This window comes from Benincasa hispida, chromosome 11 (genome assembly GCF_027475165.1).
Source record: "Benincasa hispida cultivar pf3 chromosome 11, pf3_genome.v1.1, whole genome shotgun sequence".
Lineage (NCBI taxonomy): Eukaryota > Viridiplantae > Streptophyta > Magnoliopsida > Cucurbitales > Cucurbitaceae > Benincasa > Benincasa hispida.
Genome location: NC_143488.1, coordinates 33944421 through 34016509, shown reverse-complemented (window position 1 = coordinate 34016509; position 72089 = coordinate 33944421). Strand labels below are relative to the sequence as shown.

General features: G+C 36.6%; 2 protein-coding genes across 11 annotated transcripts; both read left to right on the top strand.

Moving 5' to 3' along the window:
- Positions 1-24706: 24706 nt before the first annotated feature.
- Positions 24707-29818, top strand: MEE49 (Ribosomal RNA processing Brix domain protein). Of its 8 annotated transcripts, none has more exons than XM_090307307.1 (13): positions 24707-25233; positions 25651-25838; positions 25922-26002; positions 26110-26205; positions 26355-26438; positions 26556-26625; positions 26781-26863; positions 27673-27752; positions 27915-28013; positions 28092-28200; positions 28955-29044; positions 29147-29258; positions 29597-29818. In XM_090307307.1, exons 2-12 carry the CDS (start codon positions 25671-25673, stop codon positions 29183-29185), a joined length of 999 nt encoding a protein of 332 aa, XP_090163433.1. In that variant the 5' UTR covers positions 24707-25233; positions 25651-25670; the 3' UTR covers positions 29186-29258; positions 29597-29818. The 8 variants fall into 8 exon arrangements, with proteins under 8 accessions (XP_090163433.1, XP_038906205.1, XP_090163435.1 ...); XM_090307309.1 differs by having other exon boundaries at positions 24881-25233; positions 25671-25838; XM_090307308.1 differs by having other exon boundaries at positions 24886-25233; positions 25663-25838.
- Positions 29819-36145: 6327 nt separating this feature from the next.
- On the top strand, positions 36146-40193 carry LOC120091806 (UNC93-like protein 1). 3 transcript variants are annotated; one of them, XM_039049939.2, is made up of 3 exons: positions 36146-36307; positions 38021-39402; positions 39695-40193. In XM_039049939.2, the coding sequence occupies exons 2-3, from the start codon at positions 38243-38245 to the stop codon at positions 39909-39911; spliced, it is 1377 nt and encodes a 458-aa protein (XP_038905867.2). In that variant the 5' UTR covers positions 36146-36307; positions 38021-38242; the 3' UTR covers positions 39912-40193. The 3 variants fall into 3 exon arrangements, with proteins under 3 accessions (XP_038905867.2, XP_038905868.2, XP_038905869.2); XM_039049940.2 differs by having other exon boundaries at positions 36150-36307; positions 38015-39402; XM_039049941.2 differs by having other exon boundaries at positions 36153-36307; positions 38030-39402.
- The last annotated feature ends 31896 nt before the right edge of the window (positions 40194-72089 follow it).

Genomic DNA, 72089 nt, shown 5'->3' with positions numbered 1-72089 from the left:
ATAAGGAATAATTAGGTTTGTAGTAAAGGTAAATAGTTTATCTCACCTTCTCTTTAAGTGTTTTATGGTAGTGTACCTTTGTTATGTTACTTTATTATGTTCTTATTGTTATGTTGCATTACATGTTTAAAACACGTTTCTCTACCAGGGACCTCATGCATTATGTTTGTTCACGATTATGTTAAGATCAAGTTTTAATTAGGTATAGGTTATGCTTTCAGGGCTGGTAGGGCATGTATGGTTGCATCCCTCTAGGCCCAATCTTACATTATGTTTATGCTAGGGACTAGCAGGGTATGTATGGTTGCACCCCTCTAGTGCAAATGTAAGTTCTTCTGCCCTGGTAGAAAGATGAGGACTTAAACGATAACTAACCCATCTAATGATTAGCGGGTCATGCACTCAGTAGGGCCAGAGTCACATCTAACATCAACCACCTCATGTTATTATAAGTTTATGTTTTGGGTCCCAATCATATGTTTTCATGACATGTTGCATGTGACTGTGCATTTGGTCACTACCTTAAGAGAGAACTACTTACTGGGTATATTATATACTCATCCTATTCTACAGACTGTGTAGGTAAGGACACAATGTAGGTGGCATGATCAGACGTCGTTCAAGGGGCCAACCATCAAACTCACTATTTTGGTCATATATGCATTTTGTTCCACTACGCTAATGTTTTATGGATCATGGTGTTTTGTAAAAAAAAAAATTGTATAGTTTTTCTACTTAATTAATAAAATTTTAGACATGTTCTTTTGAAATTTTTACCAAAATGCATCTCATGATAGGAAAACTCTAAGTATGCATGTCATAGCGGTCGGATCTTATTATGTAAGGGTCTGGTCGTTACAGTTTCGTATCAGAGCATTTGAGCCAAGTAGACTCTACTACATTAGAAGAGTCGTAGTATTTGATGGTTTAACTTGTTAAGTGATACCCACAGTTATGCCAAATACGTTGGTACCTTGAATTTTTAGTCAAGTAACTTAGTAAATAATTTAGTAAGCATAAGCATGAGTAAAAGAAGTAGGATTAGATTGCTTCATTATCATGAAAGAATGTGTGTACCAGATTCCACCACAACGAGCTCCAACATGACGAGGAAGACCTCAAAGTGAATCCACAAGTGTTCAAAATCAAGAAAATGAACAAACGCCTTACGTGTTACTTACATCAGAAGCACTACAAATACTAATACAGAATATGAGTAATGGAAGCACAATCTCATCCACCACATCAATAACCAATCATACAAATGACTCGAAAATCATTTGAGAATTCAAGAAGTTCAATCCTTCAACATTTGATGGACCATCTGGGGATCCAACTATAGCAGAGAATCTGATAACAGAAATAGAAACCATTTTCCGCCATATGAATATCCCAAAATAACAAAAAGTAAATTGTGCCACCTTCATATTAAGAGGTGATGCAATGTTCTAGTGGGAATCCACACAAAGAACAATCAAAGGTTAGATCACGAGGTAGCAATTTAGTAAGGCTTTTTACAAGTATTTCCCTTTGACAGTGAGATATCAAAAGAAAGTGGAATTTCTTAATCTTCGTCAAGAGAACATGTTGGTGGCGGAGTATGAATGGAAATTTGATCACTTGTCTCACTTTGTTCCTCGACTAGTAGACATAGAAGAGAAGAAGGTGGAAATATTTGGGGATTAAGAGAAGGCCTTCAAGGCACAGTTACTGCTTTTTGACACAAGGAGTATGCACTTTCCCTCAAGTCGGCCTTACTCATGGAAGTAGATCTTGCTGCCAAAACCTCAACTTCTGAACGAGGATTCATGCCAAATCAAAAGAGGAAATTCAACCAATAGGGCTTCCAACGTTCACAACAGCAAGCTAAAAATTCCCAAGGCACTCAGAGCATACAATCACAACAAAAGGGCCAAACATTCACATATTCTAAGTGCAGAAATTCTGGAAAACACCATAAGGGGCAGTGTCTTCGAAACTTAGAAGTGTGTTTTAATTGTGGCCAGACGAGTCACTGTGCAAAGGCTTGCCCAAAGCTTGTCACCCAAGTATCATCTGCCCAGACCACCCAGCCTATAAATAATAAGGTTACCGAATAGCAGAAAGAACGGGTGTTTGCTGCTACACATCAAGAGGCAGAGAACCAAGATGCAGCTGTTACAAGTACATTACCCATCCTCAGGTATTATGTCTTCACTTTATTTGACTCGGGCTCTAGTCATTCATTCATCTCTACAACATTTTCAAAACATGCTCAATTAACATCAAAGCCTTTAGGCTACATTCTATTCATAGCTACTCTTGCCAGAGTATCTATGCTGGCCAGCTCAACAGTGGAAAACTGCGAGTTGTCAGTATAAAGACATAAACTAGGGGTGACTCTTATCATCCTAGACATAAGTGATTTTGTCATAATACTAGGTATGGACTGGTTAGCAGCAAACTATGCAAGCATAGAATGCCAAAATAAGAAGGTCATATTTACCTTTCCAACAGGAATAAAATTTAAATTTAAGCGCTCTAATACACAATCAGCCCCAAGAATAATTTCAACCTTAAAAACTAAGAATTTGCTCAACCATGGGGCTTGGGCATATCAAGCAAGCGTGATGGACTCACGAAACCCAAAAGATGATATTAAGGATATTCATGTGATAAGAGAGTTTAAAGATGTATTCGCAGGAGAGCTTCCAGGTTTACCACCTAGTCGAGAAATAGAATTCTATATAGACTTACTCCCGGAGCTGAACCAGTATCTGAAGAACCATATAGAATGGCACTTGTGGAGTTGCAAGAATTCAAAATAAAATTACAAGACTTGTTAGACAAAGGATTTATACGCCCTAGCATGTCTCCATGTGGAGTACCTATCTTATTTGTTACGAAAAAGGACGGATCAATGCGTTTATGTTTAGATTATCGAGAGTTGAATATGACAATAAAGAATAAGTACCCACTCCCACGCATTGATGACCTATTTGAGCAATTACAAAGAGTCTCAGTATTCTCTAAAATAGATTTACGATCTGGATATCATCAACTGTGAATCAAAGAGTCTGATATTCCCAAGACTGCTTTTCGAACAAAATATGGGCATTATGAGTTTGTTGTGATGCCCTTTGGATTAATAATACCCCAACAACCTTCATGGATTTGATGAATAGAATTTTTAAGGACTATCTTGATAATTTTGTGATCGTATTCATAGATGATATCTTGGTCTATTCCAAGTCTAAGGCAGAACATGAAAAACATCTTAGGGACGTTCTTTCCATATCGAGAAATAAGAATTTGTATGCCAAATTCTCCAAGTGCGAGTTTTAGGTGCAAAAAGTTGCCTACTTAGGGCATATTGTAAAATAAGAAGGAATCTCAGTCGATCCTGCTAAGATTGAAATAGTTTACAAGTGGCCTTGCCCGACAACGGTCAGTGAAGTGCGAAGCTTTCTTGGATTAGCAGGATATTATAGATGATTTCTAAAGAATTTCTCAAGTATAGCATTACCCTTAACTAACCTCACCAAGAAGAATAATCCTTTTGCCTAGAACCAAGCATGTGAACAAAGCTTCGAGGAACTAAAAGAAAGGTTGACTACATCCCTTATTCTTACTATACCTGATGGATCAGGGGGTTAACTGCCTATAGTGACACATCAAAAAAGGGGTTTGGTTCTGTCTTGATGCAACATGGCAAGGTAATAGCATATGCTTCAAGACAACTTAAACCTTATGAACAAAATTATCCTATCCATGACTTAGAGTTAGCAGTAGTAGTCTTTGCTTTAAAGATATGGAGATATTACTTATATAGGGAAAAGATCCAAATCTATACAGATCATAAAAGCATTAAGTACTTCTGTACCCAAAAGGAGTTAAATATGAGGCAACGAAGATGGCTTGGTCAAATACTACGACTGTGAGATCCTCTAACATTCAAGAAAAACTAACATTGTAGCTGATGCTCTTAGCCGAAAGTCAGCTCACACGGTAGCTCTAGGTACCAGCTCCGAACACATAATGGATGACCTGGAAAGAGTTGAGATCTTACTAATACCAGAAACCATCACAACTCGAATAGCACAGCTAACTACATGTCCTACTTTAAGGCAAAGGATAATTGATGCACAGCAAACAGATAAGTACCCAAACAAACAAGTACGGTAAGAGAATGAAAAAAACAGTGAATTCTCTACAGCCCCAGACTCTGCATTTTTCTATCGTGAACGTCTATGTGTACCAAATGATGAAGAAATCAAGAAAGAACTATTGAAGGAAGCCCGTGAGTCATGCTTTTCAATACATCCTGGGAGTACCAATGTAAAACCCTAACCCTAACTCAGAAAGAAGGGAATAAAATATTGAAAATAAAGAAAAATATAATGAAAAATATAAATTAAATTAAGAGGAAGTTAGGTGGAATTTGGGGGGGAAATGTGGTAAATTAAGGAATTTATTAATAATTATTCAACAATAAAATATATAGTTATGAATAAGTAAGCAGAATCGGGGAAGATTAATAAGGGAGTTGGAAGCTAGCGAATTCGGGGGACAAAGGAAATTAGATAACTTTTTGTTTGGAAACTGTTCATTGGAAGGCTTGGGAGGTTGAAATTAATAATTTGAAGGTGGGAAGAATTTGGATACCTTTGGTACGGAGACTGTTCATTGGGAGATTGGGAGGTGAAAATTTATTATCAGTGTACGGGGTAAGTTAAAAATTAAAAAGGAAAGTGGAATCCATGTGTCGCAAGCAGTGAGGGTGACCACTAGCGAGATTGGAGGAAGTTGGAGGGAATGGAGAGAGCGAGATTAGAGCGAGAGCGAGACCGGTTGAGCGAAAGGATGGGAGAGAGTGAGATTGGTCGAGCGAGAGGATGAGAGAGAGCGAGATCAGTTGAGCAAAAGAATGGGAGAGAAAGAGAGACTGCTGAGCGAGAGAATGGGAGAGAGCGAGACTGGCTGAATGAGAGAATGGGAGAGGGTAACACTGTCGAGATCCAAGCTAGCGAGAAGGCTGGAGAAAGCGAGATCCTTAGCGAGAAACATGGAAAGAGCGACACTGCCAAGGTCCAAATAAGCGAGAAAGTTGGAGAGAGCGAGAGCGGAGAGTGCGTGATTTGGACAGAATGCTATGTTTTAAAGAATATAATGCGATCTTTGATATTTTTGATAATTGAGTCAAAAATTAAGAAATTTAGGTGGCAAAAGGAGATTTCATGTAGAAACTTAGGGATTAAAATGCACGGCCAAGATTATATGCCATAGGAGTAATTTTGGTTGGCAAACTTAAAATTAGACAACTCAAAAGCTCAATTAACCCCAGTAATTTAAAAGAGGCCACTTGTAGGATGTGTTGTCACATAGAGAAGAGTTGAAAACGACTATAAATAGGAGGTTTTGGCTGAAGAATTAAACTTATTCTCAAACAAATTCCAGTAGTAATAGTCGTGTGGAGAGAGTAAGGTAGTTCTGTGAGTTTAAAAGAGAAAAGCTCGAGGAAGGTGCTGTCCAAATTTTCTTCTAAGAGGGAAAGCTTACTGTGAGTGTTATAGCTTTATAATTAACATATGTTGTGAGTGTTATAGCTTTATAGTTAACATATGTTGTGAGTGTTATATCTTTATAGTTAACATATGTTGTGAGTGTTATAGCTTTAAAGTTAACATATGTTGTGAGTGTTATAACTTTATAGTTAACATACGTTGTGAGTGTTATAGCTTTATAGTTAACATATGTTGTGAGTGTTATAGCTTTATAGTTAACATATGTTGTGAGTGTGACATTGCTTTTAGTAACTCAGTAGATGTTGTGCGTATTATGTTGCATGAGAAAATACCATCCCTGCTAGCATGATAATTTTGCTAGGTTAGTATGCATGGTAAATGTTATGTCACTCCAGAGCATCATTTGTTGATAGTTGGGTAAAGTCAGTATATTTGGTGAGTAGTACGTGCTTTGTTAGTCAGAAAGTACAATGAGTAGCTTGATGTACTGTGGGTGTTGTACTTCTTTGTTAGCACTGTGTCTTTGATAAATCAGTACGTAATGTGAATATTATAGTTGTATAACTTGAACCTCACAGTTTTGAGATGTTAGAATTTGCTATCCTATGAATTATAGGGTTTGCCGTCATCTCTCGCAAGCATTACAGTAGAGTCCATTGTGAATATTTACTAAAGTTACTGTGCAGTGCATCATAAATACTGTGAAGCCATGATATTGTTTGTGTGTGACTATGGAAACTTCGAATATGCCCGGGATGTGGTTAGCATGCTTAAAAAAAGGTGCTTGGCGGGAAAATTGGTCAGCTTCGGTCGGCGGGAAATTATAGTCGGTGACGACCGGCAAGAAATATGGTCAAGTTCCTAAGCATGACTAGCGGGATAAATAAAATGGTCGATGTGCACATTGGTGGGAATTGGGGTCATAGGAAGGTTTCCATAGGTGATTGTATTGTTTGATGATAGAGTATTATTGCTATGTGTTGATGTTGGAATTCAAATTAGTAGCTGCGTGATTATGCCATTGATTGCACTTAAGTTCAGTGTGAGTGCCAACATGTGATTGGTTTCCCAAAATGATGATTTTCAAAATGATTTTCATCTTTAAAAAAACCACTCACTGGGCTTAGTAGCTCACACTCTTCAAATTGTTTTCCCCCCCCCCCCCCCCCAGGTAGCGGAGCGGAGCGTTCAACAAAGAGTCTACCACCCACCACCATCAACTAAAAGCTCGGTAAACTCTCGGGGCACGGCTCAGATCATGTGTTAAAAGTATTGGAAAGACAATTAAATTGCATATATATAGATAATTATGTGGAGTATTGTAACTTTTTAAATGGTGGTATAGATTAATAGGTGGGATAATGAAAACCTATTGATTACATGTATAGATAAATAGGTAAATGTTGTAAACCCATTGTAAGTATAATAAATATCGAAAACAATAGTTAGTACAAATATTGTCTTGAAAGGATTATAATCACTCTCATGCTCCCTTCCCGGTCTTAGGGGTGTAAGGCCTGGGAGGGGGTGTGACAACCAAGATGTATCAAGACCTGAAGGCACATTACTGGTGGCGTAACATGAAAAGGGACATAGCCGACTATGTAAACAAATGCTTGGTTTGTCAATAGGTGAAAGCTCTAAGGCAACGACCACAAGAACTCCTCCAGCCTCTGAATTTTCCAGAGTTGAAATGGGAGCATATTTCCATGGATTTCATCTCTAGACTCCCAAGAACTGTTAAAGGCCACAACATGATTTGGGTGATTGTGGATCGACTCACCAAGTTAGCCCATTTCTTACCCTGCAAAGCCACTCATACTACAAAAGCACTAGCTCAAATGTACTTAAGAAGATTATCCGATTGCATGGAGTCCCAATATCAATTGCTTCAGACCGGGAAGTCTTTGCTTAAACAACATTTTAACACCAATTAGTTTTAGCAAAACAGTTTCCAAGTACCCTAAGTGATAAGACTTCTATTTTGCAATGATGTCCCAGCGAGGAGGACAAACGTCATCGGTGGGGTAATCTGATGCCCTTTCACTGGGATGAGACAATCTCAACCATTAGGCAGAACCAACTCTTGGAACTGAACCTAACAGCCACCATTTTTTCAATCAGAACTGTTAACCCTTAACAATTCTGCGTAAATGTAACCCCTCATTTTCGGCCCCAGAGTCCTGCCCTAATGCGCCCATCATAGGGGAGAAGCAGATTAAGACAAGAGACTAAGCAACCTTATCCTATGCAGGAGATCAAATAAAGAAACAAGCAAAACTATCATCCTAGAGGGGGACACTCCCAGGGTGCCTCGAGGCGATGCACAGAAACTTTATTCAACCTAACGAGAGAGATCGTGGGATATGTTGTCGCACTTCCCGCTCCCAGTTACTTTGAACATTCTATCTATCCACCTTGATATTGACCTACCCAAACACCATCCTTTAGGGGGACACTCCCAGGGTGCCATAAAGTCAAGGGTAGATCTCACAGTGTGGACAATTAAAGGGAGAAACACGAGAGGTTTAAATGAAGCATCAAATGCCCCAAGTACCTCCCACTGAATGTTCTACCTAGGGGTTCATTAACCTAGACAATCCGACTACTGATTGTTAGTCTAAGTCATTTTTAATCCGCTAAAAAACAACTTTTGTCTTTGAAAAAAAAAGAAATTTCAAGTAGTCATATTAAACTCTTGAATGGATTGTCCTTAATCTTGTATGCATGCATCAAATCCATCTAATTCACCTTTCCAGGTAGGTTCCTAGGTAGAGGTGTTACGTTTCCATCACCTTAAATACCCCAGCCTAGACAGAACCCACCTTAGACAAAAGGTCCCTTATAGATAGATTTGCTACACTTTAACCTTTTATTAGTCAATTTAATCCTATTAAACTGATTAAAAGATTAAAGCCTAAGGTTACTAAACATATTAGAACCGTCATCTTAAGTCTATCTCAACCAAGTTTTAAAACTTTTTAAAACCATGATTTAAACCTAAGTTAGCATGCATATTATTCTTATTGAATTTAGTTCTAATTTCTTTATAACCTTTATAAAAGAACCAACTAAAAATATACATTGCCACACAACTAGGTATTTATGACACTTATAAATTTAACCTATGTGTCATGCTTCATGCAATGTCCGGTCATTACTATACATAACTTTTATATACAAGTAACAACCAAGCACACATGCTTTCCTACACCCTAAAACTATAACATTTATAATATAAAGATGATGCATGTCTATGATTTATGCATGCATAAATATAACTCATATATTATATGATGCATGAGCATGCTCTTAGTAATTTAAATCATGCTTTTCTAAATCATAACACTTATAATAAAGAGATGATGCATGACCAATGCATAACCTAAGGTGGGATTTTCTATATGGCATACCATATGACATATAAATAAAACATACATCCTATGTATATTAACACAGATTAATGGACCAGGATGAACCACCTTGAAAATTAGAATGAAAAACTCTATCTATTACATTTTTCCACCGAGTAAACCGATTCACAGGCGTACCAAGTCTTGAACCACCGAGCGAAGCTCCCATCATTTAGTAAACGCTCTCCAGGTATACCATTGTTTAGTGTACAAGACGATAACATGCGGATACTAAACGATCGTTTAGACGACAATGACGTTGCAAAGCTTGATCGTCTAGATGATCACTTAACACGTGATAGGTAAATGATTTACTTCGCAATCGTATAGTTAGTAACTAAGCGATGAAGCTTGCTGATCTATACGATCATCTAGTGTGCGCGCGAAAATAGCTCCAGAGTATCTGATACTCAACAATCGTCTACCCCATCGTTTACATGACCCGACCAACACTTGGTCGTCTTCATCCTCGAAGAACAACAACCCTTGCTACGAAGCTTCTTCACGAACGACTCACAGACTCAAATTCTTTGAAATTACAGACTTGATAGTAGTTAATATGCCCAAAAAGGCAGGGGCCTTTACAATTAACTTCAAATGTAAAAGAATTAAAAAAAACCAGAGGCTTCATCTCAGAAACTCCATTAATCCACACATCCACAAATGATTTAACGATTAAACAGAGAGTAGACATGTTTCACCCACCGAAAATGCAAATGCAATTCTTTGCATCAATGAATTTGGAATATCAGAAACCTGGCTCTGATACCAATTGAAGGAACTCTTATACAAGAGTACCTCTGAGCAGAAGCAGATCTTTCCAAAGACATTCTGACAGAATTACCACAATCACATTCAAACATACAGATATGCATCATACTGTAAATTACTGGCATGCTTTAAGATTAAATAAAAAGAGAACAAGAAAACTTACCAGTCGAAGAAATTTTCTCCACAGCAAATCTCATTCTCTCCAAGCAAATGACTCCTCTCGCTCTTGCTGGAACATTAAACTATGGTTCAACAACACCATCGGTCGTTTACCACGAACGGCCTCCACACGAACAGAAGGATGGGGACGACACCACCACTTGGAACCCTCAGTATTCTGGTGTAAGAATCCAAAGAGTGGGCTCTGTTGGGATTTGGTAGAGGGGAGGAGGAATGAAGATCGTATACAATGATGAAGCAAGTGGGAGAAGGCTTAGTCTATCATATATGCAGCGACCATCTATACGATCATTTAGTAAATCTTGGGCGCTATACGATCGTTTAGTAAAATGTAGGTGATTGTTTAGAAGATGGTGCACGCGTGTAAGCGATCGGGTAGTAATTTCGAGCAATTGTATAGTCTCTATATTTACTAAGCAATGGGTAACATACACTTCGTGAGCAAACAACCGTGATTTTTGTAAAAATAAAAACAATTTTTATTTTATTCTTCAGTTATGAAAACCGATTGGAACTTCCCACTAACGAACGGTTACGAAGAAAACGGGGTGCACAATTATCCCATAATTGTCAAAATTAAAATAATAAATATAATCATAATATATTCATTAGCCGATAGTTTAATATCATATATAAACCATAGTGTTTTCTCCTCCACTAGATATAAATTATATTTATATCCATTTTCCTCCAATTAATGTATCTCATAAAGTCAATCATATCAAAAATAATTAACTAGTTCAATCATATCATATATAATCGAACTCCCTCTTATCAATTTGAACATTTCAAACTGACCCAAAAACTTATTCTAAACTTGAATCCATTGAGCTACCAAGGGGACCTTATGGACCTATGGCTCAAAGCTCTAACGGTACGTGAATAGCTGACTAAACTCTTTAGTCATGAGATTCACCATCTGTTAACTACCAGACATTTCACTAAAGACCGACAGTTGAACTCTTCTTACCACAGATATATTTCTATGTCCATCAGATATAACCAATCAACATTACGATAACCCTTCACAGATGCTCATAAGTACAGTTAGACCAATTTACTGTTTTGCCCCTGTAGTTACATCTAACTTCTTAAGTACCACTGATCCCTCTAATGAACAATACAACATAGTCCTACTATGTGTAGACACCTCTCAGGCCATGAGAAGGTGTGTAGCGCCACATCGTTCAAGCTTCGAGATCAGCCCTTAAGGGAGCAATCTATCTACTTACCTCTGCTTTGAGAAATGAGTGAATTCCAACTTGTGTAGCTGAGTTCCCAACTCCCAAATTAGACAAATCCCCAAAGTGGTAGGTTTGAGTCGGCGAACTGGCCACTCGCACCCATGCAAATCAAAGAATCGCCCTCAAAGGCAGAAGTTCTTAACTCACTCAAGATTGAGGTCATGTTACCTATGATCATCCTAGTGAAGTGAAGTCTCTGTCATGAACAGCGTTATATAACGAGACGTTAACACTTCGTGTTCAAGTCTTATATAAACTCTTTGTATAGAACGCCCCTGCTCGCACGTCCCCACATGAATGATTAGGATCACACCATCTGTAGCAAGTCATAACACTTATAACTTGTTTTACAAAGCGGGCCGCATCCGTAGCGTTACCAGAATAAGGTTTCCCTCCTATATCCATATACAGACCATTTTGGTTATCACTTAAGACATGATCTACTTGTATGTCTCTACATACATGCTTAAGTTACATAATGAAAACCAGGGATATTAGTTTATGTTGGGTTTTATGTCCTAAAACTCGTGGTATGTAAACAATGGAACTTATTCTGAACATTCAATAAAGGTGCTATTGAATAGATCTATTGTTTGATAGAAATCCAATAAACCTGAAAGTCCCTTGACTATTGGATGAGTACTTGAACTTTATGTGGAGACATAAAGGTGGATCAGGTTCAAGTAAATAGTCAAAATGATTTATAGTATTTGAATAAGGTTGGGTACTTTATTTTGGTAACACAATTGGATACGACCTGCTCTATAGTTGTTACAAGGACTTGTAAAGTGCTACGAACAAAGTGATCCTAATTCGTTCATGTTGGACATGAGGAGTGGGGGTGTCCTTGTGCAAAAAGGTTTGTACAAGATCGGACCACGAAATGAGTAACTCTTACTTTATAACGTTGTTTACTGTTTAAGATTGACTATTTCAAAGCGATGACCTAGGTAACTTGACCTTAATCTTGAGCTAACGAACTCCTATTTATTCGGGATTACCCTTAGATTTGCATAGGTGAGGGTTGGCTCAATAGCGCCGGCTCAATAAGACTCCCATTTCAGGGGTAAGACTAGATAGATAACTGGGGACATAGGGTGCACGAGGGAATTCACTCCTACCCACTTTAAGGATAGTAGAGAGGTTGTTCCCTTAAGTGTTGATTCTGAGTCTTGAACAAGAGGCCCTGCCCTTTCATTGGCCCGAGAGGAACTCGATTTTGTTGATCAAATCACAAAACGATTGTTCATTAGGGGATCAATGGGGACTTAAGGAATAAGAGCTAATTTTGAGGGTAAAATAGATATTTGACCTAATCGTTATTACGAACAACCTATGAAGGGTTGACTTACTAATCATGGTCATATCGAGTGGACATAATATATCTACAGTAAGGGGAGTTCAACTATGGGCTTTAGTGGAGTGACCACTTAGCTAACGAATGGGGGTTAGATCGGTCTAATGAGTTTAGCTGATTAATCTCAAATCGTTGGAGCCCATGATCTGTAGGTCCACGAGGTCCCTCTACTTGCTTAGAAATGGATTAGCTCTAGAGTAGTATGATAAGTTAATTTGAAATGTTCAAATTAGAATCAAATGGAATTGGAGAATGAATGAATATATATATATATATATATATATTTAAATATGATATAAATATATGAAGATGAATTTATGTAAAAAATAATTTAATGTTGGATTTTATGTCCTAAAACTCGTAGTTTATAAATTGATAAACATATTCTGTTTTGTTTTTCGATAAAATTTTTATTGAAATTGTAATCTTGAATCCAATAAACTAAGGTCCTGAGGCTATTTAATGTAGACTTGAACTTTATGTGATGACATCAAACATGGATCAAGTTCGAGTATATAGCCTAAAATGGTCTATAGTATAGGGATAAGGTTGGGTGCCTTGTTCTGGGGATACTATGGATGCGGCCTACTTTGTAATTAGTACAAACGATGCGATCCTGAATCATTCATATAGAGATATGTGAGTGGGGGCATCCTATGTAATGAGTTTGTATAAGACTGGACCACGACTTAGTCACTTTTGCTTTATAACACTGTGTACTGTATAAAACTGACTAATTCAAATTTGATGACCTGGGTAACTCGATCTCAATCCTGAGCTAACTATGAACTCCTGTTCATTTAGGATTATCCTTAGATCTGCATGGGTGAGAGCAGCTCAACAGCGCTGGCTCAATAAGCCTCCCATTTCAGGGGTAAGACTGGGTAAATAGCTGGGGACATAGGGTGCAAGATGGACTTCACTCCTACCCGTCTCTAGTGGTAGTAGATAGGTTGTTCCCTTAAGTGCTAACTTCGAAATTAGAACAAGGGGCCCCACCCTCTCACTAGGCTGAGAGGGACTCGATTTGTTGGTTGGACCACAAATCAATTGTTCTTTAGAGGTTTGGTGGGACTGAAGGAATAAGAAGTGTTTTGGGGGGTAAAATGACATTTTGACCCAGCCAAGACCACAAACAACCTGTGAAAGATTGACTTATTGGTTATGGTTATATCAGATGGACAGAAATATATCTACAGTGAGGGGAGTGCAACTACGGGACTTTAATGGAATGACCTATTAGTTAACAAATGTTGATTAATTAGGTTAAAGAGTTTTACCGATTAATCTCGGATTGTTGGAGCCCATGATCTGTAGGTCCATTAGGTCTCCCTGCTAGCTCATATGGATTAAACTTAGAACGGTATGTTGGATTAATTCGAATTGTTCGAATTAAGAAAAGGGATTAAAACCGAAAAGTATATGCGATATCGCTATCGATTTTTTGGATGGCGCTCTATATTCAAATGTAATTTGAATTTTGAAAATATGAATGTAGATTCATGTTCGGGTGGTCAAAATTAGTTAAGAGGGTCAAAACTGTAAAAAGTCAAATGGTTGACTTTTTCGCTAGGGAAAGTCAAAGTTTGACTTTGACCAAATTGAAAATGACCATTTTGCCCTTGACTAGAGTTAGTGGAATTATCCAACATTTTTGTTGGATAATCCCACTAACTTAAGTGGACTATGTGTAAACATTATAGAATGACACATATCCCACTTTGGTTTAGTGCTTTGTGAGGTGTTGATTTTTGGTGAGTTTTTACATGCATTAGATTGATGTAATTGATTTATAAAAGGAAGTTTTATAAAACAAATTTCTTCTTCTTTCTTTTAACAAGCTGAATTTTATATATATTTTTGGTTTCCAAATTCTCACAAAAAATTCTTGTTTTCTCACATTAACCTTGAACCTCCCTTTCTTTTCTTTTCATTCCTTCATTCACCGAGTTCCACAACCCAGTTCTAAGTCTAGAGAATAGCAAGGAAGCTCTAGTAGTGGTTCGGTAGAGTTCGGGTCAAGATTCAGCGAGAAGAAGCATTTTTTGGGAGCTACAAAGGTTGTACACTATCCCTTTTAGTTTACTGTTCTTTTTACATTTGCATGCTAATTTCCTTTTAATTAGAAGCAATTAGAGTGTAATTAGATCTTTATTCCATTGCGTATGTCTCGTGTTCCATCATTTAATATTGAATATTAAATTAATTAGAATTATTTAAATTGTTTAAATAATTATTTATTGATTTTATTAGAAAATTAATTTATGAAATTAATTTGTAAAATTAATAATTTTTTATTTTAGAAATAAAATATGATTTTAAAATCAAAATAGATTTTGGAAATTAAAAATTACACAAAAAAACGAAAATGGTTTTTCATCTTCATCTTCAAAAGTAACTCACAATGAAACCCACCTCTTCAACCTTCATTTACTCCAAGCATGAGCTGCATTCCATGCAGTAAATCTCTTTCCACGATAGTCTGCAATATATTGAAGAGATTGGAGTGAAGTTGATGTGATGAACCAAATGAATTGTTTTTGAACAATTCGGATGAAGAAGATGTTCTTCATTTTGGGTTGTTTTAGTGAGCTTTCTCTAAATTCCCTTTGATTGCAACTTATTTTGAGTCTCACAACTCAATCTAAAGCACCAAGAGAATAGTAGGGAAGATCTTGTGGTGGTCTACACCAAGATTTCGAGGAATTTGCAGCCAGAAATAGAGATTTCAAAGGTTCTTCAAAGGTATGCTCTTGAAACCCATTAAACTCTGTTTCAAAAGTTCTTCTAGAACTGGGTAAATGATGTCAGCTTCGTTGAACTTAATGATTTCCTTGAGAACTACCTCCTCAATTGTAGGGATTGGGCCTTCTTTGAGATTATATCGTGGCTTTGGCTCCATCCTCCAAAGTGATCCTATACATGCAAAGGGAAGGAATTATTCCCTTGATGTCATCAAGGGTCCACCCAGTGGCTTTCTTGTATGTTCACAACGTCTCCACTAGAGAGCCTTCTTGGGTTGGTGTCAGTTCCGTTGAGATTATTACAGGAAAGGTGTTCCCCTCGCCTAGGTACACATATTTCAGATGATTAGGGAGAGCCTTTAGCTTAATCCTTTGTACCTGCGAATTACCAAGACCAATGTTAAAAGAAGAATGATAATTTTTGCCAATATCGATAAAAGAAAGAGATAGATCATGTGAAGAACCATTTGGATCTAACTCAATACAGGGGGCCATCAACTCATCAAAATTATCATCATCAGACAAAACAATCACATCCATAAATCATGAGTTTCAATCATGCACAAAGACAAATATTCTTCCGGGATCTTCATGGCATTATACATGTTAAACGAGGCTACTTCCCCCATCAAATTCTATAGAGAGACATCCCTTATCATCAATTTTTGTCTTAGCAGTTTTCATTAACGGTCTCCCTAATAAAATGGTAGATGAAGCATGTGTACTAATCTCGTCCATTTTTAGGATATAGAAGTCAACAGAAAAAATTAGATCTTTTACTTGAACCAAAACAACCCCAACTACTCCTAGAGGCTATATATAAGATTTATTGGCCAATTGAATGCACATGGCAGTTTTTTGCAAATCGTTTAATTTAATATCTTCGTATACATGGTAAGGGTTAACGTTAATGGAGGCTCCTAAATCAAGCAAGACATGTCAAATCACTCTATTACCAATAACACAGGGTAAAGTAAACATATCTGGGTCACGAAATTTCTTAGGCATATTTCTTTTAAGTAGGGACGAGACATTTTTACTTACCACCACACATTCCTTGTCCTTGCCTATTCTCTTCTTTGTGCAGAGTTCCTTAAGAAATTTAGCATACCTTGGGATCTGTGGAATTGCATTTAGAAGGGGGATATTGATCTAAACCTTCTAAAACATTTGTAAGAGCTCTTCGTTCTTGCTCTCCTGCTTCGGTTTTGCCAACCTACTAGGGAAGGGAGCTTTAGGTACATAAGGTTCAAATGTACACAAAGAAGATATACTTACCTTGGGGGTCAGTGATGATGCCTCTGATTTTGCTTCACTTTTGCTCATTTTATTTTGTTTCCTCTTGAGACTCAATAAGAGGTGTTGGGGCAACTGAGGAGGTGGCGGGAGATGGAATCTCTTTCCCACTCGTTATTGTGATGGCCTCATGTTAGCATGGTTCAAATGTGTAGGTAGCTTTCCCGAAGACTTGCCCTCAAGACGGCTCACCACTAATAGCTAGTTAGGTAACCTGAGTACCCAAATTTGCAAGCCCCGTTCTTGTATCTTATTTGCAATGACTTGGTGTCTATAAGACTTCTTTTTTTATTGTGCAACGAACGATTTAAAAAATAAAAAATCATTATTATAATTAATTGTTGTTTCATTTTTTTTTTATGAAAACTATCTAGCAAAATAATTAGATAAAATAGACAGTTGGATGGAGTCCTTTTACAATTGGTGGATATCTTGTTGAAATTTTAGAGAATGGTCAGCTAAAGATTCAACAATATCCTCTAACTACATATCTGAAGAAGATGATGATGATGGTTGGTTGTGAGGTCTTGAATTGTGGTGTCCTTGCCCTTACCTTCCCCATTTGAAATTTGGGTGGTCTCACCATCTAGGGTTGTAAATAGGGGCATTTGAATTCCTTGAAGGATTCTTCTGGCAGCCTTAGTACATCAACTAGACTCACAATCTTTCAGATGGATTTGGAATCACCTTAATAGCACGACTGGATTGCTCAAACAATGCTTATGAAGTTCGTCTTTCTTTTTATACTAAGATCTGTATGTCTTTCTTTTAATCTTAGGTTGTTAGCTTACCCTTAAATGGATTTAACCCTCCTAATTTTGATAGTTGGCCCTAACAATTGGTGATTAGGTTGAAAGTCACCTCTTAATCATTAACGTATGGCTTCATTTGGATGCCTATGCCACTTTGGCCAGTGCCTCTCTTGCGCCTAACACCTAATTTTCAAGATCATTGCACGCATAGGCTGCATCACTTAAGGCGCCCTACCTCCTTCATCGCAAGGCTTGGCTAACGCATAGCCTCACCTTGTCATCAACACTCATCAACAGAAGGCACCTACCTTTGTTAATGTATGCCACCCTTTGGTCACATGCCCCTCTCGGCCTTGGCATGCCTTACACTCATTGCCTTGCCTAAGGCCAGCGCCTTGCCTTCTTAACTCGTAGTGTCATCGCCTAGCATCATGCCAACACCTAGACAACACCTTCATATCATCGCTCTGCCACACCAACACCCATACCTTGCATTGTCAAGCACAACATCCCATCGTTTGGTGTCATGCTTAGCCGCACACCACTTGCCAATGCACGCACGCCTAATCTCGGTGCAACCTCAACTTGTCAACACCTTACCTTGTGCGTTCTGCACCCATGCTCATCAACGCACACGCACAACCACCAACGCCTAAGGCTTTCATGCCCTCATGATAACTTGTAGAAATACAAGTTATTGTAGCTCAAAAGTTGGAATAATTAGGGCCTTTAATGATAAAATCTCATCATTTTAAGAGAAAACGCATGGAATTACTCGAACACTATCAAACTCATGCAAAAGAATGTTTATTGCTAAAACACTGCGGCACTAACGCATGATATTGCAGGATCTCAACAAGAGGCTCGCATGATTAAGAAAAGTGTCGCAAGCAAAGTTTAACGCATGGGGCATGTGTCGGAGGGATTCAACACAAGGAAGATTCATTGATTCGGGCTGTTTGTGTCAAATCACCACTTGCAAGCATGGGCACCTATAGCGGGGGGCATCTGAAAAGCATCTGAGTGTCAGGCGGCTGACCAGGGTATGGAATTTAATGCTGCTCATCATCAAGTTAGAGAAGACCGACGCCTATAAATAGAAGAAATCCCACTAGATGAAAGAGTGAGAAGTTCCAAGTTCTCAACTCTTAGTTTTTAGTCTCAGTGTTAGCTTAGTCTTAGTTTTAGATCTTTAGAGCTGTGTTGTGGTGCTGAGAAGAACAAGAGGGAAGAGAACCACCACCATCACCGATCAAGGAGCGGAGGAAGGCAAGCTCGAGAGAGACACTTCTTCCAATTCTTCCACAAGTGGTTATACACGACTAGAATTGAGCCAAAGAGGACAAGAGATTGTACTTCGCGGCTTGACTCCTTCCATTTCATCTTACTTATCTCTTTCATCTTTTCATCTAATTAAGTATTGGTTTTGTAAAGACAATCAGTTTCTTTATAAATTCACATATTTGATCTATCATACTTTGTCATTGTTTATTTCTTGTTTATGTTGGATGCATCTAAACTTCATGCAAAATTCCATTTCGAACGCTTAAGCCAACTAAATCATATTGGTAAAAGTATCTTTAGCTTAAACTATTCGAGAGAATAAGTAAGTCAGCATCAAGTTAGAATGCCTAGTACATCTAGAGATAGACTCACTGGTGTTTTATTGCATCCTATGTTTGACGCATACATCCTAGAGATAGGTATTGCATGATATTCGCATTGAGAAGTGTCTAATAGAGTCTAACGCATAAACAAAGATAAACAAGTCATCTCATTCGCATCATATTCTTGTTCGTGTACATCCAACTTAGATCGGCGCATATCACTTGCATCAAACTCCATTTTCACACGACCCATCGTTCTCTACTTGACCCTTTTGTATCTTCTTGCACACACACACAGCAGCTTAGTGTAAATAACCCATTTCTCCATACACATAAGATATCCCTACAACAGTTACAACGCAAGGTCTGCGTTAGCTTTAATCTGAATCCCTGAGTTCGACCATGAACTTACCAAGAACCTAAGTTAGATTTATACTTGGATCTGATTTAGGAAAACTTGAACGTCAATAGAGGAGTGTCATGCGTCTTGTTGCACATCTCTAATGCATCAACGCGTTACTAACGCATCAACGCACAAACGCATCAATGCATCATTCATACTTATACTTATTTTTCCAATTATTTTATACAATACACTCCTAAGCTCGAATCACAAAATCAACGAACACCTCGCATGTGCACCTGATGCTTAGATTTATGAGGTGTGGAAAATAGGGATGATATGTGTTGATGGATAGCGTTGTGCACTCAAGTTTCCCCAGCGGAATCCAAGTGTAAATTCCTCTGAGTTTCCTGGTAAGTCCAAGGTCGAACACAGGGACTTGTGAAAATAGTTGCGTTGGAGGTTTTTATGAAAACTTGCGGTAACCAATGAAATAATCAAGTGTTGGGTGGTTGTTGCGTTGATGAAAATAATAATAAATGTGGCAGAGTTTGAAAAGAGTTGGTAAACGGGAAATACGATGAATATGCGATGAATGGGTTGATAAGGGTTTCAGCTAACACTCCCTAGAATTCATGCTTTGCGATCGTGCAACATGCATACAATAGTAAATCACCTCTTGGCGTGAATGCCACGGCTTCTAAGGCTAGAATGCATGCGATAAATATGCGATAAGTCTACAGGGTTTACACATAAACCTCTATCTCTATTTATGCGATGACAACATGACATTCACACAAATATGCGACCACATAATATCATTCCTATTCCTAGGATGCATGCGATGCAAGTTGACAAACAGAGCTTATCTCTAAGTCCCTACCTCTTGTTTATGCAAGTCTAATCTTGTTCTTTCGAGACCAGATTCTAACGTAGCTCTCTCGAGACATTAGGTTCTTTCTTTAGATTCTCTCTCGTGTAACTCTAAAGGGGTAATTTGCACAACATAAAACAAGATAATCGCAAACAATGAACTTCCTAGATCATGTTAGCTTAGTTCCTCTCAATCCATTCAACTAGTTTAGCTACTCATGCGTATTAAGAGAGTGAGCATATGTAGAAACAGAACTTCCATTGAATAGATATAAGATGAAGTATAGAATAACAATGCAAGTATAATAAAGAGCCTGGAGCAATTTCTTGCCACCAGGCGTTACACTGTTCTACTCGTGCTCTAAAGATATTCTCGCTTTCGCAATAGTCAACCCGCTCTCTGCTCTTACGTCCCAAGATTCTCTCTCGAGCCGCCTTGGACGATCTCCGACGTCACCACTCTTCTCTAGCTCCGCTATAAAATGGAAAAGAAAACTATGAACAGAGGTGTGAACTTATAATGTGATGTGAAGTAATCGACTGCTTAACCCCTTTTCTGAATAATGCACTTGGTATTTATAGGCTATCAAAGGTGAAAGGCAGCTTCTCTCTCCTAGTTGTACAGATGGGACAGCTTTAATTCCTAACTAATGCGCCAGATAATTGTCACCAATAAAGCTGGATGTACTTTGTGACCGTTATCGGTTGTCAACTTAATTTGGATTCGACTGCCGTCAGCTTTGTTATCCGATCGATCTTAATTGTCCTTTTGTCCGGATGCACCCACCATGTTGCGGTGATTTTTCTTGGGTGAATGTTTGCGAGCACGATCAATGCAAAGTCTTACGATGAAGTTGTGCTCGACCGATGTATTCCTATAATCGCATTATTTGCATTGTGTTAACGCATTATTCTGCACAAAAATATAAAGATCAACTGCTCTAATGCATTGGATGCATGCGACCACAATATTATAGAATTTATGCTTAATGGACGCAATTTAACATCTTCTATCAACGCAATCCAACATTGTTTAAGGATTTAGCACTATGATAACGTGCATTTCTGCCCGTTATTAGTACCTTTGCCCATATAATCTCTCATGGGCTTTGTCCAATGCATGGCATCTCACTCGGCCAACACTTAGTTATTTTCTCCATGGCTATTTTACCTTCCACACTTAGCCATTTTTTCCCTTGTTAATGGTCTCAATACTTTGAACATTTTCCTTCTTTTCCCTCATCAAGTTTTTCCCAACAAACATATTATTACTTTTCCTTAATCTTGATTAACATGCTAATTATCACACTTAAGTAGGGTAACTAGGGTTCAGGGTTTACATTAGCTAAAATGGGAAAAGTGAAAAAACTTGGAGAAGTAGTTACCCTTTCTCCCTATAAATATGTAGGGGTGTTTGTGGTTTGGGTTGGGTTGAAGAACGTTTTAGACCCAACCCAATTGTTCGGTTTGTTAATTTCTTCAACCCAAATAACCCTTACTAAAAAATAAACCCAACCCAACCATGAAACATTCGGGTTAGGTTGGTTCGGGTTAATCAGGTTATTTATTTAAATTTATGTTCTAAAAAGAAGTAATATGTTAATACAAAAAAAAAAAAATTGATTTAATTATTTTCATATATTGAATTAAGATTTAAACATAATTTCAATTTATATAATAAATTTTTCTTTCCAAAGTGATAAATCATATATATATATTAAGCTAACAATAAGTTTGGGTTGGTTCAGATTGGTTTGGGTTATTTTAGGTGAATCCATGAACCAACCCAACCCACAAATTTTTCATTTATTTGAACCCAACCCAGCCCAAATGAGTTGATAACCCAACCCATTGATCGGTTTTTTCAGACCATCAAATTTTTTTAACATCCCTAATAAATATACTATTTTAACCTTTTTTAGGGTAAGGTTTGTTTTTGTGAAAAATAACCTAGCCTCCATCCTTCCTCTCTAATCTCTCTTCTCCAAAAAGAATTTCTCTCTTAAAATTCCTCCATCAAAAGGTCTTGGAGCCCATACTTCCAATCCCTTTTTTATCCAAGAGAATAATAAGGTAGCCTTAGAGGTGGTGTTCTTATTCTTTGAGAAGCTTGAGATTGTTCGCGACCTTTAGAGGGGAAAACATGAAGAAGGAAAAGAATCCACAAAGGTTAGTTCATTTCTTCCCTTCTTCTCATTAGAAGCATGCTTAGATCCTGTTGTATGTTTATCATTTGAATATTGAGTTCAGTAATTTTAGTTTCTCACAAAATAATTTTCAAAATTGTAAGGCGATCACACGCTTTTGCGGGAATTGGATTCCCTTCAATTGGTATCAGAGCCCAATTCTTGTAATTTTGATTTTCGATTTTTAGAAGCCAAAAAGGTGGGTTGTTTTCTCTACATTATGAATGTGGGTTTACAAATAGATGTTTTCGAATTTAGCACTTTAGGTTACTGCTTTTACTTGATTTGATCATGTAAGGATTCTGGGAATTTGGGGTTCAAAGATTTGCACTTGTTTAATCAAACTATGCTTGCAAAACATCACTAGCGAATTATGAAAAATTCTGACAACTTGTTGTGTAAAATTCTTAGGGAAATATTTTCAAGATGGTGATTTTCTCAATGCTCAGCTTGGTTCCAACCCTTCTTTAACTTGGAGGAGTATTATTTGGGAGAGAGACTTATTCTTGAAATGCTATAATGGAAAGTGGGAAGCGACAATCATATTATGATTGACAGAGATCTATGGATTGCTAGGATCGACTGCTGGTTTTTGGTATGGGTTAAGAAGGGGTTAAAGAACAAAAGAGTTATTTATCTCGTAAATGGCCAAGGAAGATGGAAAGACTCAATTATCAAAGAAATTTTTACCTCTATTGATGTTGAAGATATTCTTAATACCCCTATTGGTAAGATGAAAGCCAAAGATGATATCATTTGGAGCTTGGACTCGAAGGGTATTTTCTCAGTTAAGAGCGCTTATCATCTTGCATCTAGCTTGGGCTTGCTCTTTTCGACATCTCCTTTCGAAATAGGGGGTTCAAATGCATGGTGGAAGAATTTTTGGAAGATTAAAGCCATTCCTAGAGCAAAATTATGCGCTTTGAAAATTCTTAATGACATTATCCCCTCCATTGTCAACATTGAAAATAAAAGAGTTGTGATTTACCCGTTATTTTTATTTTGTAGGAAAAAAAAGGAGACCTCTTGCCATGTAATGTGGGTGTGTGAGTTTTCTAAAAAAGTGTGGCTTGAATTTTCCCTAATCTTATTAATTTTTATCTTGTGTGAAGGGAGGATTGGAAAACAAAAGATTATTGGGATTGGTTGTCAAGCCAGTTGAGCTCTTTAGATTTGAGTAGAGTCATTACAATTCTTTGGAGCAATTGGAATTACAGAAATTCTATTAACTGCCCTCTGCCCAATCCTAATGCTAGCTACAGTCAAATCTCAATACAACTAAAAGAGCTTTATTGGAATTAGAGAATTTTTGTGCTTCAGACTTGATGTTGTAAGGACCTGTGAAGTATGCAAGTCAGTTTAAATGGAAGCCACCTCCAAAAGGTTGTTAGAAGTTAAATTCTACTGCGGCATGGTTCGATTCTATGAATAGAGGAGGGCTTAGTTGGGTGGTTTGTGATATACAGGATTTTTCAATTTGCGCTAGATTTTAAGTGTTCAAGAGTAAATGACCAATTAAGGCCTTGGAAGCCAAAGCGATTCTTGTCGGGTTGACCTCTGTTAGGGGGTCTATGGTGCTCTATGTTACGGTCGTACTTCTCCCATTGTGCGGCATTATGATTCACCTGTGATCATGGTCAACCTTAAGGGATGCTCAAGTCCCAATTCACTTTTTTCTCGACTCTTTGAAGCTTCGTTGAACCTTAGGCGAGGTTATTCCACCCGGAACTGAACTTCATTCAGCCATACACATTGCCCGTATGTGTATTTTCCCTCATATGCAACTCTAGCTGACTTGCCTCTACTCTAGGCCAAGTCCTAAGGTTCGACCTTACCCATATATGAGGCTAAAGTCATCACAATGCAACGTCGCATCTCTCTTTGTCATCTTGGTTCCCAACAACACGTTCCCCATACTTCTACACCACTTCGAAACTTCACCAGAATGAGTTATGACCCTTCGTTGGGCCAAAACCGGCTTACAACCCTCTACCGGGGCTTACCGGGTGATTCAGACACTTACCAGGGCTAACCCTCCATCCATCTGGACATAATCGAGACTTAGACCCTTTCGAGCCCTTGTTGAATCAAAACAGCATACCAGGTGCTACATTAAACCTCTGACCCATGGGAAGCGACGCAATGTCAACACACCTGTGCCGTCTGACACTGTCCATGAGATTCCATTCTCGATGGAAGACACCCAAGACACTTGTTTTGTAACGCTCGTCCAGGCCATGACACATGCATATGCCATGAGGTAGCTCACTTAGGCCATAGGGCCCAGGGGTGGCAGAGAGCTGACACCATGCCTCCCCTTATAATGCTTATGAACATTTTCCTCTTCGCCACACATGCATATCAAATGTGGCGAACTATCACTCACCAACTTAGATCGTGATTGACATGAAATTTGACATGCTTGCATATCTTATCAACCCGCTTTCTTATTCTACTTTGGAGGATGAAGCTGTTTTTTGGAATTGTCATTACCAATTGGCTATCCCCTACTCTAAACGAGGAGATTATTGGTTGTTCTTAATTTTTGGTTTTTTTTAAGTTTTTTTATTAAAAAAAAGTCTAAATTATATATATTGGTTAGGTTTAAAAAATAAGAAAGAAAGGAAAACCTTGCCTCTTACCCACGGCTGCAACTTAACCCCCGCCGCTACCCTCTCTTTCGCTGAAGCTCTGCCGCCGACCGCACAACCGCCCCTCCTACGACCTTCGTCCAACCGCGGTCGTCTACAGCCCCTCGTCGCCGGTGAGCGTTTCCCTCAAGCTTTACGCCGATTTTCACTTTCTCTAGCATCTCTTTCCAGCTTTGGTTTTCTCTCTGGTTAAGACGGACTCCGGCCTCCGCGCACCGCCCCATCAGCCCGCCGCTCCCGTCTGCTGTTCGTCGCCGCCCGTTCATCGCCGTCGTCCGCCGCCGGTGCTACAGTTTCGGAGTCTTAGTTTTCGTAAGATTTGATACATTTATGGGTTTTGTTGAGAGTTTTTTTAGATACCCACTAAGATTTGGCTTCATTATTAATTTAATTGTGATTTAGGAGGTTGGATTTGAAGTATTGAGGAGTTTAAAGTCGCTGTCCAGTAGAGTTTAAGGTCGATTTTGGCAATTTTGTTTTGGGTCGTTACATTTTAAGCCCGAACCTGTTTTCATATGTTAACAATCTGTCCAACCCGACTCCAAATTTTTATTCAATTCACCCTTGCTTACTTCGTGCTGCATTCTGTTCATTTTTGTTCTTTGGGTGCAGTTGAGATTTGACATCTGGTAGAGAAATTTTTGTTCTTCTTTCTTCTCATAATGGTTTTCTCCTGTAGTTGCTTGCTTTCATATTTGTTCTCTTTCACCAATTCCTGATATATGTTAGAGTTTGATCAAGGAGTCTAGATGGGGGAGGAGAATAAGAACAGGGGTATAATCCCATCAATGATAAAGAACAAAGAAAAGAGGGCAGAAGTGCACGCCAACCTCAAGAACCAGAAGAAGCTTGAGAAACGCAAGAGGGCCAAGGCTCGTGATGCTGCTGAGAAGCAAGCTCTTGAACTTGGAGAAGAAGTATATCCAGCAACTCCAGCATCTACTCTGTTTATTTTCTATCTCTGAGATTCTGACCTTCGTTTTCATTTTTTTTTCTGTAGCTTCCTCCTCGGAAGATTCCTCGCACTATTGAGAACACCAGGGAGGTTGATGAGACTCTTTGCAAACCTGATGATGAAGAGGTTCTTCTTTTTAAATCTCAGTATACGACATTTTTGTAGCTTTTGTTTATTTGTAATTATTCTTATTTAGAGTTCACAGTTTTAGGCTAGTTTTTTATTCTCTGCAGCTATTTGCTGGAAATGATGCTGATGAATTTAGTTCCATCATAAAGCGCGAAATTTTGCCGAAAGTTCTAATTACTACTTGTCGTTTTAATTCTACTGTAAGATTCCTCATTATTACTAGTTATGCAGCAATTTTGTTTTTGAGCAACATGGGCTAAATAGAGACTGAACCTAAAACATTCACATTTGATTAGACTTGGTACCTTATACTTAGATTTTCTGCTTGTATGTGACTTACTATTTGCAGATTGGACCTACTTTTATATCAGAGTTGCTTTCGGTGATACCAAATGCACATTACTACAAGAGAGGAACTAATGATTTGAAGAAGGTTATACTCGTATTTATATTTTCTTAAAAACACGAAGAAGGAAAAGGAAATGGAAATTAGAAAATAAAGAAGGTTATACTCATATTTATAGAATACCAATTCTTCTCTTGTTTCTAGATTATAGAATATGCAAATGCCAAGGACTTCACTTCTTTGATGGTTGTCCATACGAGTAGGAGAAAATTGGGTAAGTTGATGGTCCTTCGTCAACCTTGCAATTCCTTCTTGCATGTTAATTTGTCTCTTGCAAATTTGTTTTATCTTTTTCTAGTATTTTTTTTCCTTAGCTGTATAGATTAGATTCTTTTCTCAATCTAATGCAATATTTTGAAATTCTTTCAGATGGCCTTTTAATTATTGGCTTACCTGAGGGACCTACTGCCCATTTTAAGATATCGAATGTTGTCTTACGTAAGGACATTAAGGTATGATGTTTCAAGTCAATGAAATAGACACTGAACTGTTGTGTTGCATTTTAACTACTACTGGATTTTTTGGAGGAATATTTTTCCATGAAACCTTAACCATTTAGTGGACATTTGGGGTAAGGACTATCCCTCTTCCTCACGCCTATTTGTTCTCCCGGCCTCGGGGAGATGCGGAACTCTTTTTTTTTTTTTTTTTTTTTTAATAAAAAAGGAGTGAACATGTGGTCTAGTTGCCGCGGGTTGGTTTTGACCCCCCGGACGTAGCCTTTTCGACGAACCGGGTAAACAAAGTCACGGGGGGAGTGTGAGGTGGGTTGGCGCTTCGGTCAAGAGGCGGGATAGCATCCCACCTTCCTGTCTTGACTGGTAGGCACAATCGGAGACTTTGACCGAATGAATAGGGAGAAATTTCTCGACATTTTGATTGAGGCAGGATTAAGACTATAATAACCACTTTTTACTATATTAAATACTATTTCAAAACCCCCAATTAGCTACAGTCAACACTATTTCAAATTCCTCATTTGCTATAGTATTTACTATTTGCTACAATTTTTACTATTTTACGTTCATAATTTTTTTATTTTTTTGCTACAATGTTCACAAGTTTCTTCTCAAACTGAAATAGTTTACTTCTCAAACACATACTATTATAACTCAAACTAAAATAATATACATCCTAAACACAAACTATTATAACTCAGCGATAATAACTAGGACTATAATAACCATTTCCTTGCTCCAAACGCTCCCATAATCTTTTATTGCTTTGTATCTTATCAAACAAATCTTTTCTTGCTTTGTAGAATCATGGAAATCCAACCAGTCATCAGCCAGAGCTTGTATTGACCAACTTCACAACACGCCTTGGTCTTCGTATTGGAAGGTTACTTTCTCTACCTATATTTCTTTATATGCAAATACAGCCTCTTGTGAAGTCTGCATTTCATTTTTAGGTGTTTTTGTTTCTTTTTCCCGTGCTTCTGTAATTATGATATCTCAAGTTTTTCTCAATGCATTGACTTTTGTTTTTCGGTCGTTTCTTTAGATTAATACAAGCACTATTCCCTCAAGATCCTAATTTTCGTGGTCGACGGGTTGTAACTTTTCATAACCAACGTGATTTTATATTTTTTCGGCATCATCGGTATGATACCATATACTTTTTTCTTTTCTGTATGCACGTGATTTGGACTATGATTAATTCATGTTTCTATCTTTTCAGATACATTTTTGAAAGCAAGGAAAATAAAAAAGAGGCCGATTCAAAAAAGAAGTCCAAGGATACGAAGGGTGAGAAAGTTCCTCAGCAGAAAGTAATTGCCCGTCTTCAGGTTGATATTAGTATCTTCCCTTCAACTCCTCATAGAACGTTGTTGCTTTATGATTTCTATAGTGGTTTATTTTTCAACTAAGAGACTTCAATATTGTTTACTTGTTTTCATCTCGTTTCTCTTTCTACAACTCGGTTCCTTTTTCCTCTTCTAATATTTTTGGCGGTGATGATTAACTATTCATTTATATCAAGGAACCACAGCAGAGGGGACTCTGGAGATTTAGAAATGTTGAGCGGGTTTTGTGAGAAATAGTATATGGAAGCCAAAGATTTCTTATTGTAACATACTCCTTTTGTTTTACACTATCATTAATCCACACATCAACAGTATTATTTTCTATCGGCTTTTGTTTCTTAAATCAATTTGGAAACTGACCAATGAGTGCGTGGGAGTAAAATTGACTTGTGTGGGAACGTACCTAAGTTTATGATTACACTATCCTTGGTGATAATGTACTGGCGTTTTTTCAGACTTTCATAGTCCTTATTCCCTTAAATTTAATCTCTCTTCTCCATCGACAATAAACAAGTTGCAGCTCATCCAAGAGGGTTAGCAAGGAAGCACATCATCACTTAAGAGTGTCCAAAACTTCCATGTTATTCTTTGTGTCAATTTTGGTTTCTTTTGTGTTTAGATTTGAATGAGAGTGATATTAGGAGAGTCATATGAGAAATAATTAGAGAAAAACAGACTAAATAATGATAGGGAGAAATGTTAGTGTCGACAACTGATTCTGAGATTTGATTTTCAGGAATGTGGTCCTCGTTTCACAATGAAATTGATCAGTTTGCAGCATGGAACTTTCGATTCAAAAGGCGGGGAGTATGAATGGGTTCATAAAGTAAGTCTTAAGTCTCTCGATCAGAAATGCATGTAATATATACTAGATCATGATCCATTCTGTTTATCTAATGTGATTTCCCCCTCATCCTTTGAATTCCAGCCTGAAATGGATACAAGCCGCAGAAGATTTTTCTTGTGACATTCTCGTGGAGTTCATTACGTTTGGTTCCGGGGAGTAAAAGTTCTCTGGCTCTTATTTATATAAAATTTTGGTACGTAGAACTCATTTACTTGTTTATTTGTTTTCTGCAACACAACAATCTCAATGATAAGAAGCAAATGAGATGTGTCTGCTCCAACTTAAGGGGATTAAAAAAGGATTCCCAATTAGCATAGATTTGTGACAAACATTTTCATTATGGTCAAATGATCATCTATCCTTGAATTTTTTTATTACTAAATTAGGTTAGATGGTTGTTTTGTGAGGTTAGTCAGTCATGTTAAAGTGTACATTTGCGAAATAAACCTGAACATTCAAGGAAGGTTAAAAGAAATAGAAAGAAAAATGATTACATTTTGTTAGTGTTACTGATGCCTCGTCATTGTGCAGAGTGGACTGCTGATCAAATTCGAATCTCCATTTTGGCCTACGTGTGTTAGAAGTTCATTTATTTTTCACTATTCAAAATTTTGTAGCATTGCCGTTGAGGTTGAGTTTGTTCCAGAGGAATCAATGTATTGATATTTGAAAGCATTTGGATAGAATTATTTCTAGGAGTTGACAATTGAAAAGAAAAAAGCCATATATTCATTCTCTTATTTAGGGGTAAAAGGGTTGAGATTTACTAATCAGTCTGCTAAACTTGGATTTATGAGCTTATTAAACACGACTCAGAATTAGGAGAGATAAAGTATGCTATAATCAATTAATTGTGAGAGATTTGAGATTCCTAGGCACCGTTTTGGAGCAAAAGAGATGTGAAAAGTTTGTTGGAAATTTGCTTAGAAGAGATGACATGCATAAGTGTATGCATCTGAGTGTAGTATAGTTTAAAATGGTGAAGAGACTAAGTATTGTCCTCTGGGAATTATCTATTCAATTTAACTAGTTATTGGAAAATCTTTTCAACTCTATTTAGGTATTCAAAGCTTGATGGTTTTAAAAACACAAATTTAAAGAAAGCAAATAAACGTTTGGTTTAGGGACTTGGCTAAAACGTCTTTAAGGTATAGATCTCACTCAACAAAGTTTGTGTATTCATTCAATTCATTTAATTATTTATTTAGGCCTAGAAGTATATAATCCAAGTTTCCTCTTTGGAACTCAATGCTTTCTAATGTTTAAAGGTCGAGCCTATTTCCATGTAATTGGAATTATTTGGCATAACATAAAGCTTCGAGCTTTGAACAATTATCACTCATGCATAATCCATTGTTAGTTTAATATGTTAGTTTTGGTTCATAAATCTCTCTCTCTAGTAGAATTAAAAATACTAAATCAATTAAATTGTGATCAAGCATTCAATGGAACAACCACAAACATGATAGAACTAAGAATAATTAAGCCACTCATGTCCAGAATTAAATCCCTAAACATACTGTACAGATTCATAGAAAAAAGATAAAGTGAACTGAATAAGAAGTTATCGTTGATATCGATCCATTGCTGGCACTGTTCTTTCCGTTGTCCTCGTGATCTCATCGTTATAGCTCTCAAAAGTCCTCTAGACAATAACCTTCTGGCCTTTGTGAAAAGCCTTAAGCGATTCTAAATTGAACTCTCCTTTTCAAATGACAGAAAAATTGATATAAAAATAGGAAAAATTGATGTAGCACCACAACACCAACTAAAAGAACAGTGTATTGGAAAAATCCATAGTGTTGCGACGCTCTAGGCAACATTGCTCTGTTGCAGCCTATTATGTGTGCAATGTTGTATACAGTGCCAGAACATGTCATGCCTCCTTCCATACTTTTCAACCTCTTTTTAGATTCTTTTCTACCTCCAGGACAAAGTTTGATCTTTCTAACGGGTATTTTCATCTTTTTACATCATATTTGGTTCTTTCTAGTCCAAGTGTTTTTTGTCTTATAAAATTAATAAGTAGAGCATTAAAAAATTCAATTATGCAATAAAACTACCCAAAATCTAGATCTAAGAAAGCACTTATTTAAGTGCTTTTCAAGAGGTGAGGAAAAAGATGAAATTTGGCTAAATTATAAAATAGAAAGATTTAAAAGTAGTCATTAGATCTAGGTAAAAAATGATGAAGGGTGGAGATTAAAACGTAGAATTTCGAAAATATTTCAATTTGAAATTGAGAAAAGGGAAAGATAAATTTCTTTAAAACTTTCATCCATGCATGCTTCAATTATTTCTTTAAAAACATAAGAATTGACCCTTTATCAAAATAATTATTTTTTATTCATTTTAAGAAAAAAATTTAAAGGCATCATATATCATAATTTGAGCAGTCCAACTCATTTATTATATCTCACGTGTGTACTATTTTTTCTATCCGTAATTGATCCACATGTATCATGTCATTATTCCATAATATTTTCATTCTATTTTTTTTTAACTTCTTCATTTGACATTTAATTTGAGTGATTCAAAATATATTTAAATCGTTTTTAGAAAGTTTATGCTATAAACACTTATGAAACTAAATAAATAAACATTCCTTATCATCACAATATATTGTATAATGGAAGCTCATAAAAGTAAGCAAATGGTGGTCACTGTGTATAGTCACATCATTGAAACCTCATTAATGCCCACATGGGCATAGGAGTTTTCTTAAAAACTACCTTGAAATTCTTTTATAAAATAATAATACTTTTCACTCTCTCTTCTCTCACCTCCCAAAAATATGACTATTTTCCTTCCCAATTCCAATCTTCATCTATTATTAATTTTTTCTTCCTTCTCCCTTTCCTACACTCTCTCTTCTTCCTTTCTTCTCTTCTCTCTTCTTTCTTTCTTTTCCCCTATGTTTGTTGCTTGTTTTTTATGCTTCGTTCTTCATAATTATGAAAAATCAATAATCCAACAGATCTCGCGTGATCGGACGATTGGTGTTCTCGACCATTCCAACACCGACTAAATTGTCCGATGCAATCAATGTGTCGGTGGTCCGCGTTAGTTTTTCTTCCAAAATCGATGCCGATCGACTGATGCATACCACTACTTACTAATTACCACACATACTTTGATGCTTAAACTAGAGAATGAAATAACGTGGAAACTAGAGAATTTGCGAGTAGGATTCAAGTTATCTCATATGAAGTTATAATGATGTACTTATAGAGAAAGTTGACATCTTTTTATTTCTTTTGAAATTTTGTCTTCACATTTTTTTTTTAATTATAGTTGAGGTAAAATTTTGTAAAATTGTAACTAACAATTTGTTTATGATTTGATCCAATCATAAATAAGTCCTTTGAGAATTGTTATGTACTTATATAACAATTTTGTATAACAATTTGGATTATACATTTGAGAATTATATCAATTTGAACATTGAACTTAATAATTATATCAATTTAAACATTGAACTTTCATAAATATATCAATTTACACCCTCTATTATGTTATGTTCAAATAAACATCATGTGAAACTTATAAATTTACCAATTAAATTCTAAACTTTCATAAGCTAATCAATTTAGTGTGTATTCGGTTTAACTGTTCAAGTATTCAATTTTGAAAACCAATCATCTTGAAAAAATCGAAGTGGTTGACAACCACTTATAAAATAACTTTTGAAACATTTTCAAAATGCGTATTTTAAACATTTTTTATAAAAAAAGTTCAAATAAAAATGACATTTTTTAAAAAAATATTTTTTTTCTAATCAATCCAATATATCTTTAACAATCTATAAGTTTAAGTAAAATAATTATATGTTTTATACGACATTTTTTAAACTAAATCTAAAAGAGAATGTCAATTAATACAATTATAAAAATTCAAAATTTAAAATGGTACAATCTCGAAAATTATGAACGTAAATGGATACTTTTTGAAATATTTATTATTTCTATAATTTTTTTAATTAATTGACAAGGAGAACAACATTAAACAAATGGTGAATGTATCAACCAACTCTCTAAAGGCCAGAAAGGATTTCTTCCATAAAAGGGAAATTACAATCCCATATATTTACCTTCCTCCCCATCCTTGGAGGCTTTAGAAACTAATAAATCACAAACCAAGGACGCCATTTCCACGGCCTCCGCTCGTCGCCGACTATCCTCCTCTATAAATTTCTTCCGTCATCCAGCCAGAAGTTTTGAGGTATGAACGAATTTAATATTTTTCCTAATTTTAGACACAGGGGAACTTGAGTTTGTGTTTGCCCTAATTTTTTTTTTGTACAATTTCTTGGAATCGAGTACTTGGTTCAAATACTACCTTGATCCGATTTTTGTTCATTTTAGTCTTCATATTTTCAAAATATTCATGTTGGTCCCTATACTTTCAATTTTGTTCATTTTGATCCTTATATTTTCGAAATATTCATTTTGATCCTTACACTTTCAAGTTTAGTTCATTTGGGTCATTGAATTTTTAAAAAATAATTATTTCGATCCTTTAAAAATGAAAATGAAGGGAAGAACCAAAATTAATCAAAGTTGAAAGTATAAGGATTAGAAGGAACATTTTGAAAGTATAGAAATCAAAATGAATCAAAATATTGGGACCGAAATAAATATTACGAAAGAACAAATGAACTAAAACTAAAAGTGCAGAACGAAAATGAAAGTACTGACTTTTATGGCTTACATTAACAAATGTAACGTTTCATGTTATAAATTCAATTATTTTTATTAAATTAAAATATATAATATGTAATATATTATATATTACATGATATTATTAAATAATAATTATACTATTTTCTTTTTTACCTAAAACAAGTTCATAAATTAATTAATAATATTCTATATTTAACCTAATATTTAATGAATAACTTTAATTAGTCTTATAATTTATAAATAAATTATCAAATAGATTTTAAAAAATTGTTTGAATTGGAGTTTAAATTCTGAATCTAATCTAACATATATTTTTAAATATGAAATAAAACTTTATTTTCAATGAATTTTTGGTTATCATACATATATATTTTTTTAATGGAGTGTTCTCTTCTAATTTATGAATTTCTAACCCATTAATGGGAGTATAGGAGTAGTAATGGTAGTGGCCCCTTCTCGTACTAGTATTAAAAGGGGGAAAAAATCTCATTAACTGGGAGGCAGAATGAGTAACGAAATTAAATTTTAGGGTGTATTTGGGGTAATAACTATCTTAAAGACTATAATAACCATAAATACTATTTTGTATTCCCCAATTAGCTATAGTCAACACTATTTCATTTGCTATCGTTTTTACTATTTTACATTCATCATTTTTTATTCTTTACTATAGGGTTTACTATTTTCTTCTCAAACTAAAATAATAAACACCTCAAACACATACTATTATAATTCAAACTAAATTAATCTACCCCAAACACAAACTATCATAACCCAATTATAATAACCCAGGACTATAATAACTAACTCTTTGTCTCAAACGTTCCCTTAGTGTTTGTAACTTTTGTTATTTATTTTATATCGTGGTTGTCAGCTGATTGTCTTAAAAATAAGACTAAATTATAGGAAATACCTATAGAATTTGGACTTAATATTTCAACGATATACCTTGAAAAGAAAGTATAAAAATACCTGATCGTTTTAGATGGAAATCATTAATATTTTGTTTCAAAAAACACTTTTGAACTTTTAAAAGTTTCCATAGTATCCAAAACTTTAAAAAAGTTCAAAAATACCTTTATTGCATTAAAAAAATATTACCAACTTCCGAAGGCGTAACTCTTTTAATTATTTTTTTTTTCTAAAAATGTTCCTACTATTAGTATAGTCTTTTTTTATTTTTTATTATTTTTTATTATTTTTAAGTTATCTTGGGTTGGGAAAAACCAATTTGGAAATAACTTAAATAGATATTCTCATTTATTTTTTCATATAAATACCCTCATTTTTCTTCTATTTGTCCAATTTTTACACAAATTTTCTCATCAACCAAAAAAATCTCAAAATATTCCAAAATCAAAATCACCCCTGGAGTTCAACAAAATGATGAATAATCAAATACAAAAATGACCAACACAGGAATATCATCTTCGATCACTTTGAATCTTTTTAGTTGATCATAATAAAATAGAGTAATTTTAATGGCAAAAAGAATAAATAAAGTCTTCACTACAAATTTGGTAATGTACACATTTTTTTCCCATCGTACCAGTTTTCCTCAAAATTATGGTTCAAATGTCAATATATCTCTAAATTCTCAATATATCTCGCTTTGTATATCAAATACAGATGACGTACTAATAGACATTTTAACTATTAATATATAAAATTGTTAAAACATGTAAGTCCTATTGTCTCTTAGTTGAAGGAGTTTTTTTTTTTTTTTTTTTTTTTTTTTTTAAATAATAAATAAACAAAGGTCAAATAGTTTAAAAAAAAAAAAAAAAAGAAGAAGAAGAAGAGAACTAAAGAGAACTAAAGGGGTAAAGAAAACAAAGAAGGGGATTAAGAGGGCATTGAAGAAAAATGGGAAAATAGAGAAGTGTTAGGTAAAAAATGGAAATAGGGGGAGAAAGAGAAAATGGAAGAGAGAGGTCATGATGTGGTGTAGATAAACAACTAGGGTATTTTATTTTTTCTTTTGTTGGAATGTTAAATGTATTTATGCAATTTTTGAAGCTAAAAAGTATTTTTGAGATGATGTACTACCCGTTTCTATTCATATTGTTAATAGTAAGTATATTTTCGTTTTTATCCGAAACAAATAGTAAAGATGTTTTTAAACTTTATTTAAAAAATTTAAGTGTATTATTAAAACTTTTAAAACTTCTTATTTTTTTTGACATAAAACTTAAAAATAACAAGTAGAAACACACACGTATACATTTTATATAATTTAGCCACAAAACAAAAAGAGAACTTTTGAAGAGAGTGAGTAAAATTAAAAAAAAAAAAAAAAAAAAGACAAATGAAGAGTCATCATGGGACACGTGTATGGAGAAAGATGACGGTCTTTTTAAGTTGATTCCTTTCAGTTTTGTTTTTTTCTTTTTAATCAATCGTCTTCTATTCTCTTTCTTCAACTTCTTGTTTCCATTTTTCCGTTCTTCTTCTAATCTTGTGGGCAAGGAATGATCTACTCCATTGTTGCGCTAACCTCTTTACAAAGTCTTCTTCTCCGACTAACACGCCGGCAACGCCGAACACACTATCACCTACGGTATTTTTCAGTATTTTTTTCTTCAATTTGCAATTCAAAGACGATTTTGTAGGATGATTTCTCTCATTTTCGATTCAAATCTATGGGCTGTGTATCGTTTTCTCATATGTTTTAGCCTTTCTTTGTTGTTTGATCCAGATTTAAGGAAATGTTATTCAGTAGATTGTTTGAAAATGAAAGGCAACTTTATGCAGTTGAAGTTTGTGTGGTTATATGCAATGGCGATGACCATTTCAAGTTTTTACTAGAAATGTTTCCTTTTTATAGCAACACAAACATGAATGAGCTGGTTGAAATTGTTTTTTGGAAAATATTTTATGCTGCCTGGATGCATCTATCTTTGTGTAGCTCATTTAATTGAAAATTGACAATTCCTTTAAAAAATAATTATTTATTATTTTTTCATGTGTCAAGAAATGTAAATTTAAGTAGTTGTACCTAATTATTGCTCTTGTTTTTTTGCGTCCTAGTGAGGTTAAAATTTGTTTTTTTGTTTGGTTAGTTTTTATGGTCGCCAATCAAGAATACTTTTGTAGGCTTTTAGAATATTGAAAAATAGTATTATGCCCTTTAAAAGGCTTTGAAAAGGTAATAGAGTTTTTTTTGGGTAAATTGCAAAAATCACTCCTTAAAGTATTACATAATTATAATTATATTCTTAAACTTTCAAATTTAAAAATTTTCATCAACTTTATCCAAAGGTTAAAATTGAACCCTTAAACTTACATAATTGTATAAGTTTGGGGTTCAATTTTTATCATTCATGGGTTCAATTTTTACAATTATTGTAAGTTCGAGGGCCTAATTTTAATATTTTTAGAATAGGAAAGTTTTAAGGAAAAATGGTTTTTGTAATTTGCATTTTTGACGCTCTATTACAATACTTTTTAATAGTTTTGTTAACAAATGATTTATTCAGTCACCTAAAAAATAGTCATATTGGTTGGAGTGTTTCTTAGAGAATATATTCAATATTAAAAGAAAAGAATAGTGAATGACTAAAATTAGACATTTTTCTGAAATTTTCTAGTGTAAAATATAATGGGAAATTTCATAAGTGAGTTGGTTTTTCATTGGTTGGAGTTTCAAAATTCTTCAACATGTACGTTGGAAAAAAAATACTTTTATAGTTCGCTTTCTCAAATACCTAATTTTATATAATATATTAAGATAAGAATTTAACTACTTTTAAAATGCGTTGAAAAAATATCTTGAAATGCAAGTTTACATTTTGTTTAGTAACCATTTTGTTTTTCGTTTTTGGTTTTTAAAATATAAATTTATTTCCTCCCCATTTCTTATAATGATTTATATCTTTCTAGAGTACAATAGTTGAATTATTAGTCAAATTTCAAATATAAAAACAACTTTTTTAAAAAAAATTTTAGTTTTCAAATTTTGATTTGGTTATTTAAACTATTGTTAAAAAGTAGGTAACAAATGAAGAAATTTAGAGGTAGAAATAGGGTTTATAAGTTTAATTTTCAATAATAAAAATAAAAAATAAAATGATTATCAAACGAGATCTTAATTTATTTATAATTTAAAGGAAAGGAGAACAAAACGAACCAAAATAAAAATGATATTTTAATATATTATTTTTCAAAAAGATATCTTAATGTTGAAGTCTTTATTTCTTGGTGGAAAAAATGAATACAAGTTTTGGCATTTATTGGAAATTATTATATTTCACTTTCTAACATTTAGTTTCAGAGTGTGAAGGCTGATCACGGGCAAAAACATTGGCGAGGGAATGATTGCATTCCGTAAAAGCAAGATTCTTTGTTATAGACTTTGACTAACGATGGTCCGATCCAATCCAAATGGAACTTCTTTGAGAAAACCAGTTGTCTCAAAATCAGGGATTTCTTAACAACTCTTCAATACAGATTCACATCACAACTTTGTCGATCTTTCTTTGATCCATTGGAGGATATGGCTTTTGAAGGAGATGAAGAATCATCTGCCCCTCAGATTTCAACGAGATCCCAATTTAGATATAATTCTCCGTTGATCCAGGTCGTGTTAATTGGATTGGTTTGCTTTTGTTGTCCTGGTATGTTCAATGCGTTGAGTGGCATGGGCGGCGGAGGGCAGTTGGATACGACGGTTGCCGATAACGCTTCCACCGCCCTCTATACGACTTTTGCCATATTTGGCATCATCGGCGGCGGAGTGTACAACATCCTGGGCCCTCGTCTCACCCTCTTCGCCGGTTGCTCAACTTATGTCCTCTACACTGGATCCTTCCTCTACTACAACCACTACAAGCAACAAAACTTTGCCATCATTTCAGGCGCTATTCTTGGTGTGGGTGCTGGTTTCCTCTGGGCTGGTGAGGGCGCCATCATGACTTCCTATCCGCCCCCTGATCGCAAGGGCACTTACATTTCCATCTTTTGGAGTATTTTCAACATGGGTGGTGTTGTTGGTGGCCTTATTCCCTTTATCCTAAACTACCACCGCACCACTGCTTCTTCTGTCAATGATGCTACCTACATTGGCTTCATGTGCTTCATGTCCATTGGGACTCTCACTTCTCTCGCCATCTTGCCGCCAAGTCGCGTGGTTCGTGACAATGGCTCACGATGCACCAACATCAAGTACTCGAGCGTCTCGACCGAAGTTGTGGAGATTCTCAAGTTGTTCCTGAATTGGAAGATGTTGTTGATTGTCCCTGCTGCTTGGTCTAGCAACTTTTTCTATACCTATCAGTTCAATAACGTGAATGGGGCGTTGTTTAATTTGAGGACAAGAGGGTTCAATAATGTTTTCTATTGGGGAGCACAGATGGTGGGGTCTGTTGGGATTGGATACATATTGGATTTCAGTTTTAAAAGTAGGAGGACGAGAGGTCTGTTTGGAGTCAGCTTGGTGGCTCTCTTGGGTACTGGAATATGGGCAGGTGGCCTGGCCAACCAGCTTAGATATTCTCGCCAGAATTTGCTTGACAAGTTGGATTTCAAGGACTCAGGTTCTGATTTTGTTGGGCCTTTTTTTTTATATTTCTGTTTTGGCCTGTTGGATGCTATGTTTCAGAGCATGGTTTACTGGGTTATTGGAGCCCTAGCAGATGATTCAGAGACCTTGAGCAGGTATGGCATCATGTTTAACCTATAACAAAATCTATGTGATAGACTGTATCGTTGATAGACTCTTATTCGTACACTCATATTAGTGATAGACTCTATTACTGATACGCTTCTTCCTACCAATGATATGGTCTACCGTTGATAGACTCTATATCTGCAAATGCGTTTGTATTGTACTATACACACTAATACTTTGGACGTGATTGCTATATTTACAAGAAACTCTTGGATATATATGAATGTTATGTGTAATTATGTGATGAGTGACGATGGTATAGTATTGGAAATGAAACAGGTATAGTGGATTCTATAAAGGGGTGCAAAGTGCAGGAGCTGCAGTTGCTTGGCAAATTGACACTCACCATATTTCCTTCATGTCTCAGCTGCTTGTGAATTGGTCGCTTACAACACTAAGTTATCCTTTGTTGGGGGCTCTGGTCTTCTTGGCTGTCAATGATGACAAGAAGCCTATTGATGAAACTTCTAAGGAGGTCAACTCTTCCATTAGCTAATTGATTCAAAGTTTTTCTATAATTATTTGTGTTTTTGTTTTTGCCACATCTTTCTTGACATAATGTTTATAACATGTTACCGAAAATGCAATATTGTACAGCAGAGACACTTCTATTTACCCTTTCCTGAGAAATGCTCCTAGATGCCTTCCAAGTTGATGTTGTAAATGTAATGGTATAGGATTCAACCCTCACTAACTCTATTGTATTTGCAACTGTATTACTTCAAAGTCAACAGAAAATGCTCTATCTGACAACAATATATAAAACATGTCTTCGATATGTATATGTATCGAGAAGTTGAGCCAGTTCCCACAAGAGCTTAGCTCAACTGACATTTATATGTACTAAGAATTAAGAGGTTTGTGGTACAAATTCCCCTCCCAATTTGTACTAGAAAAAAAAAAGTTGAGCCTTTGGTCGAATTTGGTTTCTTTTGGATGGAAAAAAAAAGGAAAAGACGGGGGCAAGTTTCTCTTGAGTTTTACAAGGATGAATTTGGACCACGTTTACCAATCCGTAATGAAAATTGGTGTAAACGCAATCAGATTTCATTGAAAGATCGGTCGTAATGGGTCTCAATCGCAAATGTAAGATCGCTTTTGATCGCATTTATCTAAAATTAAGAATTTTGTCAAATTCATTGTTATTGTTATGTTATCTTTACCTCTGGAACTAAACTGTAACAGTAAATGCATCAAAATTTGTAGTTTTTTTTCTCTCTAAAATAGTAACAATAATGATAACCATAACGGTAACGATGACATAATTTTCAGACGCAATTCAATTGATTACCTCACGTTTGTTATTCAAATTACATTACTTGATTATGGATTTTCAATGGGGTCCACCTGTCAATACAAATGTAGAGCACTAGGAAATACTAATAAACGTAAATGGGTCTCACTTTTCAAATTATCATTGCGATACAACTTCCGTAAACGTGGCCTTAATATTTTAAATTCAACCTCCTGTGTTCTGATCAGAGTGCTCCATGGTAGATTCTCAGTTCAGTAGTTTAAGAAGACCAACAATTCATGGGAAAAATATTGAACTTTTTTTAACTAAAAATTCAGTTTTAACATTTCAGATTTGTAGTGTTCAAGCTAGGTTGTTTACATCGGCCACAATGCAATGCAGGGATATCTTGAATAAACAGAATCAACGCTTCTCTGTTTGATTTTTTTTACCGCTTATTTATTTACTTAATTTTAGCCAAATAGAGAATCCACCTCATTAGCTTTCCACCGACGAAGAAGAGAATACAATCAAGAAATTCTCCACTAGAGTGGGTTGCTTTGTTCTCCTCTTCGGGAGAGAAACAAAAACACATAGCTCAAAAAGATGAAATAATAATGATTTCACCAACAAAAATACTCAATTCAGAAAGATCAAACTCCTTAGAATTAAGTAAATTGATCAAGTCCTAAGCGTTAGACTCCACAATTAGCAACAGATTTCGACTATTCCAAGCACCTTGAACTCTTAAACCTTTTAAAATAACTTTAGCTTCAAGAATTGCAGCCATCAACCATTGGGTTACGCAGGGAGTCTCGAATAAGCCAATCTAGCCCTTTCGCCTCGCTCAGCAAACAACATTGCATCAATATTCAACTTCAATGATCCACTTTCTGATGGAGTCCACAATATGAGAGAGACTTCTGAGGGCGTGCGAGTCATGGATAGCGAAAACGAGGTAAGATTACAGGTATCAAAATTAGCTACTTATTATTAAACTGATCTCACTTCAAAAATTTCAGACAGACCACATGATGATAAACAACTTTTTCCTACTCCCAACTTGACAATTTGATCTTAGATAATCCCAATGATTGGTAGAAGATGATTTTTCCTTGCCCAACATAGATGAAAAAAGTTAGGAGAAAGATATGAAACCCATATTTTCCTGGAGAATTTACATTCCTACTGAGTATATTTGAAGGAAGGTGTTATAATATCGATCATACAATCCTATACTAATTAGTACAAGTGATAAGACTAGGTCGATCTGTAGGGTAGCACTGAGATTAGTGTTACAATGTCCATTCTTATTTGAAATGGTAAATGAGGGGATTTGTGTGTGAAGTAGAGAAAATGAGATTATCAAACTAAGAAAAGCGATTGTTTCTTTGAAATGTAAAGTGACAAGGAGCATTTAGTTTTCAAAAATGGAATTTCCAAAATTATATTTATGGTCCTAGGATATGACTTAATCACCTTCAACACATGACCTACTTAATGAGTAATGCCAACATTAAGGATCCTTAATTATTAATTAAGATTCTCACCCTAATTAAACTATATATAGATTAACCAAGAATGAAGTGCATCCTATAACTAATCTAATCATATGCATTAAGATCTAGGGCTAAGTCATGACAATTAACTAACGAAAATGCCAAATAATTTCTATCCTTAAGCCACTCAAGATAACTACATGGTATTTTCTGTAAAGCCGTGAAGGACGACATACCTTTGGCAACTAACACATAGCAATTACAAATTACATATTGAGTTTTTAGTTATTAGCATGCATAAATGATTGGTTTGTCTCTCCTAATCATTCAATTATACTAATGAATAAAAGCAAGAGATAGATTTTTTCGAGAGATAGAAGTATATATATTACACAATCCTCTCATAAATACAAAGTTGGATTCATCCAAATTTATAAACTAAATAAAACTACCCAGATTACATAATTAGAAGTAATCAAGGCTTGTAAACACCGAGCCATTTTAGAATTTCAAAGGAAACAACCTAAAAACTAAGAAAATAGAGGATAACGTCACATTGTTGTTGCATTTCCTTCCCTTCTACCCCTGGTGCCGAGGGTCAGTGTTGTTGCCCTGTTTGGCCTCATTTATTTCTTTTGGCCTTCTTTTGTTGCTATTTGATTTGTTTTGATCTGTTTTGCATTCGGAATGTCCTAATTCCTCTACTCAAATAACTTGTCTAGGAACAAGATTAAACATTACATTCATGAGAACTAACACAATTTAGGCTAAGAAACAACCTAAATTGATTGTGTTGATTTAGTAAATGTTATTGATTGTGTTGTATTCTATTTTGTCTCAATAATCCTAAATCTAATAAACTAACATCCAAGGCTGCCTTATGAGTCTTGAACTGTATGTGGACACATATAGGGATCAATATTCAAGAAACAACTTAAAGAGTCTATAGTATAGGGATAAGGCTAGGTACCTTATTCTTGTGACACTATGGATACGACCCACTTTGTATTTGATACCAACGAAAATGGTCCAATGCATTCGTGTAGGTGACATGCGAGTGGGGGTATCATATGTAATGAGTTTGGTGTTGGAAATAATTTATGGACGCATTCTGTTTTATTTTGTTTATATCATTTAAGGACGGATGGGTTTGAACATGAAATCATGCGTTAGAGAAGGCATATGCGTTTGCACCCATGCGTCTGAGGTCACACGTCGAAATGATGATGCGTTAATCTTAGCATGCAATAATCGCGCGTTCCTATCACAAGTTTTCTTACGCCTGCGCCAAGTATAACACAAACGCAAGTTTCTCGGGTAATCCGTGGTCGAACACAGGGACTTGTCATTCAATAATTCTTGTGAAGCAATGCGTTTGAGGCGATGAAAAGAAAAATAAAAAGAAGTTTAATGGATGTACAGACTATTCTTACTCCTAACTAAACAGATTGAGCAATAGAAGACTTGCAATAAGAATAAGTAGAGACACAACAACCATTAACACATAGTAATGTTTACTATCTTAAATCGCCCGAGTAATCCCGGCTCGTTGCACTAACGCATCACACCTCTAGGTGGTCAGCCGCATGACTATATCTCTATAGTACATGGTTGCGTCGAGCATAAGATTGTGCCTATCTCTAGGAACAATACAAACCTTGCTTAGTGTGTTCCATCCTTTACCTTCTCAGGCAGTTAGATACGGCTATTTAACTTATAGACAAGCAATGCAACATCCCATAGACAGGCGTTGCCATAGCCTTTCACCAAACAAAGAGGATTAACTCACTTATACTTGCACAACGCACACCTCTCGGTGGGTTGCTACATGCGTCTTATCTCTAGGCTACACGATTAAGCATGCGATTGACTTTGATAAATAAACGCTTAAGATAAACTATGATAGAGATAATGATGATGAAGAAAATAGGAATGAAGGAAGTAAGATTTGCATTGATCACAAAATATCTTAATATCTCAAGCTAAAATGTAATACAATACAGAGATTAGAAGGAAGATGAAGGACTTTGCGTCAAGGCTGCCGGTGGTGCCATGGTTGAATGGTGGAGATGTCTCTCTCGAGCTCTATCTTCGGCGAATGCTCCGATCGTCACTCAGTTTGGGTTGTGGAGATGAAGAATTCTCACTGGAAATCTCTTTCAAGCTCTCATCTGTGACCACAAACTTCTGCCTTGAGGCAGAAGCTCGGATGTCTCAAAATGAAGGTCTCAAGGGCTATTTATAGAATTTGGACGCCAACAGCTATAATGATAGAGGTATGGCTCACTGCTACTTTTGTCGCGGTATGGGCATTGTCCCATCGCCTTATCTTGTTGATACTCCCAAGGTATGCGTCTAAGCTGAATTTACTTGAAGTTATCAACGCGTTCTACCCATCTTGCGATCTTCTATTATGGTTGTCACTCCGTGGCCGCAATCTCTATTTGTTCACCGCGTTCTCCATGCGTTAGACACATGCGATTACTGCAACTTCCATGCGTTGGACGTATGGGGTTACTACAACTTCCATGCATTGGACGCATGGGGTTGCCATCTGCGTTCGTCTTTTGTGGTCGCCTGGCTTCAGTGCATGCATTTTTCTGTGATTGCTTATTACAAACGCATGCGTTTGATTCCTGCGATAGTTACAAAAATAGACACTTTGACACAAAATAACGCATAATATTGGGTCAGTGAGGTTTTAGGTGCTTATCGACGCAAAACTCAAATTTTCACAAATTCTAAGTATTATCACTACGTTTTCTACCTGTTAGCACTCATAATTCTAAATAAAAGGCTTATAATAACTGGCATTTCTGCCAGTTATCATTTGCATAAGACCGGACCGCGAAATAGTAACCACTAGATGTAACATTGTTAACTAGTTTGGTTCCTATTTCAATTGGATGACCTAGGCAACTTATATATATATTGTATATATATATATATAATCATCATAAACATTGTATGTATATGTGCAATACCTCTCTATTATTAATTCTTTGTGAATCTATTTCCCTTGAATTAATTAATTTAATCTTATTCAAATATTACTTTCCAATTTAATTTGAATTAAAAATCATATCCATAATCATTTATATATTAACCACATTAATATATAGTTTCCTCAAATTAATTTGAACAATTCAAATCATCTCACTTAAATATTCTCTAGTGAGCTAATTGTTGAGATTGGTGTCCTAATTTTCCCAGAGTCTCGTTGTTTGTAATTTATACACATTGTTTATGAATAAAATAAGAGTTATTTCATTCTGGCATTTACTCATATCCAATAAAAAAAGCTCCATAGTTATTGTATTAAATTTAAGCATGTATATGAGATATACAAGTGGATCATACCTAAGTGATAACCTAAATAGACCTGTAGTATAAGGATTAAGGTGGGATACCTGATCCTAGTGACACTATGGATACGACCCACTTTGTACAAGTTTACAAGTGTTGAAAACTACTACAGATGGTAGATCCTGACCATTCATGTGGAGACATGCAAGCGAGGGTGTCCTATACAAAGAGTTTATATAAGACCGGACCACGAGATGATTCATCTCTGTATAGAACGCCGTTGATACTGAAGAATTACATCTCACCTAAACGACCATAGGTGACATGACCTTAATCCTGAGTGTTTTGGGAACTTTTGCCTTTGAGGGTGGTTCTTTGATTAGTATGGGTGAGAGTGGCCAGATTGCCAACTCAACATGCCTACTTTTTTGGGGACTTATTTGATTTGGAAGCTGGGAACTTAGTTACACAAGATGGAATTCACTACTTCCCCGAAGTAGGGGTAAGTAGATAGATTGCTCCCTTAAAGGCTGATTCCGGGGCTTGAACATAGTGTCCACAACTTCTCTTTGGAAGAGAGAACTCAGTCATAGTAGGACTATGACTTATGTTCATTAAAGGAATCAGTGGTACTTAAGGAGTTAGATATAACTACAGAGACATAATGGTTATTGGCCGAGCTATACTTACAAGCGATCTGTGAAGAGTTATTGCACTGTTGATTGGTTGATATGGACACATAATATATTTATAGTAAGGAAAGTTCAACTGTTAGTCCTTAGTGGAGTGCCTGACAGTTAATAGATGGTGGATCTCGTGACTAAAGAGTTTAGTCAGTTATTCATGTACCGTTGGAGCTTCAAGCTACATATTCATAAGGTCCCCTTAGTAGCTCAAGGGATTCAAGTTTAGGATCAGTTCTTGGTGTTGATTTGAAATGTTCAAATTGACAAGAGATAATTTGATTATATATGATATGATCAGTGTGTTGTATGAGATACATCTAGTGGAGGATTAATGTAAATGAGATTTATATTAAGTACCATGGAATAGAAAAAGAGCTTTGGTTTATATGTTTCATGAGATAAAAGATTAAAACTGTAGGTTATAAATATAGTATGGTAAATTGGTTATCATTTATATTTATAATAATATTAATTATTAGATAATTATCTCTTTTTCTCTAATAACTAATTGAGTGGGAGGTTATTGGTGGTTTCATGGTAACTGTGAGATAAAAGGAAAAATATTTTCCTAAATTTAGTAATGTTGATTTGAGATTTCCACTTTCGGAATGTTCTCACGGAAAGGTTGTCAAGTAAATAAGATTTACTAAATGATAGCTTGGAGAGACTAGACGATCGTGGAGTGTTCCTATACGACAGGCACTCACCTGGACGATTAACTAAACGATCGCATAGCTTTTGTTAAACGATTGGGCATTTTTCCTATACGATAGGCTTTGACATCTCCCACTTACTCAATCGTTTACGCGATTGTTATTGGGGTTGATGCCCTAAAGTCTCGTGTCCTGTAGTTTGTAAACAGTATGTACGAACGCTTGTGTTGTTAATATATGATATTTACTTCACATCTTGTTTTTTGCTCATTTACTTGTTTTATTTGCTTTATCACAAACAAATAAACATAAAATTCCTGGTTATTTTTATGTGACACAAGCATGTATGTGGTGACATACAAGTAGATCATGTCTTGAGTGATAACCAAAATGGTCTATAGTATATGGATATAGGAAGGAAACCTTATCCTGGTAACGCTACAATGCGGCCCACTTTGTGGAATGGTCACAAGTGTTGTGACTTGTCACATATGGTCTGATCTTGATCATTCGTGTTGGGGACATGCGAGCGGTGGCGACCTATACAAAGAGTTTGTATAAGACCTGACCACAAAGTGTTAACGCTCGTTATATAACACCGTTCATGACAGAGACTTCACTTAACTAGGATGGCCGTAGGTAACATGACCTCAATCCTGAGTGAGTTGGGAACTTCTGCCATTGAGGGCGGTCCTTTGATTTTTATGGGTACGAGTGGCTAGGTCGCCGATTCAAACCTACTATTTTGGGGATTTGTCTGATTTGGGAGCTGGGAACTCAGCTACACAAGATGAAATTCACTCCTTCCCAGAAGTAGGGTAAGTAGATAAATAGCTCCCTTAAGGGCTGATTCTGGGGTTTGAACGATGTGGCGCCACATACCTTCCCTTGGCCCGAGAGGTGTTCACACATAGTTGGACTATGATGTATTGTTCATTGAGGAATCAGTGGTACTTAAGGTGTGAGATGTAACTACAGGGAAAAAACGGTAATTTGGCCCAGCAATACTTACGAGTATCTGTGAAGGGTCATCGTACTCATGATTGGTTATATCCGATGGACACAGAAATATATCTGTGGTAAAAAGAGTTCAGTTTTGGTCTTTAGTGGAATGTCTGATAGATAACGGATGGTGGATCTCGTGGCTAAAGAGTTTAGTCAGCTATTCACGGATCATTGGAGCTTCAAGCCACAGGTCCATTAGGTCCCCTGAGTAGCTTGGATAAAGATGAGAACCAGTATTTGAGTTGATTTGAAATGTTCAAATTGACAATAGGAAGTTCAATTATATATGATATAATTAGACTGATTAATTATATATGATATAATTGGTTAAATGTATGAGATACATTATTTTGGAAGAAATTAGATATAAATATGATTTATATCAAGTAAAAGAGAAAATACTATAGTAGATATGTGATATCAAACTATAGGGTAAAAATATAATATGATTATATTTATTAATTAATTAGTTGGTTAATTATAAGATAATTATGTCAAATTTCATGTTCGGACATGGGTTAGTGGACAGCGTCGGTTATTGTAACCGATGAGTTAAAATGAAAATTGTTTTCATTTTTGCATCGTCCGTCATTCGCCCAAGAAGTTTTCGAAAGCGCGCGTTGGTGAAAGAAAACGATCGCTCGAGAGACTATACAATAGCTCTTTTCTGCCTAAACGATCGTCCTTCACGTGCCTAAACGGTCGCACACTCTCGCCTACATGATCGGATAGCTTCTCTAAACGATCGTATAGTGTGCTGATTTAACTAAAGGATCGTATACCTTTTCCTAAACGATCATTCCGTAAATCCTACACGATCATGTAACTCCTCCTAAACAATAAGCACTTCTGTTATGCGATAGCGTTGTTTTCCTTCCCACTTGCTTATCGTCTACACGATTTTTGTTTCCTTCTTCCTCTACCAAATTCACCAAAGTCCACCCTTTGGGTTTTCACTCCGAGAATACCTAGGGTACTTTAGTGGTGGTGTCATCCCCGTTATGGTCGTGAGTTCGCATTATTCGGGCTGTTGCAGTCGACGTTTTCGCCGGGCGTTGGTAGATAGCGTGGAGGGTTTCCACTATGTTGGAGTTCTGAAGTGTGAAGATTGTCTTCAACTGGTATGGAACTCTGTCCCTTTGTTAATTTGTTGTTCGTAGCATGCCGATAATTAGATTTGTTTGCATAACTGTATGTTGAATGTATATTATTGTATTTCGGTCACTGTGAGATCGGAGCGATTCAAACGCACTCATGGAACTCTTAGATATGAGATCCTTCAATTGGTATCAGAGCTAGGTTCTGATACTCCAATTTCATCTGTTGCAACGAAATGAAATATACATTAATGATGGGTGCATTTCTATGCTATTTAATTGTTAAATCTGCTTTGGATGTGCGGGATTAGTGGATGTTTTTGGGATGATTTGTAACGATCCGACCCCCTAGGACTTAGGTAAGGCCGTTACTAAAATAAATGCATGCAAAGAATTTAAAACGACGCTCAGTTATTTGAAATAAATGCTAATTAAAACAAGAAAAGTTCATAAGACATTTATTAAATGCAATTGTTAAAAACAATAATAGGGTACCCATAAATCATAAAGGTTAATAAATACATATGAAAAAGAATTCTTAATAATAAGTTTCAAACATCAAAACTAAACATTAAGAGAAACATGAAAAGAACTCTAAATCTCATGATGCGGAAGCGTAAAAACTAGTCCCAGTGGCACGATCACGAATCCCGTTGCGTCATCGCTGGTGCATCTCTATCCCTTACCTGAAACATCAACATAAGAAAAAATGAGTATAAAATACTCAATAAGTAACCCCACTACTGGGGTCAGGCTTGGCATCTATATCCTCTAGATGCCTACCCCTAGTGGAACATATAAATTATTCTTGTCCTCACAGAACACATATATACATGAAAAACTTATTTCTATCCTAAGGTAATTGAATATGCCCACTACCTCAAATAAGTCCCGTAGGATCCACACCCTCTGGTGAATCTCGAAGGAAACACAATCTCTTACATACGCATGGTTATGCATACACCTCTTTCGTATACACATAACCCATTTAATGTGTACCTCTTTCGTACACATAGTTACGTATACACCTCTTTTGTATACACATAACCCACTGAAGGTGTACCTCTTTCGTACACCTAGTTAAGTATACACCTCTTTCGTATACACCTAACCTACTAAGTATGTACCTCTTTCGTACACCTAGTTAAGTATACACCTCTTTCGTATACACCTAGCCTACTAAGTATGTACCTCTTTCGTACATCTAATTATGTATAACCTCTTTCGTATACACATAATCCACTGAGTATGTACCTCTTTCGTACACCCCATATCCTCTCTATAAATGTAGGGATGTGTACCTCTTTCGTACACATGGTTAAGCATACACCTCTTTCGTATACACATAATCCACTGAGTATGTACCTATTTCGTACATCCCAGTACCCTCTAGGTATGTATCACTTTCATACACACAAGCCCTAGTACATCTCTTTCATGTACTAGGTCCTTGGATGTGCATCATTTTCATGTAGTCACATAGTCTGGAAAGGAAAAAAAATGGCATCTAACTTCCTATTACATATAACATTTACATAATCATGAATCCTCTAAAATCTCCTCATCAAGGTCATGTTCATTAACCTCAACATACGTAATTAATCTAGTGTTAATGGATATGCTCTAGTACATCCCTTTCATGCACTAAACTATGTAAACAATCAAGTATTTGAGATTTCATAATATATAGTACGGTTTACACATTCTCATAATAAATCGCATAACTATATGAATTAGCAAATGTCGAATACTCATCTAACTTTAAGACTTTCTGGTAGGAGTGCTACTTAACTTACATTTAAGGGTCATGCTCAAACATCACTTTAATATAACTCATAAGATTCTAAATCATGCTCATACATTAACATGCTTCAGACATATTATCACATGCTCATATATCTCTTCTAAACAGTTCATTCAATCTCAGAACAATCAAAATTATCCTTGTAAACAGTCTTCAAATCTCAAAATAAATCCTAAATTTATCACCCAGTATAAAGGCGGTTCCAGTAGTAAGATTACTTACCTTTACTCGCAAACTCTAGAAACTAGCAAGCTCAACCTCTTCCTTGTCCAACGAAACCGAAAGCCCACAAGATCAAACTTAAATCACCTAAAACAAAGACACCAGGACACCTCAAGATCCAAACCTAACACCTAACATCATGGCAAATTATTTTAGGCTGCAACCCATCGTTCAGTCAAACTTAAATCGAGAAATTCATAAACATACAACATGCTTAACAACCCACTTAAGTTTAGAGCCTTACTCTTCACCAAGGTTCGTCGACTACCCCTTTACTCGGCTGGACGAAAACTTCAGCAACCTAAAATTTTCCCCTACATCCAAAACATGACGTGTACCAACAATTCAAGGCCAAACTCTATTGACTGCTCAAAATCCTCAAGGAATCCAATCAAAACAATTTACACTTACCCTTAATCCAAGATTTCGACAAAGACCAAAGCGGACCCGACGCGGCAGGGACGACGGAGACCGGCAGTGGTGAGGCTGGGGCGGCGGACGCGCGACTGGAGGGAATTTGGACGAGTGGCTCGGCTGAACGGAGGCTCACGGCAGCGGTTGGAGAGCTTCTGGTTGCTCGCAGACAGAATGAACGGCTAAAAGGGACGACGCGATGGCGAGCGGCGTGGTCTGACTGGCAGGATCTGGTCGGCCGAAACCCACGAATGGCGAGCAATGTAGTTGAAGGGAGGTCGAGGGCTGGGTGACTGGTGGCACGCGGGGGCTGGATCCTGTGGTGCGACCGGTTGAAAGTGGACGTGCGACACTTCATGGTCGATGAACGGTGGTCGGTTGGAGGTACACGGCGACTGGGGGTGTGGCGGCTGGGTGTACGGCAAGGAAGAAGAAAACGGAGGGAGGGGGGCTCGCGTGAGTGAGGGAGAAGGTGAGGGGGGTCCTTTTTATTTTAAAAAAATATACTAATAATAATAGTAGTAATAATAATGATAATAATAATAATAAAAGGAAAATAGTATAACTCTAATTAGATCATTTCCTTAACCCACTTTATACTATTTAATTCCTTTTCTTTTTCCAAAAATAATTAATTCCTGCCATAACTTTTCAAATTGAATAATTTTTGAATAAATTCCACGAAAACACTTAAATCCTCGAATTTATACTTTAAATTCAAAATTCCAAACATGTCCTTCAACTAAGGACAATTACTGAAAAGGGAAAAGTTTTACATTATTAATAAATAAATAAAAAGGTGTGGGATGTTACATGATTAGTCTCGGTTTGATTTAGATCCTTTTACATTTGCGATTGTTTGTAAAGGCCCCTGCATTTTTGGGCATTAATAATCGTTATCGAGTTTGTATTCAAAGTTTTGAGTCATTCGTCGAAGTTCTGGGCAAGCGTTGCGGCTCTTCAAGGAAGGAGGCGATCTAAGGTTGATCGCATTGTGCAGAAAATGTTCTACGCGATCGTGGTTGATCGCATCGTAAAGATGAAGGAGTACGTGATCGCTGATGAATGCATCGGTTAAACGATGGGGAATGCAATCAAAAGTTGGTCGCATTGGGTTGACGATCGGGTACGCGATCACTAAGTATCGTTTAATGCGCGCACGCTAGACAATCGTTTAGGTCAGCAAGCTTCATCGCTTAGTAACTAACTAAACAGTCGCTTAGCATCGCATGGTAAATCGTTTAGCTGGTTGCACGCATCGGTTATACGATGAGAAGCTCGCGTATCATTTAAAGCGCGCGTGCTAGATGATCGTTTAGGTCAACAAGCTTCATTGCTTAGTAACTGACTAAATGATCGCTTAGTAATGTGAGGTAAATCGTTTACCTATTTTCGCGCTACACGATCAGGCTTTGCAGCCTTGTAATCGTCTACGCAATCGTTTACTTATGCTTCTATCGTCTAGTCCGCGTTGAACGATCGTCTACCTACTGGAGTATGCTACACGATGAAGACCTCTTGGCAGTTCAAGACCCGGTTCGCCTGTGAACCGGTTTGCTCGATGAAAAATGTAATAGATAGGGTTATTTCATTCCTTTTTTTTTTTTTTTGTAAAGGCTCATCTCGGTCTATTAATCCTTTATTTATTACATGCGATGTATGTTTTTTTATATATGTCATATGGTATGCACATAGTAAATCCCACCTTAGGTTATGTAATGGTCATGCATAATCTCTTTATTGTAATTGTTATAATTTAGAGAAGCATGATTTAATTACATAAGAGCATGCTAAGAGCATGTTCATGCATCATATAATATAAGAGTTATATTTATGTATGCATAAAAAGCATTGACCTACATCATCTTTATATTATAATTGTTATAGTAGAAGGGTGAATGATAGCATGTTTTCTTGGTTGTTACGCGTTATATAAAAGTTATATATAGTAATGACCGGACATTGCATGAAGCATGGCACATTGATTATTTTATAAATGTTATAAACGCCTAGTTGTGCGCAATGGTTTTAGTTGTTTCTTTTTAAAAGTTAAAGAGAAATTAGAACTAAAAGAAATAAGAAAGACATGCATGCTCACTTAGGTTTAATTCATGATTTTAAAGTGTTTAAAACTTGGATCACATAGACCTAAGATGACGGTTCTAATACGATTAGCAATCCTAAGGTTTTAATCTTTTAATCAGTTTAATAGGATTAAATTGGCTAATAAAAGGTTAAAGTGTGGCAAATCTATCTATAAGGGACCTTTTGTCTAAGGCGAGTTCTGTCTAGGCGAGGGTATTTAAGTTGACGGAAACGTAACACCCCTACCTGGAAACTTACCTGCAAAGATGAATTAGATAGATTTGATGCATGCATGCAAGTTAAAGACAGTCCATTAAAGTGTTTAAATATGACTGCTTGAACTTTTCATATTTCATAGACAAACGTTGTTTATGAGCAGAGTTTAAAAAGACGACTTAGACTAAAATCAGTACTCTGATTGTTTAGGTTAATGAATCCCTTGGTAGAACATTTAGTGGGAGGTACTTGGGGCATGAGATGCTTCACTTAAACCTTTCACATTTGTCCTAAATAGTGCATACCGTGAGATCTACCCTCGGCCTCGCAGCACCTTTGGCGTGTTCCCCCAACGGATGGTGTTTGGGTAGGTCAATATCAAGGTGGATGGAGAGAGTGTTCATAGTAAGTGGGAGTGGAAAGTGCGACAGCATATCCCTCGGTCTCCCTCGTTAGGTTGAATAAAGTTAATGCGCATCGCCTCGAGGCACCCTGGAAGTGTCCCTCTAAAGGATGAAAGTTTTGCTCGTTTCTTTATTTGATCTCCTGTAAGAGGATAAGGTAACTTAGTCTCTTGTTCTAATCTGCTTCTTTCCTACGGTGGGCTCATTAGGGCGAGACTTTGGCACCGAAAGCGAGGGGTTACACTTACGCGGAATAGTTAAAGGTTAATGATTCTGGACAAAAAAAATGGTGGCTGTTAGGTTCAATTCCAAGAGTTGGTTCTGCCTAATGATTGAGAATGTCTCATTCCAGCGAAGGCACAACTAATCCCCCACCGGTGGCATTCGTCCTACCTCACTGGGGCATCATTGTAAAATAGAAGTTTATAACTTAGGGTACTTGAAACTATTTTCCAAAATTGATTGGTTTCAAAGTGGTTTAGCAAATTCTAATAAAGTTTTGTTCGTTTTTTCAGCAACTTTTTTAAAAATAGCAACAGCCACATTGGCTTTGTTAAGCACCAAAAAACTTACTGGCGATAATTTCGCAACATGAAAACACATGATCACGACGATTCTGATCATCGAGGATCTCATGTTCACTCGCACGGAGGCTTACCCTCCTATTCCAGCTTCGAATGCCGCTCGAAATGTTCAGGAGGCATACGAGCGATGGACAAGGGTGAATGAGAAGGCTCGAGCTTACATTTTGGCAAGTCTTCCTGAAGTTTTGGCCAAGAAACATGAGCCTATGGACTCAACGCGTGAGATCATGGAGTCCCTGCGGGGGATGTTTGGATAACCATCTGAACAGCTTATGCACGAGGCTCTTAAATACACATTCAACTCCAAAATGCAAGAAGGCACCTCTATTCGTGAACATGTGCTAAACATGATGGTCCACTTTAATGTGGCAGAGTTGAATAGGTCTACCATCGATCAGGGCAACCAGGTTAGCATAATCCTGCATTCTTTGCTGGAGAGCTTCCTACACTTTGTTAGTAATGTGATTCTTAACAAAGTGAAGTATAACTTTACAACTCTCCTTAACGAGTTGCAGACATACCAATCTTTACTGAAAAGTAAGGAGAGGTAGAAGGGTGAGGCAAATGTTGCTTCATCCTTCAGGACGTTCCATGGAGGTTCGACTTTAGGAACGAAGTCTGCACCTTTTGCTTCTAACTCTGCAAAGGGGAAGAAGAAGAAGGGTGGTAAAGGTAAAGGGAAGGCACCTACTAACCCACCGCTTGTCGCCCCAAGGAGGCGTCCACAAGTTGCTAAGGGAAAGTGTTTTCACTGTAACCAAGATGGACACTAGAAGAGGAACTGTCCTCGGTATCTAAAAGAGAAGAAAGTAGCCAAGGCTAAGGCAAGGTAGATAAAAGTAAATGTGATTTACTTGTGCTTGAAACTTGTTTAGTGGAGAATGATGATTCTGCCTGGATAATTGATTCAGGCGCCACTAACCATGTTTGTTCTTCTTTTCAGGGGATTAGATCTTGGCGACAGCTAAAGGCTGGTGAGATGACGATGTGAGTAGGCACCGGGCATGTCGTCTCAGCTGTGGTAGTGGGAGGGCTCCAGTTAGCTTTACAGAATAGGTTTCTTGTTTTAAATGATGTATATATTGCTCCTGAACTAAAAAGGAACATTATTTCTGTAAAGTGTTTATTGCAATGTAAATATACTGTCTCTTTTAATGTGAATAAAGCATTTATTCATAAAGATAATGTTTTTATTTGCACAGCAAATCTGAAATCCAATTTATATGTGCTAAGGCCGTTAGCCATGAATTCCCTCCATAATATTGAAATTTTTAGAACTGTCGTAACTCAATTAATACGTCGACAAATTTCTCCAAAAGAAAATGCCTAACTTTGGCATCTATGTTTAGGGCACATCAATCTCAATAGGATTGAGAGATTGGTGAAGAATGGACTTCTAAGTGAGTTAGAAGAAAATTCATTACTTGTGTGTAAATCTTGCCTTGAGGGTAAGATGACTAAACGACCTTTTACTGGAAAAGGTTATAGAGCCAAGGAGCCTTTTGAGTTAATACATTCTGACCTTTGTGGTCGTATGAATGTGCGAGCCCGAGGTGGCTATGAGTATTTTATCAGTTTTACTGATGATTACTCTAGGTACGAGTATGTTTATCTTATGCAATGAAAGTCTGAATCCTTTGAAAAGTTCAAAGAGTTCAAGACTGAAGTTGAAAACGCATTAGATAGACGGATTAAATCACTTCAATCAGATCGAGGTGGAGAGTTTTTGGACTCGACATTCCAGAACTATTTGATAAAACATGGAATCGTTTCCCAACTCTCAGTGTCGGGTACACCTCAGCAGAATGGTGTATCAGAGAGGAGAAATAGGACCTTGTTAGACATGGTTCGCTCGATGATGAGTTATGCTTTCTTATCGGGCTCGTTTTTGGGGTTTCGCAGTGGAGACTGCGGTGTACATACTCAACTGTGTTCCTCCAAGAGTGTTGCTAGAACACCTTTGGAGTTGTGGAATGGGCGTAAAGCTAGTTTACGTTACTTCCATGTTTGGGGTTGCCCTGCACATGTGCTTGAGACTAATCCCAATAAGTTGGAACCACGGTTGAGGTTATGCCTTTTTGTAGGCTACCCCAAAGGTACACGAGGGGGTTATTTTTATGATCCAACGGAAAATAGGGTGTTTGTTTCAACAAAGGCTATTTTCCTGGAGGAGGATCATATAAGGGAGCACAGTCCACGAAGCAAAGTTGTGTTACGTGAGATTTTCAATGAAACTACTGAAACTTCAACAAGAGTTGTTGAAGAGCATGCTACATCAACAAGAATTGTTGATGGGAGTTCATCCAGTAGGTCGGTTCCACCTCAAGAGTTGAGGGAACCTCGACGTAGTGGGAGGGTTGCAAACCCACCCGTTCGCTATCTAGGTTTCACGAAAACCTTGATATGGTAGTAGATGACGACGTTGAGGATCCATTGTCTTATAAGAAGGCAATGGAGGATGTTGACCGGGATGAATGGGTCAAGGCTATGGATCTAGAGATGGAGTCAATGTACTTCAACTCAGTATGGGATCTTGTAAATGGATCTACAAGTGCAAACAGGGTGTTGATGGGAAGGTACAGACCTTCAAGACTTGACTTGTGGCAAAGGGTTATATCTAGGTAGAGGGAGTCGACTATGAGGAGACTTTCTCACTTGTTGCCATGTTAAAGTCGATCCGCATCCTCCTGTCCGTTGAAGCTTATTATAATTATGAGATCTGGAAAATGGACGTCAAGACGACCTTTCTGAATGACAATCTTGAGGAGACCATTTATATGGTGCAGCTCGAGGGATTCATAACCCAAGGGATTCATAGCCCAAGGTCAAGGGAAAAAGGTTTGCAAACTGAATTGGTCCATTTATGGACTGAAACAGGCATCTCTATCCTGAAACATACGGTTTGATACTGCGATCAAGTCGTATGGCTTTGACCAAAACGTTGATGAACCTTGTATCTACAAGAAGATCATCAACGCTTCAGTAGTCTTCTTAGTGTTGTATGTAGACAATATTCTACTCATTGGGAATGATGTAGGTCTACTGACTGCAGTTAAGAATTGGCTAGCGACCCAATTCTAAATGAAAGATTTGGGAGAGGCTTAGTTTGTTCTAGGTATATAAAACTTTCGGGACCGTAAGAACAAAGTGCTAGCACTGTCTCAAGCATCGTACATTGACAAGATGTTGCTCAAGTACTTGATACAGGACTCCAAGAGGGGCCTACTGCCATTCAGGCATGGAGTCACTTTGTCTAAGGACGTGTGTCCTAATACGCCTCGAGAGGTTAAGGAGATGAGATGGGTTCCATATGTGTCTGTCGTTGACAGTTTGATGTACACGATTCTCTGTACTCGTCTAGACATCTGCTACGCTGTGGGCATAGTCAATAGGTATCAGTCTAACCCAAGCAAGGGTCACTGGACCGTAGTGAAGAACATCCTCAAGTATCTTCGAAGAATGAGGGACTACATGCTCGTGTATGGTTCGAGGGATTTGATCCTTACAAGATACACGAATTCTGACTTTCAGACTAATAAGAACTCTTACAAGTCCACATCAGGGTCAGTCTTTACTCTTAACGGAGGAGCTGTAGTGTGGCGAAACACTAAGCAGGGGTGTATCGCCGACTCCACTATGGAGGCGGAGTACGTAGCGGCTTACGAAGCTGCTAAGGAGGTCGTCTGGCTCAGGAAGTTCTTGACAAACCTGAAAGTTGTTCTAGATATGTCTAGGCCCATTACCGTCTATTGTGACAATAGTGAGGCTGTGGCGAACTCCAAGAAGCCGAGGAGTCACAGACGCGACAAACACATAGAGCGGAAGTATCATCTAATCCGCGAGATAGTGTATCGAGGGGACGTGATCGTCCCAAATCGCTTCGAAGCACAATGTTGCTGACCCATTTACGAAGGCTCTCACAACTGTAGTGTTTAAAGGTCACCAACGAAGCATGGGTCTACAGGATCGCCCACGGCTAGACAATTTCAAGTGGGAGATTTTCTTGTATTGGGCTTTTATGCACTAGTTTATTATTTTGTACTGTAGTTGGGGTTGATGCCCTAAAGTCTCGTGTCCTATAATTTGTAAATAGTATGTACGAACCCTTGTGTTGTTAATATATGATATTTACTTCACATCTTGTTTTTTTGCTCATTTACTTGTTTTATTTGTTTTATCACAAACCAATAAACAAAAAATACCTGGTTATCGGTATGTGACTCAAGCATGTATGTGGTGACATACAAGTGGATCATGTCTTGAGTGATAACCAAAATGGTCTATAGTATATAGATATAGGAGGGAAACCTTATCCTGGTAATGCTATAGATGCGGCCCGCTTTGTGGAATGGTCACATGTGTTGTGACTTGTCACGGATGGTCTAATCCTGATCATTCGTGTTGGGGACATGCGAGCGGGGGCGTCCTATACAAAGAGTTTATATAAGACCTGACCACGAAGTGTTAACGTCTCGTTATATAACACCATTCATGACAAAGACTTCACTTCACTAGGATGACCGTAGGTAGCATGACCTCAATCCTCAGTGAGTTGGGAACTCCTGCCATTGAGGGCGGTCCTTTGATTTGTACGGGCGTGAGTGGCCAGGTCGCAGATTCAAACCTACAATTTTAGGGATTCATCTGATTTGGGAGCTGGGAACCCAACTACACAAGATGAAATTCACATTTTCCTTAAGGCAGAGGTAAGTAGATAGATAGCTCCCTTAAGTCTAATTCTGGGGCTTGAACGATGTGGCGTCACACACCTTCTCTTGGCCCGAGAGATATTCACACATAGTTGGACTAAGTTGTATTGTTCATTGAGGAATCAGTGGTACTTGAGGAGTGAGATGTAACTACAGGGGCAAAACGGTAATTTGGCTCAGCTGTACTTACGAGCATCTGTGAAGGATCATCGTACTCATGATTGGTTATATTCGATGGACACAGAAATATATCTGTGGTAAGAAGAGTTCAGTTGTTGGTCTTTAGTGAAATGTTTGACAGTTAACGGATGGTGGATCTTGTGGCTAAAGAGTTTAGTCAGCTATTCACAGACCCTTAGAGCTTCAAGCCACAGGTCCATTAGGTCCCCTGGGTAGCTTGGATAAAGTTGAGAACCAGTATTTGGGTTGATTTGAAATGTTCAAATTGACAAAAGGAAGTTCGATTATATATGTTATAATTGGACTGATTAATTGTATATGATATAATTGGTTAAATGTATGAGATACATTATTTTGGAGGAAATTAGATATAAATATGATTTATATCAAGTAGAGGAGAAAATACTATAGTAGATATGTGATATCAAACTATAGGGTAAAAATATAATATGATTATATTTATTAATTAATTAGCTGGTTAATTATAAGATAATTATGCCAAATTTCACGTTCGGACGTGGGTTAGTGGATAGCGTCGGTTATTATAACCGATGAGTTAAAATGAAAATTGTTTTCATTTTTGCGTCGTCCGTCATTCGCCCAAAAAGTTTTTGGAAGCGCGCGTTGGTGAAAGAAAGCAATCGCTCGAGAGACTATACGATAACTCTTCTCTGCCTAAATGATCGTCCTTCACGCACCTAAACGATTGCACACTCTCGCCTACACGATCGGATAGCTTCTCTAAACAATCGTATAGTGTGCCGATTTAACTAAACGATCGTATACCTTTTCCTAAACGATCGTTCAATAAATCCTACACGATCGTGTAGCTCCTCCTAAACGATAAGCACTTCTGCTATGCGATAGCATTGTTTTCCCTCCCACTTGCTTATCGACTAGACGATTTGTGTTTCCGTCTTCCTCTACCAAATTCACCAAAGCCCACCCTTTGGGTTTTCACTCTGAGAATACCCGGGGCTCTTTAGTTGTGGTGTCGTCCCCGTTGCGGTTGTGAGTTTGCATTGTTCGTGCTGCTGCAGTCAACGTTTCCGTCAGGTGTTGGTAGATTGCGTGGAGGGTTTTCACTGAGTTGAAGTTCCGAAGTGTGAAGATTGTCTTCAACTGGTATGGAACTCTGTCCCTTTGTTAATTTGTTGTTCGTAGCATACCGATAATTATATTTGTTTGCATAACTGTATGTTGAATGTATATTATTTTATTTCGGTCACTGTGAGATCGTAGCGATCCGAACGCGCTCATGGAACTCTTAGATTTGAGATCTTTCACTTCTCTGGTCTCTGCCTCTAACCAAGTCCACACAGAGCTCACACTCTGGATTCTCACACCGAGAATACCAAGGTAACCTTTGTGGTGGTGTCATCCTCAACTCGACACTAATCGAGGTTCTGTGGAGGTCGTTCATGGAGTTCGAGGTGATTGTTATGTTCATGGTTGAGTTGATTGTGCAGTGTAGCAGTCATAGTGTACAAATGTTCGTGTGTTGCTGTGTTCTGTGATCGATCGTTCATGATCGAGGGATCTTGAAGATGAATTTTCAAAGGTATGTGAATTCTTCCCTTGATCTTTAGAAAAGCATGCTGTAATTTCAATTTATGCATGACCGTATGTTTCCATTTCTTGATTTTAATTGTTGTTGTTCAAATACGATTGAAATTTGCAACGATCCTTGCGTTGCTCATGGAAATCCTCATGTTCGATTTCCTTCACTAACAAGGAAACCTAGTGGACCTGTAGATCAAAAGCTTCAACGATATGAGATTAATTTGCTAAATTCATTAACCAAGTTAATCAATATTCGTTAACTGCGGGTACACTCCACTAAAGATTCACATCTGTACTTTTCTCACTACAGATATATTTTTGTGTCCATAAATATAGACCAATACAACAAGTTAGTCCTTCACGAGTGTTTATAACTCCAACTAAGTCAAGTTACTGTTTTATCCTTGGGTTACCTCTGACTCCTTAAGTACCAGTTCTTCTCTAGTGAACAGCCTGTTTATGGTCCAACCAAAAAATCAAAAATCCTCTCGAGCCAATGAGAAGATAGGATCCTTTGTTCAAGTCCTGGAGACACCACTTAAGGGAACATTCATCTACTTACCCTTAAGAAGGAAAAGAGTGAATTCCATCTTGTATTATTATGTTCCCAACTCCCCACTCAGTCTTGTCCCCAAAATGGTAGGCATATTCGGTCGGCGCACTGGCCATCCTCACCTATACAAATCAAAGGACAATCCATCGTGAATAGAAGTTTATATTATACTTAGGATTAAGACTAAGTTGCCTAGGTCATCTTACTAAAATAGGAACCTAACTAGTTAATGGTGTTACATCTAGTGGTTACTATTTCATGATCCGGTCTCATAGGATACCCCCACTCATATGTCAACTACATAAACACGTTGGATCATTGCGTTTGTATCAAATAAAAAGTGGGTTGTATCCATAGTGTTAGTAGGATAAGGTACCCAGTCTTATCCCTATACTATAGACCCTTTAGGTTGTATCTTGATCATTGATCCTCGTATGTCTTCACATATAGTTCAAGACTCATAAGGTAGTCTTGGATGTTATTTTTTTGGATTGAGGGTTATTAAGACAAAAATATACAAACAACACAAACAATAACATTTATTGAATTAACATCTGTAACCTTTTGTTGATGATGGTCAATTAATAACATTTACTATCTACGAGTTTAGGGCATAAAACCCAACATCCAGGTAGTAAGTTTTCACTAAACAAGTTTCTAAAACAAGTAAATCATATTTACCTTATTTTGCTTTCTTCTTCCCAGCCAAATATTTTGGGCACTTTCTTTTCCAGTACCCTTCCTAGTTGCAATGAAACCAGGTTCCGTTTACAATCATGACCTTTTTGTCCTTTTAGGCAGCAATAGTAGGAGTAACTTTATTCCCCTTACCACCTTTCATCTTCTTCTGCTTCTTTGTGCCTGAGGAAGAAGAAGTAAACTTAGTCCCAAAGGTAGAACCCTGAAATATTTCAAGGAACTAGCAACATTTGCCTTCCTGTGTTATCCTTTGATTTTCATTAAGGACTCATAAGTCTGCAGCTCATTGAAAAGGTGTTGGAATTGGTGTCCTGATTCTCTCGGAGTCTCGTAGTTTATAATTTATACATATTGTTATGAATAAAATAAAAGTTATTTTATTTGGCATTTACTCATATCCAATAAACAAAGCTCCAGGTTATTGTGTGTAAACTTAAGCATGTATATGAGATATACAATTGGATCATGCCTTAAGTGATAACCTAAATAGGTCTGTAGTATAAGGATTAAGGAGGGATACCTGATCCTAGTGATACTATGGATATGACCCACTTTGTAGAGGTTTGCAAGTGTTGTGAACTACTACAGATGGTAGATCCTGACCATTCATGTGGAGACACGCGAGTGGGGGTGTCCTATATAAAGAGTTTGTATAAGACCGGACCACGAGATGATTCGTCTCTGTATATAATGTCGTTGATACTGGAGACTTAAATCTCACCTAAATGACCATAGGTGACATGACCTCAACCTTGAGTGTTTTGGGAACTTCTGCCTTTGAGGGCGGTCTTTTGATTAGTATGGGTGAGAGTGGTCAGATTGCCAACTCAACATGCCTAACTTTTTAGAGACTTGTCTGATTTGGGAGCGAGCTGGGAACTCAGTTACACAAGATGGAATTCACTCCTTCCCCAAAGCAGGGGTAAGTAGATAGATTGCTCCCTTAAGGGCTAGTTCCGGGCTTGAAAATAGTAGCCACAACTTCTCTTAGGAAGAGCGAACTCAGTCATAGTAGGACTATGACTTATGTTTATTAGAGGGATCAATGGTACTTAAGGAGTTAGATGTAACTACAGGGGCATAACAGTTATTGGCCCAGCTGTACTTACGAGCGATCTGTGAAGGGTTATCGCACTGTTGATTGGTTGATATGAACACATAATATATTTATGGTAAGGAGAATCGGTCTTTAGTGGAGTGTCTGTCAGTTAACAGATGGTGGATCCTGTGACTAAAGAGTTTAGTCAGCTATTCACGTATCGTTGGAGCTTCGAACTACAGGTTCATAAGGTCCCCTTGGTAGCTCAATAGATTCAAGTTGAGGATCAGTTCTTCGGGTTGATTTGAAATGTTCAAAATGACAAGAGGTAATTTGATTATATATGATATGATCGGTGTGTTGTATGAGATACATCTAGTGGAGGATTAATGTAAATGAGATTTACATTAAGTACCATGGAATAGAAAAAGAGCTTTGGTTTATATGTTTCATGAGATGAAAAATTAAAACTATAGGTTATAAATATAGTATGATAAATTGGTTATCATTTATATTTATAATAATATTAATTATTAGATAATGATCTATTTTTCTATAATAATCAATTGAGTGGGAGGTTATCGGTGGTTTCATTGTAACCGTGAGATAAAAGGAAAAATGTTTTCCTAAATTTAGTATGATTTGAGATTTTCCATTTTGGGAAAGACTTCTCACGGAAAGGCTGTCAAATGAATGAGATTCACTAAACAATAGCTGAAGAGAGACTATACGATCATGGAGTGACACTACAAGACAGTCACTCAACTAGTCGATAGCTAAACGATCGCAGAGCTTTTGCTAAACGATCGTAGAGCTTCTTTTAAATGATTAGGCATCGTCTATATGAGAGACCTTGTCATCTCCCACTTGCTCAATCGGTTACATGATTGTTCTTCCTCTAGTCTCGTCCTCTAACCAAGTCCACATGGATCCCACACTTTTATATTCTCACATCGAGAATACCAAGGTAGCCATTGTAGTGGTGTCGTACTCAAATCGACATAGTTCGAGGTTTTTGGAGGCCGTTTATTGAGTTCGCAGTGTTCATATGATGGTTGTTGTTTGATCGTGATCTTGGAGATCGTTGAGTTCGTAGTCGTAGTGATCATGTTGTGTAGCGGTCATAGTGTTCGAGCGTTCGGGTTGCAGTCTTGATAATTGTTCGAGCATTCATGATCAAGGGAGATTGAAGATGAGTCTTCAAACGTATGTTGATTTTTTCCCTTAATCTTGTTTAAAGCATGCTATAATTTTGTTTTGTGCATAACCTATATATTTTCGTTTCTTGATTGTAATTGTGTATGTTCATATAGGAATAAAATTTGAAACGATCATTCCGCTGCTCATGAAAATTCTCATGTCCAATTTCCTTTAGAAGGGTGGTAAGATTGTTTTCTATTTTATTCCTTACAATGTTGTTGCAGAACTATAGGAAACTCTTCGAAATAGTCTTCAGAATAAAGCTTACCTGGTTGGATTTGTCTATGATAGTCCTATTTATTTTTGCCACGTTGAAGTGGACCATCATATTAAGGACATGTTTCCTAGTAGATGATCCCTCGTTCATCTTGCCGTTGAAGATGAACTTGAGTGCATCTTGCTTGAGATGTGAGGATAGTTGCCCAAGCACCTCATGCAGTGACTCCATGATCATTGCATGCTTTTTGGTCAAGACTTCAGTTAATCTTGCTAAAATATAGACTCAGGTCTTATCATTGGCCTTAATCCATCTATCGTGGGCATCACGAAAATTTTGTGATGCAGCAAGTCCAGGGGCTGGATGACACTCCTCTATTAAGATAAATTTAAGGTCGTTGATGACCAAGATAATATTTATTGTATTTTTTTCAACTAGTGTAATTTTCGCTGGTTCATTTGTCGATACCAAGCAAAGAGATAACAACATTAGACATGATTATAAAATTTCTGAAATAAAACAAATGATTTATATTAGATATTTTAGTAAAAACTCATTTAATCCAATCATATTTAGCAAAAGATTAATGAACCCTAGTAAATTTAACTTTGCAATGATACTTCATTGATTTACAATAAATGTCACCTCGGGGTGTACAGTTATTCCTTCATTGAATTGAGACATTCTCAATTAAATATTACACCAGAATAACTCTTATTCCTATAATATTTAATTACCATTGATTTGGTTAAGAAATCATTAACCTCTTTAATGTTTTCCTGTATGTCTTCATTTCAACCCTATAGCCCCGCCCCAATTAGCTTGCCTCAGGGAAGAACATAAGTGGTGCAATTGGCTATAGTGATCTCATCCACTTATGGAGTTCGCTCTATCTCTTTCCATGTAAACATCTTCCTAACGAGGACACTCCCAGGGCACCACAAAGCCGAACTGAAGGAACTTATGTGAGGAGAACCTTGAGCGGAAGCGAATCGTCCAAATTCCATTAATTATTGAAAACAAAGTTTACAATAAACATACAGTAGATATGCATTCAAAATAAATTACAACATGTTTTAACAAGAAATATGTTCATGAAATATCACCTTTGAAGAACCTTTCTTCACGAAACCTCCCTCGAATAGTCACGAACCTTGAACAGAAACCCAGACACAACCACAAAGAAGTCCTTGGTATTCTTGAGGTGAGAACCCAGGAGTTGTGGGCTCTGACTATTTTGGTTAGGAGGGATAAATTTTGGTGGAGGAAGAAGAATATTGAGAATTTTTCTCAAGAACATAAGAACACAAGAACACAGAACTCTTCTATAACTTTCCCAATGGTCCAACAACAACATTGAAGAAGAAGAAAAATTGTTTTTCTTTTATTCTTCTTTTTTTCATAAAAAACATAACCATCCATTAAAGTGGTTGGAGAGAAAAGATGGGTAATATTATTCAAATAATAATAATAAAATAACATAGATAAATATGATAATAAACTTATCATTTTATATTTATATTAGATTATATGTTATATCAAATATAACATATAACCTATAGTTTTAATATTGTATCACATACAATATAAACTATAGTTTATTTTCTCTTTAAATGACATTTAATATAAATCTCATTTATATTAAATTTAACAACTATGAATCACATTCATAGAAAATATATTTGAATTTCATTCAAATATTTATTTCCTCCCATTAAGCTATAATGTATCAAATATATTATGACAATTATGTCACATATAATTGAAACAATTTAATTATATCATATATAATTAAATCCATCTTATTAATTTGAACAAAAACTGATTCTCAACTAAATCCTTTTGAGCTACCAAGAGAACCTTATGGACCTGTAGCTTGAAGCTCCAATAGTACATGAATAATTAATTAAACTATTTAATTACCTTATTCACCATCCATGGACACTCCACTAAAGACCAATAGCTGTACTCTTCACACTACATATATATTTCTGTGTCCATTAGTGTTAGAGTGTATCAGTAAGCAGCGAAAGCAACAAGGATCAATAAGCACTCTAATTCATTAATTTTGGTAGAAACTAAAGCATGCTATTACAGAAACATGTGAGTTTCAAATCATACCTTTGTACAACTTCTTCAAAGCTTGATTTTCAACTGCAAATTTCTCCAAATCTTGTTGTAGACCACCTCAAGATCTTTCCCACTATTCTCTTGGAGCTTTAGATTGAGTTGTGGGACTCAAAATAAGATTGAATGAAGGGAACTTGGAGAAGAACTTACAACAACAACTCACTTGAAGAACACCTTCTTCACCATGAATTTTTAGCAAAAATTCAATAGATTACATCACTCAATTCCACTCCAATCTTCTCAATATATTGCAGACTATCATGCAAAGAAGATGGCTGCATGAGATGTAACTCATGCTTGGAGTTATTAAAGCCAAATAAAGTGGGTTTTGTGTGAGCTACTTTTAAGGTGTAATGGAAAATCCCATAAATCCATTTTGTGTTTTACTATCTTTTTTCAAATTTTTCAATTGATTTCTAAAATTGAAAATATTATTAATTTTACAAAATTGATTTCATAAATTAATTTTCTTAATAAAATTAATAAATAATTATTTAAAAATTTTAAATAATTCTAATTAATTTAATATCAAATATTAAATTAAATTTACACAAATCCACCTTCATATATTTAAATCATATTTAAATATTAATTCTCCAATTCCGTTCAATTCTGTAATTATATCTCATATAATTACTAATTTCTTTAATTCTAATTTGAACGTTTCAAATTAACTTATCACGTTACTCTAAAGCTAATCCAGTTACGAGCTAGTAGGGGGATCTCGCAGACCTACAGATCATGGGCTCCAACGATCCGAGATTAATTGGCTAAACTCATTACACTGAATTAACCCCCATTCATTAACCAATGGATCACTCCATTAAAACCCATAATTGAACTCCCTTCACTGTAGATACATTATGTCCACTCGATATAACCATGATTAGTAACTTAACCCTTCACAAGTTGTTCGTAATAACGGCTGGGTCAAATGTCTATTTTACTCCCCCAGATTACCTCTTGTTTCTTAAGTCTCACTGATCCTCTAATGAACAATTGATTTGTGATCCAATCAACAAATCGAGTCCCTCTCGGGCCAATGAGAGGGTGGGGCCTCTTGTTCAAGACCTAGAGTCAGCACTTAAGGGAACAACCTCTCTACTATCCCTAAATCGGGTAGGAGTGAATTCCATCTTGCACCCTATGTCCCCAGCTATCTATTCGGTCTTACCCTTGAAATGAGAGTTTATTGAGTCGGTGCTGTTGAGCCAACCCTCACCTATGCAATTCTAAGGATAATCTCGGATAAACAAGAGTTCATAGTTAGCTCAGGATTAAGGTTAAGTTACCTAGGTCATCACTTTGAAATAGTCAGTCTTAAACAGTAAACAACGTTATAAAGTAAGAGTGACTGATTTCGCGGTTCGATATTGTACAAACCCATTTACACAGGACACCCCCACTCCTCATGTCATAACATGTACGAATTAGGATCACTTTGTTTGTAGCACTTTACAACTCTTTGTAACAACTACAGAGTAGGCCACATCCAATAGTGTTACCAGAATAAGGCACCTAACCTTATTAAATACTATAGATCATTTTATCTATTTACTCGAACCTGATCCACTTTTATGTCTCCACATAAAATTCAAGTACTCATGTAATAGTCAAATGTCTTTTAAGGACTTCTAATAAGCAATATAAATATTCAATAACAACTTATTAAATTTTCAGAATAAGTTTTATTATTTACAAACCACGAGTTTTAGGACATAAAACCCAACAATTGGATATAACCAATCAATAGTACGATGACCCTTCATAAATTACTCGTAAGTACAGCTAGGCCAAATTACCATTTTGCCCATATAGTTACATCTAACTCCTCAAGTACCACTGATTCCTTTAATGATCAATAAATCATAGTCCCACTATGACTAAACCCCTCTCGAGCTAGGAGAGGGTATGGCGCCACATTGTTCAAGACCTGGAATCAACCTTTAAGGGAGCAATTTATCTACTTACCCCTACTTCGGAGAAGGAGTGAATTCCATCTTGTGTAGCTGTGTTCCCAGCTCCTCAATCAGACGAATTCCCAAAATGGTTGTCTTGTCGAACCGGCGATCTGGCCACTCTCAACTATACAAATCAAAGGACCGCCCTCATAGGCAGGAGTTCAAAACTCACACAGGATTCAAGTCATGTTAACTATGATCATCTTGGTGAAAGGTATGTCTTTATTATGAATGGTATTACATAATGAGACTAAACGTCTTGTTGTCTGGTCTTATACAAACTCCTTTGTATAGAATATCCCTGCTCGCATGTCTAATACATGAATGATTAGGTTCAGATCATTTGTAGCACTTTATAACAATTGTAACACCTACAAAACGGGCCATACTCGTAGTGTTACAAGGATAATATACCCAACCTTATCCATCTACTACAGACCATTTATGCTATCACTTAAACATGATTCACCTGTATGTCTTCATATACATATTTAAGTTACAATGATAATCTTGTATGTTAGTTTATTGGTTTGTGGTTAATACAATTAAAATATCACATATTTTATAGATAAAGTGAATAAAATATCATATATTTTATTAATCATATAAAGAGTTTGTTCATACAATGTTTACAAACTATAGGACCCTACCAGTTTTAGGACATCAACCCTAACACGAACATCGAAAAACATTATGAATAAATGAAGGAGACCATAGGATATATTGACACACGTCATTCTTCCACTTAGTATAAACACTTTCTCCATTCACCTTGATATTAACCCATACAAACACCTTCCTAAGGGAGAATGTGCCCAGGGCATCATGAAGTCAAGTATGGATCTCATGGTGTGAACTTTTAAGGAGAACGTGAGTGAAAAAAATGACATATCATATACATCTTTTTCCTCCTACTAAGTGTTTTAATTAATTTTACTTAGGTAAATCCAACTAATAATTTATCTAAATTATTATTAAATTGGCCCAATATAACATTTATATTGGATGATTAACAATATATGATTACTATCTATTAAACACTTTAATAAATTAAAATCATGTATTGCATGCATATGAAATGTTTGACTAATTCACCTCTCAGGTAGAGGCGTTCCCTTTCGGTCAACTTAAGTATCCCAATCCTGGATCAGTCTTCCTTAGACAAAGGTCCCTTATAGGAAAACATCATATAAATTAATCTTTTATTTTTTTTTTATTTTAATCCTTTTAAAAGAAAATAAAAGACTAACCTATTTCTAATCATATTAGAAATGTTTTAACATAAAGTCTAATGATCCAATTTTAAACAATTTAAAATTAATTAGTGAAGGAAATCGGAAGCGAGATTTCCATGTGCAGCGGAACAAGACTATTCCAAATTACAATCATGAATGAACATATATTTACAGTCGACGTCTAAACAAGCGGTTATACAATTCAAATGTATAAATTACAACATGAACTACAAAATGCATAAAGAGATCAAACTCTACGCACAATGGAAAAAGCGTCCCTACGCTCCATTGCGCACGAACGCTCGAACAACAGCAGCCTCGAACGCCCGATCTACACGACTGCAACACTGCACGAACACAGCACGAATACTTCGCGCTCGTCCTCAACGATCTCCTCGGTCACGAACTCCTTCGCAACACGAACGGCCTCCACAGCACCACGAACGACCTCCAGAAAACCTCGACGGTGTCGAGTTGAGTCTGACACCACTAACAAGGCTACCTTGGTATTCTCGGTGTGAGAATCCAGAGGGTGGGCTCTGTTCGGATTTGGTATGAGGAAGACGAATGAAGGAAACACCGATGACGTACACGGCTGGGCAAGTGGTAGATAGCGGAGACCTATCGTATAGGTCGATGCCCAATTGTTTAGATAAAACTATGTGATCGTCTAGCAAAAACTATGCTATCGTTTAGTCTATCGTTTAGCTCGATCTGTCGCCTACAGACACTACACGATCGTTTACCTTGGGCCAACAATCGTCTAGCAAAACTATGCGATCATTTAGTAAATACTGCACGATCGTTTAGCTCGCCACTGCATGAACGTTTAGCTCGCCCAGCCGCTGTTTAGTAAATCCAAATTTACTTGACGACTTCATGAGTTTCTTTTGCGCAAGAAAGAAAACTCAAAGAAAAATTTTTAGCCTTTTTTTAAAACTTCTTTTCAAAATAGGAAAACCATTTTCCATTTAAACTCACGGTTATCATGATCCAATAACCACCCACTACTTTGGTTATTTAAAAAAAAAGAATTAATTATCCAATAATTAATATTATTATAAACATAAATGATAACCAACTTATCATACTATATTTATAACCTATAGTTTTAATATTTCATCTCATGAAACATATAAACCATAGTTCTTTTTCTATTCCATGGTACTTAATGTAAATCTCATTTACATCAATCCTTCACTAGATGTATCTTATACATCAAATCGATTATATCATATATAATCAAAATACATCTTGTCAATTTGAACATTTCAAATCAACACCAAAAACTGATCCTCAACTGAATCCATTGAGCTACCAAGGGGACCTCATGGACCTATAGCTCGAAGCTTCAACGGTACGTGAATAACTGCCTAAACTCTTTAGTCACAGGATCCATCATTCGTTAACTGTCAGGCACTCTACTAAAGGACGACAGCTAAACTCTCCTTACCACAGATATATTATGTGTCTATCTTAATCAATCAGCAGTGCGACAACCCTTCACAGATCGCTCGTAAGTACAGCTAGGCCAATAACTGTTATGCCCCTGTAGTTACATCTATCTCCTTAAGTACCACTGATCTCTCTAATGAACATAAGTCATAGTTCTACTATGACTGAGTCTTTTCTTCCAAAGAGAAGCTATGGCTACTATGTTCAAGTCCCGGAATGAGCCTTTAAGGGAGCAATCTCTCTACTTATCCTTGCTTCGGAAAAGTAGTGAATTCCATATTGTAGATTAAGTTCCCAGCTCTCAGATCAGACAAGTCCCCAAAAAGATAGACATGTTGAGTTGGCAATCTGGCCACTCTCACCCATACTAATCAAAGGATTGCTCTCAAAAGCAGGAGTTCACAAAACACCCAGGATTGAGGTCGTGTCACCTATGGTCATTTAGGTGAGATGTAAGTCTCTAGTATCAACGGCGTTATATACAGAGTCTAATCATCTCGTGGTATAGGTCTTATACAAACTCT

Bases quoted from the DNA above. Each gene is read 5' to 3' on its own strand.
- MEE49 (XM_090307307.1), top strand. From the start codon at position 25,671: ATGGGGGAGGAGAATAAGAACAGGGGTATAATCCCATCAATGATAAAG. The intron at 26,206-26,354 runs GTAAGATTCCTC...TACTATTTGCAG, and splicing joins CTTGTCGTTTTAATTCTACT to ATTGGACCTACTTTTATATC. The intron at 26,626-26,780 runs GTAAGTTGATGG...AAATTCTTTCAG, and splicing joins TACGAGTAGGAGAAAATTGG to ATGGCCTTTTAATTATTGGC.
- LOC120091806 (XM_039049939.2), top strand. From the start codon at position 38,243: ATGGCTTTTGAAGGAGATGAAGAATCATCTGCCCCTCAGATTTCAACG. The intron at 39,403-39,694 runs GTATGGCATCAT...GAAATGAAACAG, and splicing joins GATTCAGAGACCTTGAGCAG to GTATAGTGGATTCTATAAAG.